Source organism: Tachypleus tridentatus, unplaced genomic scaffold, assembly GCF_004210375.1.
Source record: "Tachypleus tridentatus isolate NWPU-2018 unplaced genomic scaffold, ASM421037v1 tig00000628_pilon, whole genome shotgun sequence".
NCBI classification, from domain to species: domain Eukaryota; kingdom Metazoa; phylum Arthropoda; class Merostomata; order Xiphosura; family Limulidae; genus Tachypleus; species Tachypleus tridentatus.
The window spans coordinates 1,816-65,249 of record NW_027467796.1 but is presented as its reverse complement, the minus strand read 5'-3'; the positions used below and the strand labels follow the sequence as shown (position 1 = coordinate 65,249).

Here is a 63,434-nt window from a genome sequence, read left to right as displayed (position 1 = left end):
TTAATGATAGACAAACTCTTGCTTGTAGTTTGTAAGGATAATAAACATCTACACCTAATGGTAGACAAACTCTTGCTTTAGTTTCTTGTCTGTTTTGGGGTGTTTTTGATACTCAATTAAGTCTTGCTCCATGAACCCCTCTCATGCTTCAAGCCATAGAAAAAGCCATTAGTCTTTACTTCTGTTTTCTTCTCCTACCAGTCATTTACTTCTGTCTCCTTCTGTTATGATGTTTGAATATGTGGATATTCATCAAGCGCCTAATTTTTTCCTACAGAATGGATGTCATGAGGTTTTGCTCTCTGTCTGGGTCTCCAACAGTTGATGCCTTTGCAACTCATTGGTATTCTCAGCTGCAGTGGTTTTGGTTCCCAGTATTTCATTCTCAAGCATTAACAACAGATGTGTTCAGTCAAGACTGGACAGATTAACATTTGTATGCCTTTCCCTCCAGTTTAGCCATTACACTGGGTTCTTACTATGGTTTGTTTCTACTCCCTGTCAAGTTTTCTTAGTTGCCCTTATTGGCCAGCTCAGGCATGGTTCCCACTTCTTCAGTATCTGCAGGTATGTCCACCTCAACCTCTTTCATAATGAACATCTCTGAGACAACCTTCTTCATACTGTCTTGACACAGATGTCCATAAATGTAGTCTTCAGCTTGGAAGTTATGTGATCCTTTGCCTGGAGTAATAGTTTAACTTCTGAAGTTTCTCTGTATTTACTAAATCTCCATAGGTCAAGTACTGTCTTTTATCAATGGAAATGGAATATTTTATCATCTGTTGTATCTTAAAAGGAAGTTAATCTCTCTTCATCCAAAAATATTTATTGTATCTCATTTTCTGAATGTGTACCGCGAGGAGGGTCTTTCTTCATTTAAGATGTCTTTATATAAAGCATCTTTATCCACTATTTTTAGGTATTATAAATATTAAAAGGTCCTCAGATTTCCAGTTCTATCAAGTGCACTAAAATCCTTTCATATTTCTTGGCTCAAATAGCCTTTTCAGTTACAGAAGTGGGATTTTAAAGTTATTTTACACACATTGGCTTATTCTCATTTTACACCTTCAACTTCATGTTCTTTGTTTCACCTTTCTCTTAAATTGTATTTTTTGTTGTTGTTGGCCTGTGGATGTCAGTCAGAGTTGTTTGCAATCTATGTTGTTAGGTCTCTTTATTATTCCACATTTGTTCTGCTTTACCCTGATGGCACAGGCTCCACGCTCTCTCCATAAACCAGGGTAAGTGGAATATTCCTTCTCCACTTGGTTGGGGAGTGAGGATGATATTCGTAATTCCAGAGTAGATAAGTTCTGTCCCTTTTGTTGAGTACAGCATACACGATCCCATTATTCCAAGCCTGGGGTTATTACATTTTGGATTTCTTTAATGGAAAGTTTTTCACTTGTTTATTTTCTTGTTGTGGTTCTAATGGGGGTGAAATTCATCACTCTATGGCTACAGGTTGGGATCCAATCAAAATGTATAACTAACATGGCAGTCTAAAAGCCCTAGCCACCAATGTGGAATAGAGGGAACAAGACCCTTAATTCCAACCTGAAGTTGTGGAGCCTCAGCTTTCTGGTTGGGTCTAGCCTATAATATGCTTACTCATGTATTATGCCACCCTTGATACCACTTTTATCTTGGTACCTGTTATTCTATGAAGACACTTTCTGTATGGACCATGACTGCATCAGTTTCTCTACCTTTTCAGCATGGGATTCTAGTTGTATTGTTAGCAGATGATAAGTGTGTTTTGCAAGTTAACTTACTCTCAAACTGAAAATGTATTTCTGATAATACTTACCTTTGCTGACAGTCTGTCTTGCCTTTCCACTAATAGTCAGTGTAAGTCTCAAAAAATGATTATATTATCTAAGTGAATTACTTATCTGCATTAACAGGATGGAGGATATATTGATGAGAATGGATAAATTTTAAAATTAGATATTACCAAGGATGTATAAATGGAGTATAAAAGCCTAGAGCATGTAAGACCAGTGTTTGGATAGGTAAAGCTGATGTTGAAAAATAACTATAGTGTCAGTAGAGATGGAAATTATTGAAAAGTTTAGGGACATTTTAAATTTCTCAACAGAACACTGTGGTCTTACGAGGGATGTTACATTCTCAACCAAAGCAAGCACTGTGATGTTGTGAAAGATGGATTACTTTTTGAATCCAAGTAAACCTGGTTTAGAATGTGACAGACTACTTGTTTAAACCAAGGAAAGGCCCCAATTTCATGAGACATGGGTTACTTTTACTATTACTCTAGATACATTCTAGTCACTGAAATAGAGAGTAGGATAGTCTGTTAACTACTCATGTGTTGTCAGGTTGGTGTGGAATGAACCCAAACCTCTGTATTTTTTTCATATTACATCAGTTTGAAGGTGTTGAAGACAGTTTGTCTTAGAGGATAATGTAAGATTTATGTATTGTTGCTTTAATGTTAAATTTATTTAGTGCCACACTGGAAGCTTATTGTAGTCCAGTACTACGTTGATCCTTTTGTGATGACAAGAAACCCAAAATGTATCCTGAACAGCTGGTATAGAACACACTTTTACTAATAAAGCAGAGAATAAAAAATTTGTCCTGAAGATGATCTAAGAATGTCAAAACATTGTTCTCTGCTTTATTAGTAAAAGTGTTAATACCCATACCAGCTGTCCTGAGATACATATTAAGCTTCTTCAAAAGAAATTTTCATTTCTTATTTAATGTCTTCATATACCTGTAAATTATTTTATTTTGTGCATTGAGATGCCCATTTTAATGACTGTCTAAATAGGTGTTTATATTTGAGTGTAGTTAACATGAAGTGTTCCTTACGTTACAGATTTCATATTACAGTGTCTTGTTTGTTTTGTGTAATCTCAACAGCCCAATGGACTGTTTGGAGGAGTTCCTGAAAAGTGTGGATAAATTACAGAAAGCAATAGATTACTTTGATAAACACAATCCTAACAGCCCAGAACTTGTCACTTTGGTAAGGTGTAAAAATAGTTATCAAAATAATAGCCTTTAGTTTGTAAAATATATTTAACAAACAGCCAGAACTTGTTTCTTTAGTGATGTGCAAAAATATATTTAAACCAACAGACAAGAGTTTGTCAGTTTGGTATGATATAACAAATATATTTAAAACAGCAGTCCAAAGTTTGTCATTTTTATAAAATGTAAAATATTTAAACAATTCATCAACAGCACAGTGTTTGTCTCTAGTAATATTCAAAGAATATATTAAACCAAAGGTCCATAGTTTTCTCTTGGGTAATTTGTAAAACAGTATATTTAACTATTAGTTCAGAACCAGTGATTTTGGTAAGAAGTGGAAAAATACATTTAAACAAACATTAAAACATTTATTAGTTTGATGAGATGTAAAAAATATATTTAAATCAACATCCCAGAATTTGTCATTTTAGAAATGGTACTTTCATATCAACAGAACAGATAGCTGAAACATTTTTTAGCATAAACCTAGCTATTGAACATAACTCTCACACTTAACAGATAACAACTTGTACGTTGCACCATTACACTGTAGCCCTTTTTTAACAGAAGTGCAACATATCGTATGCAATACCCCTCTTGAATATATTGGATTTTATCAAATATTTATTCTTGATAAGGCAAAATAGACATATCAGAAGTGAAAATATAGGGTGTTTAATTTTGTGTAAAGGTGATTACCTATTTGAAATACATTTTCAAGTAAGGAAATATTAAGTTTGGAAATGTTATTTGTCTCTTCACAGAGTAGCTAACTAAAGTTCCACACTCAGAAGATTGTGGAGGGCCTGGTGTTAATAAAAAAATAAGTTTCTTTCTGAGAAATACTGATGAGAAGGAAAACTTGTGGAACTTAACTGGGAAATTCATAGGTGGGAGACCACATTAATCTCATGCAGAGATAACTCTAAGTGTATGTGTTTTTCTTATAGCAAAGCCACATTAGGCTATCTGCTGAGCTCACCGAGGGGAATTGAACCCATGATTTGAGCATTGTAAATCTGTAGACTTACCGCTGTACTATCGGGGTGCCGAAAACTCTTAGTTCAATAGAAGTAACAGTGGATACGAGAGTCTCAATCTTTTACATGGTGTTAAAGTGTTGTATAATTGGATGAAATGTAAAAGTTGCCCAATTGACCTCTGTGTCTCAGGCATACCATGTACTTATATTGTCACAGGCATGCCATGCACGTGTGTTGTGTCTCGGGCACGCCATGCACGTATGTTGTGGCTCGGGCACGCCATGCACGTATGTTGTGTCTTGGAGGGAATTGGACAAAAACTGCATATAAAGATAATGGCAGAGAACATCATAGAGAAAGATGTACTTCCATTACATATGGAAAAAGAGACCTCTGAGATAGAAGAGATGAAGGTTCTAAGATATACAAGAAATGATTGAGCAGAAAACATGACCAAAGAGGGAGAATGAGAAGAGACTGTTAATAGGTGCTATGAATTATAGCCATCATCCAAAGAAGTTGAAATGGAGGTCAAACTTACAGAAAGAGGGTGGACCAATTGAGACTGAAGAAATATCACCAGGGCCATAGATTCTGGCACAAATTTCCAAAAAAATAGAAACTTGATGTTGGGAAGTTGTAAATGCTTTAATAAGAGGACTGTCAAAATGGTAACACATTTACAGCAATATTAAGATATGTAAAAACAACTCTATCTGAAAAATGTGGTTCAGGTGAGAGCTGACTCGCCACCAAATTCTAAGTTACTGTAGTATGAGAAACAGACATTGTTGTCATTAATCCAAAAGTGGATCTCCAGAAAAGGAAGCAGAGGTTCCAAGAGCAAGTACCTCCCCTTTGATTGATGTAAAAAACAACAGTGTAGTTGTTGAATATATTACTATAAGATGTCTAGAGACTTAACTGTTTACATCTTACGAATCTTGCTTTGGAAAGGCCATTCTGTAGGAGACCAAATACTGAAAGGTTGAAATTATCCAGACGTTTACCCCAGCTAGATAAAGAAACATTGATAAATAGTTGTAAGTTAAGATGGATAATCAGAGTTGTGTGTAAATGTTTGAGTAACTATGGCAATGAGATGGAGGTAGAGATGTGAGAGAAGATAGTGAATCACAAATTCTGTTTCACTGATTTGAAGGAGATGCTACAGAATTGAAAGACCTAAAGAACATGCACATGATAAAAGTAGATGAGAGTTTGGAAACCAAAAACTATATTTATAAAAGAGTAAGTTGAGTACATCTATCAGTTGGAGTGATAAAGACTCCCTAATTGACGAGAGTCAGTACTGACTTAGGGATCTGATCAGACAACCCAAATGAGCAAGCTCTCAAAGGTGAAGGGAGATTGTAGCAGAAGATGCATACCAGGACTGGACTGGCAGTTGCAAAATGTCCATATTGCAACAAAAGTGCAGAATCAATTAGAGCATTCTCTATGTGAAAGCTGTCACAACTTAGTTTAAGACACAGATGCAAGTTTTGATTGATACAGTAAGCTTCTGAGTGAAAATCTGTAGGACCAAAGGGTTTTCTGCTGAGTGATAACAAAAGTGGAGAAAGTGTAAGAGTCAAGTTTCAGCTGAGCCCTATAATTGATGGTTTCTTGAAGAGCATCCAAAATGTCTGTACAAACTCCACAAAACAATGTATTCTGAAGAAGCACAGAAAGTGAAGTAGGCAACACATGAATAACGAAAACAGGCTACATGAACAACAGGTGACATTGAACTAGTGAAGTTGTGGAGTAAAGAGTTTGGAAGCTATGAAGATGAGTAAACTAAACAGAAGTTTCATTTGAAGGTAAAAGAATCAATGTACAAAAAATAGGACACTGCTGGGAGAAAAGATTAGAGGGGTAGGGGAACCCCAGAAAAGTAGAATTACAGACCACATAAAAGGAATCTTATGCTGAAAGGATGTGGTAAATGAGAGTTAACACAGCATAAACTGAAAAGATCTGCAACAATGCAATAAACATGCAAGATGAAAATAGTAAACACAACAATACTTATAATCATGTGGGATGAAAATAGTAAACACAACAATGCTTATAATCATGTGATGTGAAAATAGCAAACACAACAATGCTTATAATCATGTGATGTGAAAATAGCAAACACAACAATGCAATAATCATGTGATGTGAAAATAGCAAACACAACAATGCAATAATCATGTGAGGTGAAAATAGCAAACACAACAATTCCTAAAAAAACAAATTACTAAATCAATGCATTGCTGAGGAAGAGAATGAGCTTTTGATACAACACATGCATAAGGGGAGATCTATGTATGGAGTATAACAGAAGGAAGAGTATATTCTAACACTGCTTGAGCTGTAGACTGGTGCAGTAGTTATTACTTTCTAATATGTACTTGTGTTGTTATGTGTGATTTTTTTGTACTGAGTCTTTAATATTCTTCCCTCATGGAAAAAGAAAGCATACGTAAATTACAGAAATATTTCAAATAACTTTAGAATAAAATGCATAGTCTAAACTCTTTAATAGTCCTTTAACATTTCATGACCTAGTTTGTGTTTTTCTTTAGACAGATTAAATGAAATAACAGTGGTACACAAACTGATTACAGGAGCCCAATAACTTAAAACAACATTGAAATACGGAAAGAGGTGAAGAGAGAATAGTCATTTCTGCCACAAAACACAAACGTTCTTACTGACAGTAATACTAATACAAGAAATTGGCACAAGTTTTTCTCACGAGCATCTACACTTTTGTTATGTTTCATTCTTGATAATCCATCTTTTGTTTTTCTTTTATTACTGAATTCTTATCAATCACTGCACTTGAGACTATTCAAATTTGGTAGGGAGTCTCCTTACTGCATTCCTTTTATTATTATTATTATAATGCAAGGTTGTTTAATGTTTTAGGCACACTCACTGCCATAACATAATAAACATTTAAATTTTCCACAAGAAATACATTATAGAAATACAAGTGTACAAAATCAGTTGACAAATGTAATCTTTACAGACGTCACTCTTAGTCACCAGTTTGTATCCAACCTGGTGCATGTTGCTATTCAAACATTTGGTGATGTTTGCAGTTGAAAATTGTTTAATTTTGGTGAAAAAAAATTGTAAGAAATTGTTTTGGAGTTCTCACACAAGAAAAGACAATGTTTCTGGCTCAGAACCTGAAGTATCTGTTGATGATTTTGATTGAAAAGACAAGATTTTATTACAAACTAATCTGTATCAAGATCTTTTAATAAGTGAATAAGATTATCAAGAAATTGTAAAGGTTTACAATTGACAGTTGTGTGATTATTTATTTACATTATGAATGAAACAGTTTAGCCTGATGTCTGCTTTACATACCATGAATATCTTCTGTATTAGTTGCATTTATGAATTGTTATATCACAAGACATTAGGTGAATACCTAACAAATAATTTAGAAATGTTATCTGTTGTATATAATATTATCAGTCTTTGCTTTTTCTCCAGATGTCATTATTTGATGCTGGAGGAGACGCCTTAGAAAGAGAATTTCGAGGCTTGCTCTCTAGGCATAGTAAACCTATGCCACCTGTCTTGATATTGGATTTAGTAGGGATGGATGATGGTAGGTTTCTCTTCTTCACACATGTAAAGAGTTTTTCACAAGAATTATAAGTATCAAATTTTTGTTTTGAAAGAAAGTATAGTAGCTTTTGTGTCACCAACACTGGAAGTTTCATTTCTTGTTTTTGAAACTTGTAAAAAAAGTTGTACAGAATTCTTTACTTACTATTATGTGTTGAAACCAACAATGATCACCAGAAACATATTTTGAAGTCTGAAGATGGCTTGAATTCATAATGAAGAAATGTTTTGTATAAGTTTAAGAAATATAGAATGTTATCATCAGGTACTAGTAGTTTACACCGACATACTTTTGTATGTAACATGTAGAATAAAGATGACATACAACTGGAGACTACTTGCCAGCTTGGTAGAGGTATCTTAACACTCTTAGGTGTTCATTCACAACAGGGGTGTTTTATTCTGTTTTATTTCTCGATGTTTGGTTCTTTGTTTAAAATTACAAGTTTAGAATAGTTATGTTTTGGTTTGTGAGTTACATTGGTGGTAAACATGGAAAATGTTCTCATGTTTAGTGAATCTGGTTTCCAGCTTTCTACTAGTTTCTCCAATGTAAAATTATGGACAGATATTATACATTTTTTTTAAAAAGGGAAGTTGGTGTGGTGTGATCTTTGTAATTATTACTTTGTAACAGTTCTATCTTGAACCAGGTTTTTGAATGAATGTGAAGCTGACTGTCATTTTATGATTAAAGATAAACTTTGTCAAAGTGTGGATTCTATTTGAGTAGATCTAAAGGATAAATGATGAATTTCAGTTGTTGCAGTTTTTTTTTCAGTGTCTTTTTTAATTTTTGAGTTTAATGTTTGTTGTGGCAACTTTCATTTTAACTAACCAACTAAACATAAACAAATAAATTCATGAAACCATCTTAACTGATCAAAACAGCCCTACTATTTGTTGACAGTGTATATATATTCCTGTGTTTATGTAAATTAATTCTACCTGATGATGACAGAGCCTTAGAAACAAGATATTTGTTACTATGTTGGACTTGTAATAAAGTTATCAGACTTTGTTTGGTCTTGGTCACATGTTATTAAAATATTTTTATAAAATTTTTATGACACCTCTTCCACATTATCTTTGTCTATGTGCATTTCTGTAGCTAATGGTTATTTCCAGTAATAATGGCTATGTCCTTTTAATTTCAGAGTAGGTGTTTGCACTTGTTTTTTCTTCAGGTTTTTGATACGTACACTTACTGTGGTAACCACTGGAATGTGGTTCCAGATCTTTTCCTGTTCCTTATGTGTTGTTTTATTGAAACATTTTTGCTATGATCCTTCTGGACTGAGACTGGTTGAAAAATTGACATACACAAATACTTGATATTTAGGAGAGAAAATGTGGTGAAATAATAGATTTTTTCTTGTTTTGAGCAAAATGATAAAAACAGTTTCTCATATGGAAAACTAAGTTCACTTTTAAATGATTGTTCCCATAGTTCTTTATGTATTACACATTGTTTAAAGATTCACATAGCCATCTTCTGATTTGATATGTTTATTGAAAGGTTATTCAGTTTCTGTACTGTACTGGTGTAAGTTTTCAGTGCCATACTTCAGAAGTCAACAGCATGCTACATTGTTATTTGTATTTCAACATGACTTTTTTCCTGTTTATAATTTTATAAAAGTCTAGTATCTATATCAGTACAAATTTAGAAACCTGGTATTGTGTTTATTAACACTGAATAGAGATGTTGGTTTGTTTGTTTTCATATATGTATTTTATGTATTGTAAAAAGGAAATTATTCATTATATAAATGCAGTTCTATTTTATCATTATTTTTGTTTTATAGAGTTACCCAGTGAAGAAGAGAAACATGTTGTGGACCAGTTGCCTGGTAAGTAGCGTTTTGTAATATTTCTAGTTGTTTAATAAGATTTAGTCTTAACACAGTTTGAGAATTAAAGATGAAATATAAGAACAGAGGGTTAATTCCATGTAACAAGAACAATGTTTGAATTCACCTTAGGAATTGTTTCTTCTGTCATCATAATTGTATGTCATTCTGTCATGGGCACTGTTTCTTATAAACCACTTCCTTGTAATAATCTTTGACCTTTGTGAATGTAAGGAATAATTTAAAAAACTTCTCTGAGTTGATACTTCAGCCTAATGTAACGATACTGTCCTGTCATTTCAACAAGTTCATGAAGCTGTTTCCAGTATTTTCTGTTGGTAATACTTAGTGTTCACCTTAGTTTCACTGTGTATCTTGTGAACTTTTAATATTTTTATTAGATGTGCAACCTGCATCAAACCTAAAGTATAACTGAAAACTTTCTTTATGTTCTGTAAGCAACATGCAGGTGTTCTTTGTTATTTTTATTGCAAGGAGAGCCATGTCTCCACCAGTGTTGTGATGGTCATATCTCTGCTGCATAAAGGGTTTCAATGTTTTTTCAGTTTCTACCATGTATTGCACAATGTTGAAGTAATCCTTTATCTATCCATGTCTTCACCACATTTGCAGTAATTTTCTACTTCTCAATGTCTTGTCCAGTTTTGCAAGTCTTCCATCTCTGCCATGTCTTGACAAATGTTGCAACAGTTCTCCATTTCTGCCATGTCTTGACGAATGCTGCAACAGTCTTCCATCTCTGTCATGTCTTGACAAATGCTGCAACAGTCTTCCATCTCTGTCATGTCTTGTCCCCAGTTGCAGTAATCTTCTTCTCGATGACTTGTCCACTTTTGTAACAATCTTTTGTTTCTGCCATGTTTCATTCACTTTTACAGTTGTCTTCCCATTATACTATGTTTTATCTAGTACTGCAATTATCTTCTACATTTGAGGTGATTTCTTCCTCTGGTATTTTTTGGGATTAGTTTGTGTACACCTGGTTTCTACTCTGCAAAGGTAAGATTTTTCTTAATTATTTTGTGCTTGAGTGATCAGTGTGTGCAACCTGTTAGCACTTTCTGTGGTCTCCTAGTGAATAAACTTTAGAAAAGGTAGCTGCAGATCTGCATGTGATGTGAAACTGTTTTATATTTTTATTAGTGGCTGGTCTGTCTTTACTGTTCAGTTTTTTGTAGAGTGTTTTCTTGAAATTGGTGTGAAGTCTTCCCTTACTCTTCAGTTTATTATAAATTGTTTTTTAATTCGTGTTCTTGTCTTCCCTTACCATTTAGTATATAATAGATTTTCTTTAAAATTAATGGTTGGTTTTCCCTTACTATCCAGTATATCATAAATGTTTTTTTTTTATTTCTTTGAAATTCTTTTGCTTTAGATTTTCCCACAAGTACATATTCCTACATATAGTTCTGTGGCATATTTTTCTAATGTAAGTCTTCCAGCAGTGGCTTTGTATTGAATTGAATGTAACGTGATGATTGTACTAAAGTATCTAAATCACTCTTACACAGAAAGTATTAATTTGTTTCTTATTTGTGATTGAATTAAGTTTAGCTCATTTAATGAAGTCCAGTTCTTTTTAGGTGGACTAAAATATTTTTATGATTATACTATTTCATTGAATAAATAAATGTATATATATGTGTGTGTTTGAAATAAATATGATTTTGAACATAAAAGCTGTTGTAAGAATTTGTAGGTGTTTCCATGTTATTAGACAGTAATCCTCATCAAAAACATTATTTATGAAATACAGAAAAAACTGTCCGTGATCTCACTAAAATAGCCGAATGGCTAAGAAAGAACAGAAATGAAGATTTTGCCAATATTTATGCCACTATTCGCTCTAGCATACTTCAGAAATCTCTTCAGGGGTAAGTAATTACATCAAGTTGAGTAAATAAGTTATAAGAGTTTTATTACATAACGCTATTACAATTTGTATCGGTAAAAACTGTAGTATTATGTTTCAATGTACAATGAATATAATATAATTACAAAGCATTAAAATAATATATAAACATGATAAGACACATGTCTAGTCTACATTATCATTTAATTATCTTTTTTTATCATTGGTGGTCAAATATTGCTGATTACTGTACCTTTCTCTATGTTGTATTATCAGACAAAATTTATTCAATCATTAAAGATTACTGGAGCATTATTAAATTGTAAAATTCAGACGTTTTGAAATGCACATTCCATGCTATAAATTAACAATTGTTTCATGGAAAACAATTAAACCTTTTTCTTTTTAGATCTCAGTAAAGAAAAACGTTTTATTAAGTACTTGTGTAGTTGATGAGACAGCCATATAAGGTAAAAAGGTCTAAGATGGATAGTATGAAGTATAGATATATTGTGTGATAAAGAGAAGTGATTATTGTGAATTTATTTTAGTATTTTTTTGAGGTGAAGAAATTAAAAGCTAAATTATATAAAAATATCGATTATGTTGATGCCAAGTTTGTTAGGATATTAAGATAAATAAAAGGTCTTTAACTGATAAATGGTGCTGATGTATACTTCAACTCTTTGGTATATCTAAGGTTAAATAACATTTTTTCAATATAAAAGATTTTGTTCCATGAATGTTAGAAAAATTAAGAATTTCTGTAACTTGTGATTTTTGTTCAACATTTTAGTGATTGTACAATATTATCTTCTGTAGTAACTTACTGTATATTTTAATAAAAGACTAACTTCACCTTTACCCTCTGTAGTATCTTACTGTATATTTTAATAAAGGACTAACTTCACCTTTATCCTCTGTAGTATCTTACTGTATGTTTAAACAAAGGACTAACTTCAACTTTATCCTCTGTAGTATTTTACTGTATATTTTAATAAAGGACTAACCTCACCTTTATCCTCTGTAGTATCTTACTGTATATTTTAATAAAGGACTAACCTCACCTTTATCCTCTGTAGTATCTTACTGTATATTTTAGTATAGGACTAACTTCACCTTTATCCTCTGCAGTATCTTACTGTATATTTTAGTAAAGGAATAACTTCACCTTTATCCTGTGTAGAATCTTACTGTATATTTTAATAAAGGACTAACTTCACTTTTATCCTTTGTAGTTTCTGACTGATGGCAAAATTAATACTACACATCATAAATACCTTTATTTAAATAATTTAAACACTTATTATTTGTTTATGTTCTGCATGCAGGCTTTTGTATATCATATACTTGTTACCAAGACTATTGTTTGATTAGATGGATAATATTGGACTCAATGAGAACTTGTTTGGGTTAAACTTTTAATACAGCAGTACTGTATAAATCTAGACTGAACATGGTGTGTGATTTAGAGATTTAATTATGAAATATTTAGATATTATATAATTAAAAGTTGAAAATTAAAATAGCTAATTAAAATTTACTAAAACTTATTGTCTTAGGTTAAGAGATCATCAGAAGGCTTGTAGTGGAAATAGCATATCTCTTACTGTTCAGAACTCACCACTGTTGGTAAGACATCTTTTATGTAAATTGTATATCAGTGCTTAAAACTGTAGTGTCAGTAAGAGAAGAATCATAGTAAATAATGTTTCCATTCTAAACTCTCCACTATTAATATGACATATGTAAAGAGAAATATCTGTAAATAGTCTCTTACTGTCATGTACTTGCCACTATTGATAAGGCATTTCTGTTATCAGGTAATAGTATTGTATGAAGAAAATTATTGAGTTCTTGATGTCACACTGATGACATATAGGACAAGAGATGCAAATTGTTGTATTTAATTCTGAGATGATAACTCATCACTCTACACAGGCTAAATACCTTCCTTATATTTCTGCCAAAGAGATTTGCATGTCATTAGCCAGGAGACAACTCCCATCTATCTTTGACATTATTTTACAGGAATTGTGTGACTGCATGATGCAACAAAAGCTATCCACCAATAGGAAGGTGACATATTTCCACAGTTCTCTTCATGAATGTACATTCTTTTACTCAGCATTGTATTTTACAGACATATTAAATTTGTTGAGACTTGTTTCACAAACTAAAATAATTTTTATATTCTTTGGTTTCTGTTTCAAAAGGTTTAATTTTTTTTATCAAGAATTCTTTTAAGTCCTGTTCCTGTGCTGACGTTTGTTGACTTGTAAATTATCAGGGTCATTACAACCACTGTTCATCATGTTTTGGTTTACCACAAACCTAATTGACATCCTACTTCTGTCTTGTCAGCAGAAATTCTTTCTCCTCAGTTGTGAATGACATATTAGACTGGGAGCTTCACCTAATTTGGTTTGGGTGATACTTTACCATTCATGAAATGAACTTAACCTTTCAGTTTGTGAATATTATACTCTTTAGGCTCCTTTTACACATGCTTCACCTATATTGTATTTCATTCTCTTGAAGTTATTTTCCATATGTTTTGTCTGTACTCTTAAAATTTTGTTTTCTCACTTTTTGAATCCCATCTCTTGGGTTTTTATCTTTTCTTTTATTCTGAATTGATTTTCGGTTTTATACTGTTCCTTTTATCTAATAGCTCCTTTCTTATGCCCATATGCCTCTTCCCCTTCATATTTTTGACTTTTTTGTCCTGTTTTCTAGTCTTTCTTCAGTATTTTTACCAATTCTGTATCATTGTTTATCTGACCAGCTTGTGAAGAAACTATCTTTACTACTTTTTTTTTATTCTCTATCATTGTTTGTCTGTTCACTTTGTGATCACACTTTCTTTACTACATTTTACTTACTCTTCATCCTTCTTGTTTATATGGCTAGTTTGTGGTGATATTTTCTTTACTACTTTTCACTTATTCTCTGTCGTTGTTTACCTGTACGATGGTTTGTGATCCTACTTTCTTTGCTACTTTTTACTGATTATCTGTCATTGTTGTTCATCTGGTCCGTATGTGGTCATACTTTCTTTACTACTTTTTACTGATTATCTGTCATTGTTGTTCATCTGGCCAGTATGTGGTCATACTTACTTTACTACTTTTTGTTTATTCTCTGTCATTGCTGTTTATGTGTATAGTTTGGGATCATACTTTCTTTACTACTTCTTACTGATTATCTGTCATTGTTGTTCATCTGGCCAGTATGTGGTCATACTTTCTTTACTACTTTTTACTGATTATCTGTCATTGTTGTTCATCTGGCCAGTATGTGGTCATACTTTCTTTACTACTTTTACTGATTATCTGTCATTGTTGTTCATCTGGCCAGTATGTGGTCATACTTTCTTTACTACTTTTTACTGATTATCTGTCATTGTTGTTCATCTGGCCAGTATGTGGTCATACTTACTTTACTACTTTTTACTGATTATCTGTCATTGTTGTTCATCTGGCCAGTATGTGGTCATACTTTCTTTACTACTTTTTACTGATTATCTGTCATTGTTGTTCATCTGGCCAGTATGTGGTCATACTTTCTTTACTACTTTTTACTGATTATCTGTCATTGTTGTTCATCTGGCCAGTATGTGGTCATACTTACTTTACTACTTTTTGTTTATTCTCTGTCATTGCTGTTTATGTGTATAGTTTGGGATCATACTTTCTTTACTACTTCTTACTGATTATCTGTCATTGTTGTTCATCTGGCCAGTATGTGGTCATACTTTCTTTACTACTTTTTACTGATTATCTGTCATTGTTGTTCATCTGGCCAGTATGTGGTCATACTTTCTTTACTACTTTTTACTGATTATCTGTCATTGTTGTTCATCTGGCCAGTATGTGGTCATACTTTCTTTACTACTTTTTACTGATTATCTGTCATTGTTGTTCATCTGGCCAGTATGTGGTCATACTTTCTTTACTACTTTTTACTGATTATCTGTCATTGTTGTTCATCTGGCCAGTATGTGGTCATACTTTCTTTACTACTTTTTGCTTATTCTCTGTCATTGCTGTTTATGTGTATAGTTTGGGATCATACTTTCTTTACTACTTTTTACTGATCCTCTATCATTGTTTTTCTGACCAGTTTTGGATCATACTTTCATTACTATTTTTACTGATTCTCATTTAATTGTTGTATATCTAGCCAGTATATCTGACTGTTCTTTAGGTAACATTCAAACCTGTAGTTGCAGCAAAGTTATTTATAAAAATGTATATTTAACATCATATGTCTCAAGATATCCCTTTAGATTCTTAACATTTTTGGTGATTTTTTTTTATTTCTAGTTTGATCACTTTTTTTTAACTATACCATTTTTATTTAATCTCTTCATTCTTGCATATAGCTCCAAATAAACATGGAGTATAGTTTCAAAGTTTTATTGGTCCAATCTTGATTAATTTAAATTTTGATTTTTAACCACCTTAAATTTCATATTTCATTACTGGGGTCCGTGTCTGTAATTATTACTACTGCTACTAATGGGCATAATATGACCTCTACCTTTAAAGGCTTTATACTAGAATTATTGTTTCTGTTTGGTTGTATTATAACATTGTTAAATATCACAACGTGATTATAATACAGTTCATTTTAACACAAAGTATTTCAGATATTTATTTGTATGCATTATAAGTTTTGATAAGTGTTTGATACATAAATATATTTACATTCATGTAATTTATGTTAAGTTTTAGTTCTAGGTAATATGTGCAAAGAGATTTAATTGTTTGAAAAAAATTACATTTTATTCTACAGTATAATGGTTTGATAGCAAATTCATATGATTTAACTATCATCGTTAGATTATTGACAATATGTACAATGTTGAGAGTTTGTTTGTATGACTTAACCATCATGGTTAGATTACTGACCATATCTGCAATGTTGAGGGTATGTTTGTGTGATGCAACCATCATGGTTAGATTACTGACCATATCTACAATGTTGAGAGTTTGTTAGTAACACTTAATCATCGTGGTTAGATTACTGACCATATCTATAGTGTTGAGAGTTTGTTAGTAAAACTTGTTTATCATGGTTAGATTACTGACAATATCTATAGTGTTGAGAGTTTGTTAGTAAAACTTGTCCATCATGGTTAGATTACTGTCAATATCTATAGTGTTGAGAGTTTGTTAGTAAAACTTGTCTATCATGGTTAGATTACTGACAATATCTATAGTGTTGAGAGTTTGTTAGTAAAACTTGTCCATCATGGTTAGATTACTGACAATATCTATAGTGTTGAGAGTTTGTTAGTAAAACTTGTCTATCATGGTTAGATTACTGACAATATCTATAGTGTTGAGAGTTTGTTAGTAAAACTTGTCCATCATGGTTAGATTACTGACCATATCTATAGTGTTGAGAGTTTGTTAGTAAAACTTGTTTATCATGGTTAGATTACTGACAATATCTATAGTGTTGAGAGTTTGTTAGTAAAACTTGTCTATCATGGTTAGATTACTGACAATATCTATAGTGTTGAGAGTTTGTTAGTAAAACTTGTCCATCATGGTTAGATTACTGACCATACCTACAGTGTTGAGAGTTTGTTAGTAAAACTTATCCATCATTGTTAGGTTACTGACAATATCTATAGTGTTGAGAGTTTGTTAGTAAAACTTGTCTATCATGGTTAGATTACTGACAATATCTATAGTGTTGAGAGTTTGTTAGTAAAACTTGTCCATCATGGTTAGATTACTGACCATATCTATAGTGTTGAGAGTTTGTTAGTAAAACTTGTTTATCATGGTTAGATTACTGACAATATCTATAGTGTTGAGAGTTTGTTAGTAAAACTTGTCTATCATGGTTAGATTACTGACAATATCTATAGTGTTGAGAGTTTGTTAGTAAAACTTGTCCATCATGGTTAGATTACTGACCATACCTACAGTGTTGAGAGTTTGTTAGTAAAACTTATCCATCATTGTTAGGTTACTGACAATATCTATAGTGTTGAGAGTTTGTTAGTTACACTTAACCATCTTGGTTAAGTTAAGTAGGGTTTTGTAACATGTCGATACGTTTGAAGTAGTACTGGAGTATATAAAGTAGTACCAAACTATGTAAAGTAGTACAGGAGTATGATATATATTGTTTATGGAATGTTTCTCTTCACTAGGGGGGAAGGAGGAGTGGAGTAAGGGAAACACCACCTCGTAGAGTATCCAAACGTATTCAACAAGCGTAAGTTTAATTGTTTAAGCTTGTAGTGTATCCAAACGTATTCAACAAGCGTAAGTTTAATTGTTTAAGCTTGTAGAGTATCCAAACGTATTCAACAAGCGTAAGTTTAATTGTTTAAGCTTGTAGAGTATCCAAACGTATTCAACAAGCGTAAGTTTAATTGTTTAAGCTTGTAGAGTATCCAAACGTATTCAACAAGCGTAAGTTTAATTGTTTAAGCTTGTAGTGTATCCAAACGTATTCAACAAGCGTAAGTTTAATTGTTTAAGCTTGTAGTGTATCCAAACGTATTCAACAAGCGTAAGTTTAATTGTTTAAGCTTGTAGTGTATCCAAACGTATTCAACAAGCGTAAGTTTAATTGTTTAAGCTTGTAGTGTATCCAAACGTATTCAACAAGCGTAAGTTTAATTGTTTAAGCTTGTAGTGTATCCAAACGTATTCAACAAGCGTAAGTTTAATTGTTTAAGCTTGTAGTGTATCCAAACGTATTCAACAAGCGTAAGTTTAATTGTTTAAGCTTGTAGTGTATCCAAACGTATTCAACAAGCGTAAGTTTAATTGTTTGAGCTTGTAGAGTATCCAAACGTATTCAACAAGCGTAAGTTTAATTGTTTGAGCTTGTAGAGTATCCAAACGTATTCAACAAGCGTAAGTTTAATTGTTTAAGCTTGTAGAGTATCCAAACGTATTCAACAAGCGTAAGTTTAATTGTTTAAGCTTGTAGAGTATCCAAACGTATTCAACAAGCGCAAGTTTAATTGTTTAAGCTTGTAGAGTATCCAAACGTATTCAACAAGCACAAGTTTAATTGTTTAAGCTTGTAGAGTATCCAAACGTATTCAACAAGCGTAAGTTTAATTGTTTAAGCTTGTAGAGTATCCAAACGTATTCAACAAGTGTAAGTTTAATTGTTTAAGCTTGTAGAGTATTCAAACGTATTCAACAAGTGTAAGTTTAATTGTTCAAGCTTGTAGAGTATCCAGGCTTATTCAACAAGCATAAGCTTAATTGTTTAAGCTTGTAGAGTATCCAAATGTACAGGGTGTTCAGAAAGTCACTGTGCAGTTTTGTAATCATACTTTATTCAGCCTATTTCAAGCCAGCAAGTGATAGCTGTGTTTAGAAACAAAATAAGAAGGATCCAGGCCTGTATTGATGCCAACAGGGGTCACTTTCAACATTGTTTATAATTGTCATTCTTATTTACCTCCTGTATTCTATATTGCAACATGTCTGTTAATAAATATATTAGTGCACAGTGACTTTCCGAACACCCTGTATTATACAAGTGTAAGTTTAATTGTTTAAGCTTTCAGTGTGGTATCACTTGTTTTATAAATATGAACAACCTAAGTTTGGTACAATTGTAACTTTATTTTTTATATCCTCAGATAGTAGAAAAAAACAACTATGGTTTTTCATTAGCAGATGTTAGAAATATTGATAAGTAGAGTATTTCTTTACAGCTTAAAGAAGAAAGCCAGTGCTGCATTCATGAAATACTCACCATCTGTTGACACAGCTTTTGGTTAGTGGTTTGTTTTTCTGTTTAATTTGTTTATGGCTAATCTTATTATATTAATAAGTAAGTGAATGTGACATATAAATTTGGAAATATCTTGCTGTAGATCACAGGATATAAACATAAACAAAAGGATTTGTATGAATTGACTACATGTTTAACTTTGATCGTGTTAAGACGATGACCATTTTTATCTTCTCAGCATGAGCTACAATAGTAGAGTAACTAGACTTGACCATTGAAATTACTGACAGCTGTAACAGGCTATTAAAACTTCTTATTAATGGGCAAACCATTAACTGGATATGAACCTTGATCATGAAAGGCTCTGAAGCAACAAACTTCTAGTTGAAACCTAATACTAGTTTTTAATTATAATTCCACATGTTCTTATTTCAGATCTATAATTATGAAGTATGAAACCAGAGTACCTTAATTTTAATTCAAACTTTCTAACTGGAATTTTTGTTCTATAAAAAGTTCTGGCAGTTGAATTGGATTTACGACTTTTTAATGAATGTTAAATATACTTTTATTCATCTTCGAATAAAAATATTTTTAGTGTTGACCAGGAAGTTATATATGATGCATTCATACACTAAGTTTAATTAACCTAATCTTTTAATCCACAATTTACCAGTTGAAGTAAGTCATTTTTTATTATAAATTAAAGAAAACATTTTGAAAACTGATAGATTTATTGGTGACCTAGGGCCTTATGCTTCAAAATGGCATTGTATTGGGATTTTTGCCAATGTTATTTTTTGTTAGTATTTATTTCTGATAAATTTTGTTTACTTTCAGTAGATAATAACTTATAAGAGCATTATAAATCTGGCAAAATGTCATTACTTATATTATTCACCAAACTTAACTAAATCTACTTATTTTAAAAGATTATATCTATGGCTTTTGAACAAATAAAATTGAACATAGAAGCATTTTCTAAAAATAATTGAACATCAAAAGAAACTATAAAAAACTTATTTGGTTGGCTCATTCCTTAGTGTCATATGTTCATTCTGTAGCACCTCTGTATAGATGATTTGTTGGGAAACAAGTTAATTACATTATTTATTCTGTATGTATCTATTGAGATTAGAATATTTTTACTAGGTACTTGTAAATCTGAGGTTCATTAGTAATTGTGTGGATCAGAACCTGTAACAATATCAAAATAGAGTAATAAAAGGCATTAAAAATAAAATCATTTAGAGAAAAATATGACACTTGAAAAATATGACATAAAAGTGTAGTAACAAAGGGTCATACTAATAAACCCACTTAGAGAAAAACATTACTTGAAAATGAGACTCTAAACACTACATTTCAAAAGGCTGATAGTTAGAATTCTAATTAGATAGATGTTTTTTTACTGGCAAGACTCCTTGTTGCTGTGCACAAATGAGAGTTGAAGATTTTTTTATGAAATGCACCTAAATAAATGCTATAAAATGTAAATTATATCTGTAGTTACAATTTAAAAATTTGTATGCAAGGTTCACACAAGTTGTAACAAGGGTTGAAGTAGGTACAGTTTATTTCTAAGTTTAAGACTACTATGATACCAGTTTAGTTTCTGAAATAGTTTGTTAAACATTGTCATCTGGTTTCAGTTTTGTTTCTAAAAAAAATGTTTAACCCTTTCACTATGGGCTTGATATACACATTTGTTTACACATTAAGTATTTGTACTGTAACTTTTCATACAGCAAGTGTATCTTCACAAAATTTGGTAGAATTTTAGTAAATACTACAAATATTTTGTTGTAAAACAAGTCAGATTGTTTTAATAAAATATTTTTTATTAAAGATGTGTTTGTGATGATAGTCTATTTCATTACTAGTCTGAGTGCAAAGTGATTTCATCTTATGATTAAAAAAAATTCATCCCCAAAATCTAAAATATTTGTATAATCTTTAAAACCTCTTAAACACATTTCAAATGTTTGTTTTTAGTAAGACTATTTTGCATTGTTTTCTATATTCTAACTATGTGAGGTTTGTCACTTAGCCAACCTAATAACCATCGTAAAATATTTGGAAATAAATATAAATTATGATATTTCATGCTAGAATGTCTATGTATTATAACAAAAAATACAAATGTTTAGTCTAAGTAGCTTAAGTTTCATAACACTATATATTTACATATATATTTATTTATTTTTTTTATAATATTAACCTTCCAGTCATGCCGAGCTAACATTACATAGCTTGCATGGACAGAGTGCGTGTGCACTCAGGTCACATATACAGTAATATAAAACTTACCCTTAGTCTTCCTTGCCTTATTTGTGTTTAGTGGACTAGTATTTTGTAGTAGACAGTCACATTTAAATTATTATACATTATATATACATGTATATTGATTATTACTATTTAGAAATAAATTATTAAACTTATTTTTCTTAAAATATAGAACAATAAATCAAGAAGCAATAAACAGTTATCTCTTCTCACTATGACTTTTATACTTTGTTGTTGCTGAGTTTTTTAAAATTTCACACATGGATGATATCAAACAATTTTTTTTTTTTAGGTTTTTGTATATGCAGTTGAATAAAAGAAAATCATAAATAACTACACTGATACCATACAATTCCACTATAATTTATTAAGCTTAGTAACTAAGATTTATTTAGATTTTAAAAACTACAAAATTTCAAGCATACTAAAGACACAACCTACCTCCTTGAAAACTTGGACTAAAAGAAAGTGGTAGGCTTTTCACTGATTAAAATGACTGAAAAAAACTGCTATGGGGATATTCTAAACTGTTGATTGGTTATTCTAATGTCATAGATTGAAGTAAAGGTATATAAGGTACCATTTCAAAAAATGGAAAGAGTAGAACAAGCTCACTATGTATGATTCATTGTATGTTATATCTCATCAAAATAAAAAGATATGAGGCTCTTATTTTACATTCTAGCTTGTCAGTATTAGTAATTTGAGTTTCTAATTTGTACAAAACTATAGATTTAGTATTTTCACATCACAAACATCTAATTTTAAACAGTTTCACATTCATCATACCATGTTACTCACTAAAAACTTTATTTGAATGTGTTCTTTTAATGTTTACTTTTAAATTAAGAAGTTAACTCATATACAGTATTAAAGCTTAAATTATAATCTACAATTTGATTCCAAAGTTTTTGAAGTACATTTATAAAATAGTAGTTCAATAATATTTTGAATGCAAGTCAACAAACATGATGATGTGGCCTTTGACCTGTGACCCAGTACAAAAGGGTTTACAGTGTTAAACTGTTTCCAGTTTTGTTTCTGAAACAGTATTTTTAACATTGTAATCTGGTTCCATTTTTGTTTCTAAAACAGGTTGTTTAACACTGTAATGTGGTTCCAGTTTCATTTCTGAAACAGTTTATTTTACAGTGTAATCTGGTTCCAGTTTCATTTCTGAAACAGTTTATTTTGCAGTGTAATCTGGTTTCAGTTTCATTTCTGAAACAGTTTATTTTACAGTGTAATCTGGTTTCAGTTTTATTTCTGAAACAGTTTATTTTACAGTGTAATCTGGTTCCAGTTTTGTTTCTGAAGCACTTATTTTAACACTGTAATCTGATGTATTTTATTTCTGAAACTGTTTAACTCTGGAATCCAGCTTCAGTTTGGTTTCTGAAACAGTTGTTTGACACTAAAATCTGGGTCAGTCTTTGCTTCTGAAATAGTTTAACACTATAAACTGTTTTCACTTTTGTTTCTGAGTCTAACACAATAAACTGGTTCCATTTTTGTTTCTGAAACAGTTTTTTAACACTGTAATCTGGTTCCACTTTTGTTTCTGAAAAGTTTTTAACATTGTATTCTAGTTCCAGTTTTATTTCTGAAAAGGTTTTTAACTATAATGTGATTTCCATATTGTTTCTGAACATTTGGAATATCGTTTTTAGTCTTGTGCTTCTTACTTTAGGAAAGACATTGAACTGTTAGAAAGTGTTCAAAGGACGGTTGTTAGTGGTACCTGTGATGAAGGTGTTATGCGAGAAGAGGTTGAAATTTCTTATGTTTTATCTTAAAAAAGGTAGAGTTAGTGGGGATCTCATTGATGTGTTTAAAACTGTAAAGAAAATTAATAATATTGATGTATCATCTTTATACATATTTGACAGTGAGAACATTAGGACTTGAGAACAGAAATATAATTATTGGTAAGGTAGGAGTCATCTTTAGTTGAGACAGTTATTTGGGTTTTTTTCACAAGGTGGTTGGTTTTTTGAATGAGTTGCTTTTAGATGTTGTAGGAACAGTAAATTTAAGTTACTTCAGAAAATGCTTGATAAGTATATCATTGTTAAGGGCTGCCTATGAGATGATTTTAAACAAATTTATTTAATAGTTTTACTTTTGAGAGAAGGACAACTGAGATAGACCAGTTGGTCCTTTGTTGTCCCAAAACACTATCTTAAGTCTATAATCCAATTTCAGTTTTTTTCTGAAGTAGAAGTTGTTTTATATATGTAAAGTTGCATATCTGAAGTGGTAGTTGTTTTATATATGTAAAGTTGTATGTCTGAAGTGGTAGTTGTTTTATATATGTAAAGTTGTATGTCTGTAGTGGTAGTTGTTTTATATATGTAAAGTTGTATGTCTGTAGTGGTAGTTGTTTTATATATGTAAAGTTGTATGTCTGAAGTGGTAGTTGTTTTATATATGTAAAGTTGTATGTCTGTAGTGGTAGTTGTTTTATATATGTAAAGTTGTATGTCTGTAGTGGTAGTTGTTTTATATATATGTAAAGTTGTACACCTGAAGTGGTGGTAGTTTTATATATGTAAAGTTGTATGTCTGTAGTGGTAGTTGTTTTATATATATGTAAAGTTGCATGTCTGAAGTGGTAGTTTTATATATGTAAAGTATGTCTGAAGTGGTAGTTGTTTTATATATGTAAAGTTGTATGTCTGTAGTGGTAGTTGTTTTATATATGTAAAGTTGTATGTCTGTAGTGGTAGTTGTTTTATATATGTAAAGTTGCATATCTGAAGTGGTAGTTTTATATATGTAAAGTTGCATATCTGAAGTGGTAGTTGTTTTATATATGTAAAGTTGTATGTCTGAAGTGGTAGTTGTTTTATATATGTAAAGTTGTATGTCTGTAGTGGTAGTTGTTTTATATATATGTAAAGTTGCATGTCTGAAGTGGTAGTTTTATATATGTAAAGTTGTATGTCTGAAGTGGTAGTTGTTTTATATATGTAAAGTTGTATGTCTGTAGTGGTAGTTGTTTTATATATGTAAAGTTCTATGTCTGTAGTGGTAGTTGTTTTATATATGTAAAGTTGTATGTCTGAAGTGGTAGTTGTTTTATATATGTAAAGTTGTATGTCCAGTAGTGGTAGTTGTTTTATATATGTAAAGTTGTATGTCTGTAGTGGTAGTTGTTTTATATATGTAAAGTTGTATGTCTGTAGTGGTAGTTGTTTTATATATGTAAAGTTGTATGTCTGAAGTGGTAGTTGTTTTATATATGTAAAGTTGTATGTCTGAAGTGGTAGTTGTTTTATATATGTAAATTTGTATGTCTGAAGTGGTAGTTGTTTTATATATGTAAAGTTGTATGTCTGAAGTGGTAGTTGTTTTATATATATATGTAAAGTTGTATGTCTGAAGTGGTAGTTGTTTTATATATATGTAAAGTTGTATATCTGAAGTGGTAGTTGTTTTATATATATGTAAAGTTGTATGTCTGAAGTGGTAGTTGTTTTATATATATATGTAAAGTTGTATGTCTGTAGTGGTAGTTGTTTTATATATATATGTAAAGTTGTATGTCTGAAGTGGTAGTTGTTTTATATATATATGTAAAGTTGTATGTCTGAAGTGGTAGTTGTTTTATATATATGTAAAGTTGTATGTCTGAAGTGGTAGTTGTTTTATATATATGTAAAGTTGTATGTCTGAAGTGGTAGTTGTTTTATATATATGTAAAGTTGTATGTCTGAAGTGGTAGTTGTTTTATATATATGTAAAGTTGTATGTCTGAAGTGGTAGTTTTATATATATGTAAAGTTGTATGTCTGAAGTGGTAGTTTTATATATATGTAAAGTTGTATGTCTGAAGTGGTAGTTGTTTTATATATATGTAAAGTTGTATGTCTGAAGTGGTAGTTGTTTTATATATATGTAAAGTTGTATGTCTGAAGTGGTAGTTTTATATATATGTAAAGTTGTATGTCTGAAGTGGTAGTTGTTTTATATATATGTAAAGTTGTATATCTAAAGTGGTAGTTGTTTTATATATATGTAAAGTTGTATATCTGAAGTGGTAGTTGTTTTATATATATGTAAAGTTGTACACCTGAAGTGAAGTGGTAGTTGTTTTATATATATATGTAAAGTTGTATATCTGAAGTGGTAGTTGTTTTATATATATATGTAAAGTTGCATGTCTGAAGTGGTAGTTTTATATATGTAAAGTTGTATGTCTGAAGTGGTAGTTGTTTTATATATGTAAAGTTGTATGTCTGTAGTGGTAGTTGTTTTATATATGTAAAGCCGCATATCTGAAGTGGTAGTTTTATATATGTAAAGTTGCATATCTGAAGTGGTAGTTGTTTTATATATGTAAAGTTGTATGTCCGTAGTGGTAGTTGTTTTATATATATGTAAAGTTGCATGTCTGTAGTGGTAGTTGTTTTATATATATGTAAAGTTGCATGTCTGAAGTGGTAGTTTTATATATGTAAAGTTGTATGTCTGAAGTGGTAGTTGTTTTATATATGTAAAGTTGTATGTCTGTAGTGGTAGTTGTTTTATATATATGTAAAGTTGTATGTCCAGTGGTAGTTGTTTTATATATGTAAAGTTGTATGTCCTGAAGTGGTAGTTGTTTTATATATGTAAAGTTGTATGTCTGTAGTGGTAGTTGTTTTATATATGTAAAGTTGTATGTCCAGTGGTAGTTGTTTTTATATATGTAAAGTTGTATGTCCGAAGTGGTAGTTGTTTTATATATGTAAAGTTGTATGTCTGAAGTGGTAGTTGTTTTATATATGTAAAGTTGTATGTCTGAAGTGGTAGTTGTTTTATATATGTAAAGTTGTATGTCTGAAGTGGTAGTTGTTTTATATATATATGTAAAGTTGTATGTCTGAAGTGGTAGTTGTTTTATATATATGTAAAGTTGTATATCTGAAGTGGTAGTTGTTTTATATATATATGTAAAGTTGTATGTCTGTAGTGGTAGTTGTTTTTATATATATATGTAAAGTTGTATGTCCGAAGTGGTAGTTGTTTTATATATATGTAAAGTTGTATGTCTGAAGTGGTAGTTGTTTTATATATATGTAAAGTTGTACACCTGAAGTGGTGGTAGTTTTATATATGTAAAGTTGTATGTCTGTAGTGGTAGTTGTTTTATATATATGTAAAGTTGCATGTCTGAAGTGGTAGTTTTATATATGTAAAGTTGCATGTCTGAAGTGGTAGTTTTATATATGTAAAGTTGCATATCTGAAGTGGTAGTTGTTTTATATATGTAAAGTTGTATGTCCGAAGTGGTAGTTTGTTTTATATATGTAAAGTTGTATGTCCAGTAGTGGTAGTTGTTTTATATATACGTAAAGTTGCATGTCCGAAGTGGTAGTTTTATATATGTAAAGTTGTATGTCCAGTAGTAGTTGTTTTATTATATGTAAAGTTGTATGTCCGTAGTGGTAGTTGTTTTATATATGTAAAGTTGTATGTCTGAAGTGGTAGTTGTTTTATATATGTAAAGTTGTATGTCTGTAGTGGTAGTTGTTTTATATATGTAAAGTTGTATGTCTGTAGTGGTAGTTGTTTTATATATGTAAAGTTGTATGTCTGAAGTGGTAGTTGTTTTATATATGTAAAGTTGTATGTCCGAAGTGGTAGTTGTTTTTATATATGTAAAGTTGTATGTCTGAAGTGGTAGTTGTTTTATATATGTAAAGTTGTATGTCTGAAGTGGTAGTTGTTTTATATATATATGTAAAGTTGTATGTCTGAAGTGGTAGTTGTTTTATATATATGTAAAGTTGTATGTCTGAAGTGGTAGTTGTTTTATATATATGTAAAGTTGTATGTCTGAAGTGGTAGTTGTTTTATATATATATGTAAAGTTGTATGTCTGTAGTGGTAGTTGTTTTATATATGTAAAGTTGTATGTCTGAAGTGGTAGTTGTTTTATATATATATGTAAAGTTGTTTGTCTGAAGTGGTAGTTGTTTTATATATATGTAAAGTTGTATGTCTGAAGTGGTAGTTGTTTTATATATATGTAAAGTTGTATGTCTGAAGTGGTAGTTGTTTTATATATATATGTAAAGTTGTATGTCTGAAGTGGTAGTTGTTTTATATATATGTAAAGTTGTATGTCTGAAGTGGTAGTTTTATATATATGTAAAGTTGTATGTCTGAAGTGGTAGTTGTTTTATATATATGTAAAGTTGTATGTCTGAAGTGGTAGTTTTATATATATGTAAAGTTGTATGTCTGAAGTGGTAGTTGTTTTATATATATGTAAAGTTGTATGTCTGAAGTGGTAGTTGTTTTATATATATGTAAAGTTGTATGTCTGAAGTGGTAGTTGTTTTTATATATATGTAAAGTTGTATATCTGAAGTGGTAGTTGTTTTATATATATGTAAAGCTGTATATCTGAAGTGGTAGTTGTTTTATATATATGTAAAGTTGTACACCTGAAGTGAAGTGGTAGTTGTTTTATATATATATGTAAAGTTGTATATCTGAAGTGGTAGTTGTTTTATATATATATGTAAAGTTGTATATCTGAAGTGGTAGTTGTTTTATATATATATGTAAAGTTGTATATCTGAAGTGGTAGTTGTTTTATATATATATGTAAAGTTGTATATCTGAAGTGGTAGTTGTTTTATATATATATGTAAAGTTGTATATCTGAAGTGGTAGTTGTTTTATATATATATGTAAAGTTGTATATCTGAAGTGGTAGTTGTTTTATATATATATGTAAAGTTGTATATCTGAAGTGGTAGTTGTTTTATATATATATGTAAAGTTGTATATCTGAAGTGGTAGTTGTTTTATATATATGTAAAGTTGTACACCTGAAGTGAAGTGGTAGTTGTTTTATATATATGTAAAGTTGTACACCTGAAGTGAAGTGGTAGTTGTTTTATATATATGTAAAGTTGTACACCTGAAGTGAAGTGGTAGTTGTTTTATATATATGTAAAGTTGTACACCTGAAGTGGTGGTAGTTTTATATATGTAAAGTTGTACACCTGAAGTGGTGGTAGTTTTATGTATGTAAAGTTGTGCAACCTGATGTGGTGGTAGTTTTATGTATGTAAAGTTGTGCAACCTGAAGTGGTGGTAGTTTTATGTATGTAAAGTTGTGCACCTGAAGTGGTGGTAGTTTTATGTATGTAAAGTTGTGCACCTGAAGTGGTGGTAGTTTTATATATGTAAAGTTGTACACCTGAAGTGGTGGTAGTTTTATGTATGTAAAGTTGTGCACCTGATGTGGTGGTAGTTTTATGTATGTAAAGTTGTGCACCTGAAGTGGTGGTAGTTTTATGTATGTAAAGTTGTGCACCTGAAGTGGTGGTAGTTTTATGTATGTAAAGTTGTGCACCTGAAGTGGTGGTAGTTTTATATATGTAAAGTTGTACACCTGAAGTAGTAGTAGTTTTATCTATGTGAAGTTGTACATCTGAAGTAGTGTTGTTTAATTTAGTTTTCATTAGTAATATGAAACAGTGGTAGTTTGTGATGTAGAAAAGATTCAGTATTTTGTTTAAACCAATTAAATTCTATGTTTTAAAAATTTGTTCATAGATATATGACTCAGAGAAAAGATAGATAAGAAAATGTAACTAATTTAATATTTAATATTGTTACATTTTGATGACATTATTTATTATTCTGTCACAGGTCAGCGATTTCATCCTTCTTTGCTTCCTGAAATGAAAGATGAAATTCTCGAGCAAGAAATTGAAAGTTATTTGACGTCAGTCACAGCTCTCTACAAACTGATGCAAGTAATAAAATATCCTGTTTTTAAAGTTCAAATAAAACTGAACTTTTTTGTTCTATGTCCTGGAAATAGAATTCCTCTTTTATTTATTCAGTTGACTAATTTTGATAGTATGTATTTATTAAAGTAACATATTAAAGTGTATCTGCATATAAAGAAGTAAAACTAATTTTACACCCTCGGTGTGGATTACTGTACGTGGTGAGGGGACCTCCCAGGGAAGGTTCTGTTCTGTTTGGTTACCTTCTCTGGGATCTAAACATCCTCCCATGTGCTTGTCGTGCATGGCGACCCGTGAAGGGGAGGAGAGGATCCTGGTGGTTGAGGGGTCCAACCCTAACACACCACTTTGGCCTTGAATTCCTGTAGATGGGCGGCCTTTGGGTGGCCCCTCTTGGGTCAATCGGCTGGTCCACTTGGGCTAGAGTCAACCAAGTACCAGTGTTGGAAGTTCTCAATGGGTGTTGTGGGCATTGTGCCTGATGCTGATGTTTGGGTATAGTGCTCACGAAACCCTGGCGTTGCTGCATTGTCCTTGCATGACATTGTAGTGTGTCCCCTCGTAGGGCTCCATGGTGGGTGGGGTCAGTGGGTACCGAAATTTTTCTTTTTTCCTATGGATCCTCCTTCAAAAAATTTAAATAAAATAGTGAAAAACAGTCAATAGGTAAGCGACCACGTCTTGAAGACTCTGAGCAGCAATCTTGAACATCTATAACACAAGTACCTCATTTTCTTATATTACATTCTCTTTTAGAAAAACCTTCAGGGCAATTGTCCCCATTTTTTATTCAAAAGAGACTAGAGGGTCTTGCTGGCTCTCCAAAGTCAGTAAAGAAGCTTCGATCTGGAGACATAATAGTTGAAACATCCACGACCCAACAGAGTGAACTCCTCTTGAATTCAACGGCAATTGGGGATATACCTATTAAAGTTACTTCTCATCCTACATTGAATTCATCACGAGGAGTTATAGTTGAGAGGGATTTGAAGAATGTCCCTGAGTCGGAGATTCTCACTGGTCTCTCCACTCAAGGAGTTTCTGTAGTGAGGTGCATCTCCAGTCGCAAAGATGGAGTTACACTGCCAACAAATACCCTCATTTTGACATTTACATCATCACGTGCACCTGCCACCATCAAGGCAGGTTATCTAATTTGCAGGGTATGGCCATACATTCCAAACCTTCTTCGACGTTTCCAATGTCAGAGGTTCGACCACTCAGAGACATCATGTCGTGGTTCCCTGACGTGCTCGTTGTTGTGGCAAGGACCACTATGCCTAAGAATGTGACATTGACCCACATGCAATAGTTCTCATCCTTCCTACTTTTGTTCTTGCCCAAAATGGTTAGAGGAACAAGAGGTGCAGCATTTGAAAACGACTTATAACATTATTATATGACTATCTCGGGACATATGATGCTGCACTTTGTTCCACAACTACAGTGGGAGTGCAGACAGATCTCTCTGTGCCTCCAAGAGAATTGATTTCTAAACAAATGAAAAGCCTTTTGACCTCCATGGTTAAAAAGGTCGATTAATCGACTTCCACACCCATCTCTTTTCCTCCCATACATTCCAACAAACCTCAAGATCCCCATCCTTCAGCTTCAAATACAGGCATTTCTTCTGATACATCTTTTTCTCCAACCCCAAGAGGCAAAACAATCATTCATTCATGTCCTCAGTCACTGGAATCCCCTTCCAATAACAAAGACCTGCCCAATCAACCCAGGGCAGGATCCATGGAGGTTGATAGACCTCCTCCGACTAAGGACAGTAAGGAAAAAAGACGTGGTTATAAACAGAAAGGTTCTCCAGCAACTTCGCCTAACCGTCATTAAAAATGACCACCTTGATACAATGGAACTGTCGAAGTTTACGTTCCAATCTGGATGATATCAAAACACTGATTGCTTCCCACCATCCTGTATGTATTTCCTTACAAGAAACATTTCTAAAACCTGCTGATACAGTCACTATTCAGCAGTTTTCTCTGTACAGAAATGACAGGCTGTGTGATGGACGAGTGCATGGATGGGTGGCACTATTGATTGATCAGCATGCCCCACCCTGTCTTTGTCACTCAACACACCCTTGGAGGCCGTAGACATCTGTGTTTCCTTGGTCATACCATCACTGTTTGTTCTCTCTACCTGTCCCCTGGAGAGATATATGATCAATCAGACCTTGATGCTCTTGTTGAACAGTTGCCCTCTGCCTTTCTACTCCTGGGGGACTTTAATGGACATCATCCCTCTGGGGAAGTGCTGTTATTGATGGGAGGGGTCGCTCTGTAGAGCTTATGCTCTCTGATCACAACCTTTCTCTTTTCAATACTGGTTCTTCCACTTATTTTCATGCACCTAGTCAGTCCTTTACTGCTATTGATCTCTCAGTTTGCTCCCCTTCATTATTCTCCCATTTTTCATGGATGGATGGCAATAATCCACTAGGCAGTGATCATTTTCCTATACTTTTGAGAGAGACTGGCCGTGGTCGATGCCACCCTACCCGCGTGCCCCGATGGAAGCTGGATCAGGCAGACTGGTCCACTTTCACTGCTTTCGCAGAACTTGATCCTGCCATCGTGAATCAGCCATCAATATACGACTGTGTGGCAGAGGTAACTGGCTGTATTATACAAGCAGCTGCCCCCCGCTAGTACAGCGGTATGTCTCTGGATTTACAATGCTAAAATCAGGGGTTCGATTCCCCTCGGTGGGCTGAGCAGATAGCCCTTTGTGGCTTTGCTATATGGAAAACACATATACAAGCAGCTGCTCAGTGTATTCCTAAAACCTCAACACATTTTCCACAATATCCTCGTCCGTGGTGGAATCCTGCTTACCACTTAGCACGGAAGGCTCAAAAACAAGCCTGGGATATTTTTCGTAGATATCCAACACTTTCGAACCACGTTGCTTTCCAATGGGCCCATGCACATGCTAGGTGGGTAAGACGTCAAAGCCAGAAGGAATCTTGGATTAAGTTCACAACTAGCATATCTTCTACCACCAGTTCCAAGGTCGTATAGTACAGGATTCAAAAGGTCAGTGGGCACTACAATTCTGTCTCCCTCTCGATCTTACTCTGATGGTCAGGAGGTGGCTGATGTCCGGAGCATTACTGATACTCTAGGTGAAAGCTTTTGCCGGGTATCTAGCGCTTCTGCTTGTTCCTCCACCTTCTTGGCCATCAAGACTCGGGCTGAGGGTTCACCTCTTTCCTATCGAACTGACTGTCTTTTTGACTATAATTGTCCCTTTACACTGGTGGAACTGAAGATGGCCCTTCATTGGTCTGGCAGTACATCTGTTGGATCTGATGATGTACACTATGACATGCTGCACCATCTATCTCCTGCTTCTCTTGATGTCCTTCTAATTGTCTTTAACTGAATCTGGCAGGAGAATGTTTTTCCTGATGCCTGGCACCAGGCTATTATTTTACCTTTCTCTAAGCCAGGGAAAGATCCCAAGATTCCTTTAAACTACCATCCAATTGCTCTGACAAGCTGTATCTGTAAGACCTTAGAAAGGATGGTTAATGCTCGTCTTGTTTGGTTCCTCGAATCATACAACCTCCTCTTGCCCACCCAGTGTGGGTTCCGTCGACAGCACTCCACCACAGACCACCTAATTCGTCTTGAAACATCTATCAGAGAAGCCTTTCTCAAACGCCAACATCTTGTATCAATATTCTTTGACATTGAGAAGGCTTATGACACAACATGGAGGTATGGCTTTTTGCAAGACCTCCATACATATGGGTTACGTGGCCATTTACCCATGTTTATTAAAAATTTTTTAATGGACAGGAGATTCCAAGTTCGTGTGGGTTCGACTCTTTCTCATTCTTTTGTACAGTAACTTGGAATCCCTCAGGACTGTGTTTTGAATGTCACACTTTTTAGTATAAAGATAAATGCCATCACTGAACAACTCCCTCTCACTGGTGCGAATGGGCTGTATGTCGACGACTTTCACATCTCTTGTCAGTCGTCGAATATGAGATATATTGAGCGGCAACTACAAACTGCCCTCAATCGTGTACTGAAGTGAACTATGGTGAACGGCTTTAATTTTTCTCTCTGTAAAACCGTTTGCATGCACTTTTGCTGCCAATGGGGTATTCACCCTGATCCTGAACTTCATATTAGTGAAGTTTTGCTGCCATTGGTCTCTGAGACCAAATTCTTGGGGCTTATCTTTGACCGTAAGCTGATCTTTATACCACACTTAAAGCAGCTACGGGTCAAATGCACAAGAGCACTGAACATCCTCTTTGTCCTCTCTACTGCCAGTTGGGGAGCAGATCGATGTTCTATGTTAAAGATATATCGTGGTCTTATTCAATCAAAACTCGACTATGGATCAATGATCTATGGCTCTGCCAGACCCTCGACCTTAAAGATGCTGGACCCCATTCATCACCAAGGACTTCGACTCTGCACTGGGGCTTTCCGCACCTCTCCAGTTCAAAGCTTATAAGTTGAATCTCGTGAACCTTCCCTGCACCTTCGCCGTTTGCAACTATCTTTACTATATTCTTTGAACCTTCGTTCCTTACCAAAGCATCCCACCTGGGGATGTGTTTTCCTTCCTCAGTGGGCCGTACTTTTTCAGAACAGACGATCTGCTATTGCTCCTTTTGACCTTTGCATCCAGGTGCAATTGGATGAATTGGGTCTGTCCGTGGATAACATTGCAGAATCCACAGGTCAGCCCATCCCACCATGGCTTATTACAGCCCCCAAATGTGACCTTTCTTTCAGTCATCTGAAAAAGGCACATACTCCAGATTGGAAGTAATGTCTTTTATTTAATGAACATTTTTCAAACAATCATTTCGTTCCAATTTATACAGATGGTTACAAATCAGGTAATTCAGTGAGCTCTTCCATAGTTTGCTGCAGTTTGGTGGTTGCGCACAGAATCCCCTCTACAGCTTCTGTGTTCACTGATGAACTGTATGCCATATCTCTTGCCCTGGATCATATTGAAGCTGAGAAGTACTCCAACTGCACTATTCATACTGACTTGCTTAGTTCTCTACTGGCCCTGGAATCACTGCACGTTGGCTTACACCCTGTTCTCGCTGATATTCAAAACCGACTAGCCCATTTCTCTGCTACTTCTATTCAGTTTTCCTGGATACCATGTTGGTATTTGCGGGGAATGAGCTTGCAGACATGGCAGCTAAATCTATCTGCTCAGGCACTATCACGACTGTGCCTATTCCGTAAATGAACTGTGGTCCTGTATTTGGCTCTGTTCCAGCTGGCAGTTCACTTGGAGTGAGCAATACAACAACAAGCTTTTTCAAATAAAACCCTATATTGGGCTTTGGCCACTAGCTTCCGTAAGGTTTGGAAGGAGGAAGTTGTTCTAACTAGACTACGCATTGGTCACAGTTTTTTAACTCATCATTTTCTTTTGTCTGGAACTGTTGCACCAGGGTGTAGTTTGTGTAACACTCAAATCACTGTAAGCCACATTTTACTTTCTTGCCATCGTTACAACTCTCAATGATAACACTATTTTAAACATGTTTTTTCCCAGGGTCAATCTGTAACATTGGGCAGTGTTATTGGTGATGGTGACACTGTCCACCTTGATAAAGTTTTTAGTTTTTTAATGGCCATTAATCTTTTTAATCTCATTTAAGTGTTGGATATTTATTCATTACACATTTTTAATTGTGGTTCCCTTTTCAAAGTTTCAATCTCTCTCTAGTTCAATTTGAAATTGGAAAATGGCCAGAACATTAAATAACTCGACACCAGGACTGGAAAGTCCAACTTCAGGTGACTAATGCTGCTGTTTGAACTACCTGTTAGTCGTCCTGGCGAGTTGTTATTACAGTTTTGCTGCATGTCTTTTAAACTTTTATTACTTTATCTTTTGGTACTGGCCATAATGACACACAACCTGGAACCAGGACTGGAAAGACCAACTTCAGGTGACTGACGGTGGTTCTAGTACTTGCCTGTTAGTCTTCTTGGTGGGTTATGATCATTACCATTCTGCTACAGGAAGTCCTTTACAACTTTATAGACTGGATGTCAACATTGGTTTTATGCAATTTTCTGTTTTTAATTGCTGTTTTGTTTTTACCTTCATTTACTTTTACAAATTTTACTACATTTAATTTTTTCTACCTTTTTACTGGATGTTTGGTGCAGATAGCCTAGCTGCTTTGTGCCATAAAACACTAAATCAATCAATCAATCAACTAATTTTATTTCCGTAGATTTATTAAAGAAATTTATGTGTATGGATATGTTAAAACATGCATTATGTGTTAGAAAGTGGGATGACATGTTTAATGGTTTACAGAATGACTAAGTTAACATGTTTAGTCATTTATAATTTATGTATTTTATAATATTGGTTTACAGATTGCATGGTTCAGAAATGTTTACTTGCTTCTTAAGTATATTTATATCTGTTGAAGTGCACATGCTTATGCAATTAGACTGTTAGCTGTGTATGCCTTTTGAGAACAGAAAAAAATGTGTATTGTATCTCAGAATGGCTGGTATGGGTATTAACGCTTTTATTGATAAGTAGAGAACAACGTTTTGACCTTCCTAGGTCATCTTCAACCTAGGAATTACTTTCATAGCAAAAAAGACACTTTGGCAATCAGTGATATTACAACAATTGTACAGCAAGTGGTTGGTTGCATTCTGATCGTGGTTCCATGATCCCCAGCCTCCTGCTTTTGTTATTTCAGCTGATCCTGCTCCATCATTTGACAACCTTTATCAAGGCTGTTTCCAGGCCAGATTTTTCTTCTATTTCTCTTTTCTTAATGAGAGTCATGTTATATCACCTTTGTCCTTCAATGCTTGAGTTATACAAGTATGTTTGTCTTCTCTTTCTACAGATGTTTTTTGCTGAATCTTAAACTAATATATGATATGAGCTTTCATTACTTAATTTCTTCTTCTAGTTGTCCTTGTCTATACCTGTTAAGCTTCCATACAATCTATCCATTTTGCACATTTTTTTAATCACATTACACCATAACCTTATTAGCTTTACTTGGAAAATATGCCAATAACTAACTTCCCTCAGCACCAAGTTTCCTTTATCCTGCTGACCAAATCTAGAATCTACTGTTATAACAGTTGATGCTCTGGGTCAGGATTGAATCAATCTCTGTCTTATTACCTGACTTTTTTGTTGCTTGAGGTTTTGCTTGAAATATACAGGCCACCTTGCTACAGCCTAGCATGGCTAGGTGGTTAGGATGCTTGACTCATAATCCGATGGTCACGGATTCGAATCCTTGTCACATAAAACATATTTACACTTTCAGTTGTGAGGGGGGCATTATAATGTTATGGTCAATCCCACTATTTGTTGATAAAAGAGTAGCCCAAAAGTTGGCAGTGGGTGGTGATGACTAGCTGTCTTCTATCTAGTCTTACACTGCTAAATTAGGGATGGCTAGTATAGATAGCTTTGTGCAAAATTCAGAACAAGCAAAGTACTTTGCTATATATAAACCAAAGGGTTATGCCAGTGCAATGAGTCATGTGTGCTCCTTGGGAAGCAGGTCTTTTCACATCAGTATTTCTTCAATATGGAACAGTCTGTATTTATTTCCCTTCCCACTCTGAACATTCATACTCGGCTATAATGGCTGGTTGAGTAACATTACACTTTACCCACATTCATAATACTTCAGCACCTCACAGGAGGTTCATGAACATATCTTTTACTGTATCAGCTAAATTGGGTAATCCCTGTTTCATATGTATGTGGCATCTCACTAAATGATACATCACCCCCCCAGCAGGTGGCACTTTCCTTTTTAATGCTATGTTTGTTATATATCTACCTCCTGCCTGTCTTCTCACTGTAAGGTTTCAGCTCTTTATTGTGCAGAGAGGTAAAAAATATTTCTGAAGTTAACATTTTTTTTACCTGAATATGTGTTTCATGTAGATACCCACTTCTCTCAATGCCTTTCCTCTCTAGCTTTGGTGTACTTACTTTCCCTTAAAAATAAGTCTATGTTTGAATGTTAATGTACTCAAGGTGACTATTGGAGGATGTGTCACTCTCCTATTGGTGAAGGGTTGTAGGCTAATGATAATTGCCTCATAGACTGATGCAGTATATACCTGTTAATATATGTAGAGTGCTATGGGTGAAGCTTCCCTCAAGGCTAATGGCATACACAAAAATGTTCATGGTAGTGGTAACAGGTACTAGTCTCTTCAGAGTAGTGGCACAAGGTACTAGTTTCTTCATGGTAGCACTGCAAGGTACTAGTTTATTCAGGGTAGCAACACAAAGTACTCATTCTTTGTTTTGCTGAGAGGTGAGTAACCATCTAATATACAGGCTTCCAGTTTATCCCTGAAGAAGAAAGGTCCACCATTCCAAAGTGCTTGGGTTATAGGGTTTTTATTTATTTATTATACAAGTCAGAAATGTTTAATAGTTTACAGATTTAGTGTTCACAATGATTGGTTTACTTTCATTTTGTTTGTGTTTAACAAACATCACATTTTTAACTAAGCATTCATTGTATAAGTGTATAATCTTAATAAGATTTTTCCTTAACTATTTTAAATGTTTATTCAGATACTCTTAAAATGGAATTTATCATAAACTTGATTGTACCACAAAATTGTATTTGATGATTATAAATTGTAAATGTTAAGTTTTGTTGATTTTAATAAATATGATTTACTGCTAGAAGTAAAACATTTATGATTTTTTAATTTATAAGTAGTTTAAAAGCATTGCTAACTGATTTGTGTTTATTGGTAATTTGTTACATGTTTTGTAATTCAGAGTCTCAGATTTTTCACTTTCTGTTAGAGTGAGCTGCAACTGATGCAAGGAATCATTACAAAGGAACAACACAAACCTGTGTTTGAAAGAGTCGTAGGTCATGCTTTGAGTTCTGTCATTAGTGAAGGAGAGGTATGCAAAGTGGCACTTTCACTCAGTATATCCAGTGCATACTTTAGAAAATGTAACTAGTAGCTTGCTTTATCTTCTCAAAGATTTAATATCAGTGACAAACATTTTTCTTTCTTAAAACATAGCAGCACATTCTGTTATCTCATTAAATATATGGAATGAATTGTTAGTTGTATTACACTTCTGTAAGTTTTCTTTTTTTATAAAAGCATCCTGTTTATGACTAACTTTTCTGGAGTGAACTATTGTGATGAGAATACTAAACAATATTTTTTTCATATCAGAACTTAGCATCTAGAGTAAAGAAATGTGTGGCCAGACATGAGTTCTCAGCAGCATTATCACTGTTTCCTATTCTTCGCCACTTGTCGGACATGAAACCAGAATTTGATCGTATCTTTGACGTAAGTGTTTGTGAATAAAATAGTTTCAACTTAAACTAACATCTTTAGCCATGGGTTTCACTGAATACAATACGTGTACTTAAAAATACAACACAAGCGTGCTTAAAAAATGCAGCACAAGTATACTTAAAAATAAAATGATGAAGAAGGTATTCTGTAAAAATTATATTTATTTTTTAAAACTGCAGATAGTGAAGGATCAAAACTAATTATCTGTTAATCAGAAGTTTTAGGTTCAGTACCTGTGGTGTTAGGTTGTTATTCTACAGATAACAAATTTAGTTATCTGTTTATCAGAAGTTTTAGCTTCAGTATTAATAGTGTCAGGTTGTTATTCTACAGATGATAACATAAATTTCAACTAAATTTACTTATCTGTTTATCAGAAGTTTTAAGATCAGTACTACTATTGTCAGGTTGTTATTCTGTTTATCAGATATTCCCATATTTCTTCTCATGCTCAATTACATGTAAGAACATTTCTTAGTTCATTAGAAATGAAAGTAAGTTATTTCTTTGCTACAAAACTATTTGTATGTTTATTTTCTCGAAACTTTCATCTTACAAAGAACCAGATAACCTGTTGTCTGGTATTAGTGATTTATATACATTACTCTGTCCAAAGAAAACCATAATTAATGTCACTGATTATACTTCATGTAAATAGTACTATAAGTCTTGTTTCCAGTTTTTAGCTCTGATACAAGATATTTTACAAATTAATTGAATGTTTTGGGGGTAATTATTTATTTTTCATCATTCGAAATACCCTATTTTAATAAGAAACTTAGTGCCAGAGAAATGTATGTGTTCAAGTTTGTGTTACAAATTAGAATAGAAATCAGCATCTGAGAACTAATGACTTGAATGGGTATAAAAATAAAATTTGTCAAGAATTTACATGTTTTGACAAAGTTGTATCATCATCAGGTACTCATAAGGTTGCTAAAACATTGTATACTTGTCATAAAGTATTTTTCATTACCAATTTAAGCTGTCTTGAAACGTTACTTCGTGAAGAGGGGGGGGATCCTAGTCATCAGAGGGTTGCTTGCCAAACATGAGAAAACATTGAAGATTTGTACCCTTCTTTAAACATCTTAAACTTTTTATAATAAATGTTCTGTTGTTGCTGAAGTACAAGTAGTACACTGCTACCAACATTTAATATAACGTACTTTTCTATCCAAAAAATTAGGCTTTTTTTTCCCTGCATAAATTGAGAGACAAATTACACTGCACAACAATGTTTTTGCTTTTTGAACACTGTTGGGTGTTTCTTATAGATTTTTGGCTGCTGATTACGAAAATCACATCCAAAGTTGCCCATCACGTACCGTTTCATCGAAATCTTCACTTTCACCAGGACGTTGCTACAATGGAAAAACGGTATCAGGACAACTGGAATCCGTCAATGCTTGCTGACTACTGTTGGACACTGCAACGTGATGCACTGAATATTGAATACAAACGAAAATCCAGAGCAAAACACTTTTAATTATATTGAACCTAATAGCGTATTAGAAACATAAACGCAATTAAATACGTTATTGCCGATAAACAGTTAACTGTCTGTTTCTCAGAATTCCTACGCGATGAAGCAAACCCAAAACTATACTTGTGTATACCCACCAGGTACCTGTCACAATCAGCAAAAACTTTCCAGGAAGCAAAACTTCTAACAAAATTGTTGTGCAGTGTTATTACTCAGCATTATCCTGTTTTGGATATCAAAGATTTGCATTGTGATTGATATATTTGATTGTTTCATAATGGTGTACTCCAGTGTTGTGAAATAACTTTCATGTTGTAATTTATATTATTGATTGTTTCATAATGGTTTACTATAGTGGTCTGAAATAACCTTCATGTTGTAATTGATATAATTCATTGTTTTATAATGTTTTGTAATGGTGTACTACAGTGGTCTGAAATAACCTTCATGTTTTAGTTTATCTTTGATTGTTTTGTAATGTTTCATTATGGTTTACAACAGTGGTCTGAACTAACTTTTTTGTTTAATTGATACCTTTGATTGTTTTTTAGGGGTGTACTACAGCAGTCCGAAACAAGCTTCAGGGACTTTTGGTGAATTTACAAACCACAGTAAGTCCTGCTTTAAAGTCTTGTGGACAACATAACTATGTTCCAGTGTGTGCGTGTGTGTGTATTTATCAGTATTCATAACTCTAAAATTTAACTAATATATATAATGTAAATAGGTCATTCAATACTATTGTATGTACATTTAGAATATATCAAAACATTGCATTATTTAAGTATATGCAAGAGATGTCTTAAGGACAGTTGTTTAGACACTTTATTCAAATACTTGAATGTTCTTAACCAATGTATCAAAACTTCAAGGACTAGTTTGATACAATGATTTTTTATATGTTACCGTATTTTCCGCCTAATAAGCCGAATTTCTGGCCCTAAATTTTGGACCTGATTTTTGGGGGTCGGCTTATTGGCCGATCACTCCTTTCGGAAATTTCTTCTTCTTAGGAAATGTTTTTCTTTTGAAAATTACCGTAGGCGGTAATTTTGTCCCATCAGCAAAGCACGTTAAGACTACAGTGAAACGTTGTTTCTGGAATTTCATTGGTTACCTAATTACAGTGAGTGGAGCCAATAACGAATGACATATTGATTCAATCTCTGTCTCAATATGACACGTTCTGCTTTACTACAGAACGCCAATGATCAACACAACATGCATGCTGACGCTGAAACGAGACTAAGAAATCATTTTGAAGAAACTTGTCACTTCTTAAAAATGGCTTCGGCTTATTGGGCGGTAATAAGCAAAAACCCTCATTTTCAGAGCTGAAAAATGGCCTCGGCTTATTTGGCGATTCGGCTTATTAACCGGAAAATACGGTGATTAAAGTTTCTTGGTTTTATTTCTTGGTATACCAGGAAGAGAAAATAATTCATATTTTCTGAGTCTGCATATCATTTTCACATTTAAATTTTTCCTATATCAATTAAAGTCACTTATTTTCATTGTACCCTTCTTCCAATAATGATTTTGAACATTATTATTAGTGTAATGTTCAGAACCTATCTCATTATCTGAACTGAATTATGTCACTGAAGTTCAGTTCTAAGTGAATAAATTCCATATCTTTCAATAAGATTAACTCGTCACAAAACACAGTGCCATTTGTTAGATATCCAAAATATAAGTTAACCCTAAGACTAACACCAGCTACTAATTCTTTTGGTAGGTGTTGCTACTCTCATCATACATTATTGCAAAAATAAAACTAGTTGATGAAATTGTTTAAAATGTTACAAGAACATTCCTAAATGCATGTAGTTTCAGAAAAATAAAACATTAAACATTGATTTTTGTACTGTTTCTAATAAATATTCATTATTTTATGTTGTTATTTGTAATCACATTTTGTATGGTTTACCTACAAAGTGATTTTTATATGTAAAATATTCATTTTAAATGTAATGAATTTGTATAATCTATACAACATCATAAATGAATATAAAAAGTTTTTTAAGGCAGATATTTATATTGTATTATCTATATATTGTCCGCTATATCACTGACTGTCATACAGTGTAATCATATGTTTATTAAAATTAACAAATGGAAATATGTACATACCTTTGAACTCTTAATAGAAATCCACTAGAATAGTCACATTTTTCTTGTGTGTAATTTCACACTTTTATTTTTTCACATATGGCTTATTTTTAATATTGCTTTCAACTTCTCTGTCTGTTAAGTTTTAATACCATGTACAAACTGATGCCTATATCACTTTACAAAGTTGTTTGACATACTTTTCACAGAAACGTATTGCTAAAACAATGGGGTTTACAAACTATCTTGTTTATAACCTTGCAGAACCAGGGGACAAGTTATAGAAATCATTAAACAGTTCAGGTATAATTTTTAAAATACACACAATACATAATTATTAAAATATAAAGTAAGATCCAAATACAAGTTAACTGTCTAACTCTAGCATATTTAGGTTTAAAACCACTTCAGATCTTGTAGTCATTCAAGCAGAAAACTGTATGAATGGCAGTTACATGTACACCATAAGAAAAGCTGTGTGCTACTTTCAAATTAACCATCAGTAGAGTATACTCTAAACTGACCTCTTTCTAACAACTATATACACTTAAGTCAACTAAGTACATGCATGTTGTAGATCTCAAAGCAAAGTAAAGAAGATAGACAAGGCAACCTTTAAGAGTTGATAAATTTATATCTTTCAGAGTGAATTCAGTTGTAGGACTTTGGATCACATTTGTCAGTTATATCAAACACAAGTAGTTTGATTAAATTTTGAATGTAACACAATAGAATGCACCAAAATGAATTTTAAAATGATGCTGGGGTCATATATCACTGTCAGATGACAGCTTATAAAAGGCATTTACACCATAACAATTCTCTTGTAAAAAATGGTTTGTATAAATAGTGTTATGACAATTAGTCTTTTTGGTATTGCAGTCAGCCTGAAAAGCTATGAATTGAATCTTGTTATCATACATACTTCTAATTATTGACAGCTCTGAGAGATTAAAGAATTTAGTAGAGCTTAAAAATATACTAGGCCTAATACTACTATCTTATGTTGAGTATAAATATAGTCATTCTTTACCAGCTTGTAAAAGACATTTACGCTGTAAAAATTATCATAAAAATGGGTTACATAAATAGTGTTTTGTATCCTAGCCAGCCTGTAAAGTTCTATAATGACTGTCTAAAGAATGTAGTGTTTAGAAATGTAATGTCTTATAACAAGTATGGTTGTAACTATGTTTTATAATTATTGTGTGAGAACTGTTCTTTAGTTCATACTATGTTCAAGTGAAGAATGTGTGGTGAAGAAATATTATTGAATATTTATTATTATCTTGCATCTTTGGTTGTTTCTTTGCATGTATAAAAGTATGTTAGCACATTGACACTGGGCGGTTTAAATCAAGCTGATGTGCAGTGATTAGTCTGTTTTATCTTTATTAAATGCAGACACCAAGAAGTAAAAACCACATCATGTTTGTTGACTGTACAGTATGTGATGTGATATTCTATAGACAACTAGACAGCAATAAGGAGATGAATTGAAACTTGATACCAAAAAAATCAATTTTTAGGAAATAAAAGTTTTGAAACAGTTTAACTAACATAAAGTTCATTGGGTACCCAATTATGACAAAATCTTATCCAAATATTGTACATTTATAATAAAAGTTATCCAATCAAGTCATCTCAACATTTATAATAACAAAATTGCTTTATAGTAATATGTTTTGAGTGTTTGCTGAATCTAAACTTTAATAACATCTTTAACGATACAAATCATTAACAAAATTTGAATGGTGTCTTGTAGATTCACAAAGCCTTGGAAGAATTTATTGACAGCATTAAGAATGATCCCGATACTAAACTACCTAAAGATGGAACTGTTCATGAGTTGAATAGTAATGTGAGTTTTACACCTGTAAATGTTTCTTTACAGTCAAGGTTTTTATATGTGATAAAAGTAGTAATTATCAGTCTGTGTGAAGCCTTAAAATAAAGCATATATCATTGTATATCAATTCAGTCATAGCCAAACCTCATGTACCTTTAACAAACTTTAAAAAACATTTCAGGTAAAAATAATACAAGTTCAAAAAAGATTAACTGTACAGCACCTGGCTGTGCATGCTGCCCCAAGGGCAAATTCGTATCATTATATTAAATAAGATTGTAGAAAATATACTTGGAGTTGTTCCATATATTTTATTAAATGTTCCAAAGTTAATATTAATTCAATGGTAAACACTTATTATTCAATTTTATACATAAAAATTAAAAAATACCCCAAATATGATTCCAAACAAAGACATTAGTGTTTATAAGTTTTTCATTTTTTTCCTTTTTGTTTCTTTATTCATTGTTATACAGCATATATAGTTCCCTAGGACTAAAGTTGAAATACTTTGAATAAAGCAGGACTAGTGTCAACTCACATACAGTCTTCTAGAAGTAATGTTGAAGTTGTTTGAACAAAATGACACCAGTTTTAACCCACATACAGCTCTCTAGAAGTAATGTTGAAGTTGTTTGAACAAAATGGCACCAGTTTTAACCCACATACAGCCCTCTAGAAGTAATGTTGAAATAGTTTGAACAAAATGACACCAGTTTTAACCCACATACAGCCCTCTAGAAGTAATGTTGAAGTTGTTTGAACAAAATGGCACCAGTTTTAACCCACATACAGCCCTCTAGAAGTAATGTTGAAATAGTTTGAACAAAATGACACCAGTTTTAACCCACATACAGCCCTCTAGAAGTAATGTTGAAATAGTTTGAACAAAATGACACCAGTTTTAACCCACATACAGCCCTCTAGAAGTAATGTTGAAGTTGTTTGAACAAAATGGCACCAGTTTTAACCCACATACAGCCCTCTAGAAGTAATGTTGAAATAGTTTGAACAAAATGACACCAGTTTTAACCCACATACAGCCCTCTAGAAGTAATGTTGAAATAGTTTGAACAAAATGAGACCAGTTTTAACCCACATACAGCCCTCTAGAAGTAATGTTGAAGTTGTTTGAACAAAATGGCACCAGTTTTAACCCACATACAGCCCTCTAGAAGTAATGTTGAAATAGTTTGAACAAAATGACACCTGTTTTAACCCACATACAGCCCTCTAGAAGTAATGTTGAAGTTGTTTGAACAAAATGACACCAGTTTTAACCCACATACAGCCCTCTAGAAGTAATGTTGAAGTTGTTTGAACAAAATGACACCAGTTTTAACCCACATACAGCCCTCTAGAAGTAATGTTGAAGTTGTTTGAACAAAATGACACCAGTTTGAACTTCAATGTAATATTGATTTTATCTAATCATTTTTTCTACATTGTCTGTAGTTGTGATCTAATTATCTGCCTCTCAGTTAAATGATTTAACTTTTAAATTAATAAATTGTTTAACTTTCTTTGTTCTATTTAGCTGTATTAGTCAACATTGCAAAAATGTGAACAAAATAAAAGTTTACCCAGGTGATATGTAGTAACAGAAAGATATCTTTCACTTATTTTTACCACATTTATCGTTCACATTTTCTTGAAGTTCACAGGTAACTTACTTTGTTATTACATATTTCATTTTAATTATGATGTAAGGCTATAATACAAAAGTAAATGATTATTGTTTTTAATAAGGTAGAGTAGATTTAGTTAAATCATTTTACACTCAATTTTATTAGTTTTAATTTCATCAGCAAGGCCACTATATTAGGCTGATAAGGCGTAATGTAGAAAGAGTAGAATTAACTACATGAATGGAGGAACAGAATCAGCAACAAGTAAATTACAAAAAAAATATACAAGTGATTATGAACTGGGTTTAAAAGTACCAAATGAAGCTTTTTAGTTCATAATTAAGATAAAACTTAGTAATTATTGTATGCTAGTCTTTAGAGATGCAGTGAAAGAAAGTGCAGGATTTTTAAAATCAAAACAAAGGCAAACAATACATACTGAGAGAATACAGCTTTACAACAGTGTAAAAAGACTTTAAAATTAGAAATCAAAATCTAATATTACAGGGTTTTTTTGTTGTATCTTTAAAGAAATATGTATTATGAAATATTTTTAGATTTCAAGAAAAACATATAACTGAAGCAGTAAAGGAGAAAACTATTTTGCACTTTGATCTTTTCTTAAAACAAACTTGAATGAATTATGTTTAATCAAATTTAAAAACATTATTTCATGGAATTCAGAAAGTAATAATGTATTTACCAGAGGCTACTTATAAGAACAGAATAATGGACCTCTTTAAAGATTTTAAAGAAATAAGTTTTCTCATTTTTTTGTATTAATACTTTTATATTTTCTTCGTTTTAAACATACAATTCGTAAAAAACTGCTCAAAATTCTCGTCTCTCTTTTGGTATTCAATAAGATGACATCTGGCATCATAAGGCACAGAAAAGTTTCACTTTTTAGCTTTTTTTTTATCTGCATAATGTCTCTATTATTCAACAGAAACAATTGAGAGGACTCTAGCCTTTTTAACAAAGTTTAATGTATATTTTGAGGTCTTTCTACAGTTAATAGAGCCAAACAGAACTTAGTTGGAAATAACCAATGTAAATCACTGTAAGTCAAGTTTAAATCTAGAGAAACGTGCAAATTTCTGAAGGCCATGATGGTCAAGAGCTAATACACATTTAATGATTCTACAGTTTATTGTGGACAAGTTACAGTGTCACGTATTTATTGTCGGCAAGTTACAGTGTCACATATTTATCATCGACAAGTCTTCTATTTATTATGTTATGTATATGTTCATGTATTACAATTTCAAATAGCAGGAAATTTTAATTTAAAACTTAATTGAATGTTAATTGATACACAATTTTCTTTCAAAGATGTCACTTTGTTTAGAGTTGAGTCTAATTTCCATTTCTTTCAGTCTTATTTCTTTCTTGGCTTTCATATGGGCTTGTGTATCCTTAAGATGTTTTACCTTCTCTTTTCACTCCTGTATGGGCTTGCTCTTCCTTGTCTTCAGTCCAGGCATATTTGGCATCTAGACATTTTCTTTGAACTTTGACACAAGCTTATTCAAACTCAATTTGTTTGAATTTTAATTGGCTTTCTAACTTATCTTTATCACTCAGCTTTGATTGGCTAGTGGAGACACATGAATATTCCCCTAATGCTTCCCCAGAAAACAAATCATCAACTACTATTTTGATTATATGTTGTTTTTTAGTTCATTTTTTCTCGTTGATTTCTTCACTTCTGGTTTTAAAATTTTGGTAATTTTGAGCAATTCACTTTCGTTATATTTTTCTAGTTCTTGGAGGGAGGGGGGTGAGTTAAGCAAACCTTAATAATCAGACATGATCAAATCCTGTTGACACTGCTAAATATAGATTGAATTATGATTTGAATTTTATATCAAATTTTGTCTCTCATTTGGATCTCAGACATGAGCCCCCCAGTTTATTATGTTACATATTACAATTTAACTCAGATGGGTCTCTAATGTATTATGTTTGTGGGTTATGTATTACGCTTTCAATTAACCAGAAATTTTAATTTAGAAGTTAATTAAATGTCAATATATGTCAAATATATATTTGCCAACAAGGTTGATACACAGTTTTCTTTATTAACACACATTTTAATATACAAACAAGGATACAATTAATATTAGTGGTTATTACAAAAATTTTCAATCTCGCAAATAACATTCAGTTGTATATCTGGTCTGCATTTGAATATTTTATTGGTGTTCCAGGTCCATGATGAGGAAATTAATTTTATGTTGATACATTTTACTTGATGGGAATGCTAGCTAGCTCTATTCTTCACACGTGAGTTTTTCCGAACAACAATATCTAATGTCATCACAGAAATACCAACATCAGAAGTGAATTCACTGAAGTTTGTAATGTTTGAAATCTACAAATATTATATTGAGATGTTAGAGTTAGTACTAATGGTTTCAGGTTGTTATTCTACAGATAACAATTACGATATTATTTTGAGATGTCAGGGTTAGTACTAATGGTTTCATGTTGTTATACAACAGGTAGTAATGTAACAATTATAATATTTTATTGAGATGTTATGGTTAGCAGGTAGTAATGTAACAATTATAATATTATATTGAGATGTTATGGTTAGCAGTAATGGTTTCAGGTTGATATACGATAGATAACGTAACAGTTACAATATTATATTGAGATGATAGGGTTATTACTAATGGTTTTAGGTTGTTATTTTACAGATAACATAACAATAACAATATTGTTTAAGTATACTTGTAAAAAATGGCTGGTTTGGGTTTTATGCAGAGGAGCAAACAACGTTTCAACCTTCTTTGGTCATTGTCAGGTTCACAAAGAAAGAAAGGTAACTGACTGATAACTGACCACATGTTTGAAGGAGGTTGTGTAACTGAGTGTAGGAATGTAGAGGGCATGCTTAAATGTTTGATTATATTTATTGATATAGGTATAAAGGTGTTCCTTTGTGTTAGTTTATTTTGGGCTTGAGTTGTTGTATAAGTAAGGCTTTTTTAATTTTGCATTTGTTTATGTTTGTTTCTTTATTTAGTATTTGGGTGTTTTCTATGGTTATGTTGTGTTTATCTGATTTACAGTGTTCGAAGAAGGTCGAAATGTTCACTCCTCTACATAATAAATTTTCTCAACCCAAACCAGCTGTTTTTACATATATATTTTCCCAGAGATGCCAACCATTATGATTTGAGTGTAATCATTATAATTTTGGTATATACATTACGACTATACACTCATACAGACAAATATTATGACTTGTTGCAACTCCCAAATTATTATATATTATATAGGCCTATACGATAAAGTGATAAATTGTTCCCCCAGGGCTTGAAAGGGGTGAAAAGAAAATTTCTAGTGAGATACAACTAAATTTTGATAACAAATAAAAGACATAGTCCAAATGGCTACTTATGATAATCATGTTTGTGCTTGAAATAATAAAAAAATATTTGTATCTCGACGTCTACCAATAGTTTGAGTGAGGTACTTCTCCATACTGGGTACGTGGGGAATCCATAGTTACGTCATCAGTGCTTGTCAGCCAATCAGCTCACGTAGATGGGTATTTCTCTTTTCTAAGTGGCATAGAAACACCAATGCGATCATTCACAATGTAGAAATAAAGAGGCCTGGTTCACCAGATTGTCTTGTTTCTGGCAAATCTAAAAGGACTAAAACTGTGAATCAAAAATTTAGGAAAGAGTATAGTGCAAAATATCCAGTCATTGCATCAAAAGTCAGTGACAGTCATGCATTTTGTACAGTTTGTCACATCGATTTTTCTTTGGCACATGACGGATAAACAATTGTTCCAGACATACAAAATCAGCATCTCACCAACAAAAGGCTGAGGTGAAGACAAAAACGATGCAGATAACGACATTTATGAATAAGAATTCAGAATATGAAACCATAAATGCAGAAGTGATGATCATGCAATTTGTCATTGCTCATAATTTAGCCCTAGCTGTAGCCAGCCGATCATGCAGGACATCTATTCAGAAAAATGTTCCTGATATAGCGAAAAAATATGGCTGTGCTAGAACCAAAACTACAGCCATTGTACAAATGTTGGGTTGTGAAGATGACAAAATGATTTCAAGCATGCATACTAACAGTGTTTACAGTTTAGCCACAGATGGATCCACAGACATGGCTGACTCAAAACTGCATCCAGTGGTTGTATGATATCTTGACACTTTGCTTGGAAAAATTGTATGTTCTCTTTTAACAATGGTGGATTGGAAAGAAGTTTCAACAGGAGAGAATAGTTTTAAGATTTTGGACCACGAATTGACAAAGAAGAAAATTCCATGGGAAAACTGTCTTAGTTTTTCTTCAGACAATGCCTCAGTTTTGTCTGGTATAGGTAAATGTGTGATGGGACACATCTCAAGACAACAGCTGAGCATTTACTTCATGGGCTGTGCCTGTCACCTCATGAATATTGCTGCCCAGAAAGCTTCCAGAGAACTGCCCTGCCCAGTTTCTGATTTATTGATAGATATCGACTATTTTCTGGACAAAGGTGGTAGCAGAAAACAACATTTCAAAAAAGTTTCAAGGATTGTATGACAAAGAAACAAGAAAAATTCTACAACTTGTCAACACAAGATGGCTATCACTTGGGGTGTGCCTCAACAGAATATTGGACATATGGAAGCCATTGAAGAAGTATTTTCACTGTGAAAAGGAAAAACTAGATTCAAAAGGATCTAAACGTGCAGCTCAGTCAGACAGCAATACTTTAACAGTCAAGACACTCCCCCAGCCACACAGGGACACACTCTCCCAGCCACACAGGGACACACTCTCCCAGCCACACAGGGACACAGTCAAGACACTCTCAGCCACACAGGGACACAGTCAAGATATCCTCTCAGCCACACAGGAACACAGTCAAGACACCATCTCAGCTACACAGGGACACAAGACGTCTCCAAAAGCAAAGAAACATTTGATATAACTCAATATATGTTTAGGCAGTCTGACCTTGAACTAAAGAAGAGACAATCAATGAAAAAAGAGAAGAAAATGAAAGCTAGCAAGGAAGTAACCAAGAAAAGTTATGCGCATAACAAGTTAGATAAGTTAACAGTTTTCTTGGACAACAAAATGAACTTGTTATCTTGTCTTTTTCTTCAGTTTGCAATTCCTTTATTTGAGCAAGCCAATTTGATAGTGCAAAGAGAAGAACCTTGCATACACATTATGCATAGAACTCTGATTATACAAGTTAAAAATATACTTGTCAGATACATCAAGCCAGAATATCTTGAAGGCAACATCACTGAACTTGACTACAACAATGAATCCTTACACAAATCTGATGAGGCAGTTTCTGTTGGAAATGCTGCCAAGGAATACATTGTTAAATATGAAAAAGATCTGTACCTGATCAGCTTCTACACCAGTGTTAAAAAATACTATATTGCAGCTACAAATTACATGATGAAACATTTCCCTCTAACTGATGAACTTCTGATTCATGCAGAGACATTGGTCAGGCCTAGTAGCTGCAAATGATAAAGGGCTCTGTCTACAATCATTACACTGTCATTTGAAATAGTTGGCATTTCTGTTTTCTCTCACGAGTGAGTTTCCTTGTCATCACTGAATATTGTTGTAAGATGTTAGGGTTAGTACTAATGGTTTCAGGTTGTTATTCTACAGATTACATAACAATTACAATATTATTTTCAGATGTTAGGGTGAGTGCTAATGGTTTTAGGTTGTTATTGTACAGATGATAACATAATTACAATATAATATTGAGATGTTGGAATCACTACTAAGAGTTTCAGGTTGTTATAATGCAGGTGATGATGCTGCTAGAACAACTACTAGATTATACTGACATGTTGGGATCAGTTTTAACAGTTTCTGATATTGGAGCTGCGAGAGAAGCTAAAGATCCAAGTAAACTTGCTCTGGCCCAGTATATCTGTAAGTTCATCAAATCATTGGTTCATACTTTAGAGAAATTTATATGGTTGGATGTTCTAGTGTATTTGTTTGTAAAAACCATGTCATGATATATATAAGCTGGCAAGTTTGTGAAGTTTTCAGTGCCTTTTAAAATATGTTTATTAGATTTATAGTCGTGTGGATCAAAAAATTTAAAATGGATCAATTATCATACCTCCTTCAAGCATTTGACATTAACCTTGTTAGGCTTAGTAGTCCCTTAATGTTTTTATTGCTTGTGTAGATATTCCTTTGTTTATTGTTGTTGAATCTTTTCAAAAGTTATTTATGTGGAAATGGATGAATAAGAATTGATTATGTCTCTTTGAAGAAAGTGAAAAGAAAATTAGATATAAAGAAAAAGTAGAAACACCTCTACTTTAAGGTTTAGGTGGACAAATATTATATTAATTTATGAATTTGTGTGATTTGTTTGTGTTCTTTAGACAGAGTCTTATCAGCCCTCGGACTGGCTCTAACAACAAAGAGTGAATCATACAATGACCCTTATCTTAAGGCTATTTTTCGAATGAACAATCTTCATTACATCCAGAAAACCTTACAAAAGTAAGAAATTAGCTACATAATTTTGAATCCAAAATACCAGTTCACATAGAAAGTGTTTGTTTTTTAATATTTAATTCCCATTGTACTGTTTTCATTATGCAACAGCATGGAAACTTTTAGTCCAATATACCATTGTAATACTTTCACTGTGTGACAACGTGGAAACTTTTAGTGCAATTTACTATTGTAACATTTCATTGTGTAACAACATGAACACTTATAGTGCAACTTACCATTGTAATGTTTGAACTAATAAACAATATGTAAGCTGTTAGTACAATATCCTGTTGTTTTTTATCATTAACCAATTTGTGTTCTAAAGCATTGCACCTATCACTCCCATTATATTGTTTTGATTTGGTGTTTCATGGTCACTTTCTAGTATTCCTTTAAAAAGATTCAACTTTCATAAACTTTTTTTCCCTTGGTTTTGTAAATGTTTTAGAAGGAAAGAAAGTAAACATTATGAAATAATAATAAAAATATTCAATTTGTTGAAAGCACATATATAATATTGAAGGGAATCATTTCATCTAAGTTTGTGTGTTTCTCTTATGGTTTTAGAAGTCATTTTCACCTGCTTTACTGGTTCTGTTTACATTATTTTTTGACAGTTCTGGCCTTTTAGACATAGTACACCTGTATAATGATAATGTAGGAGAACATTACAATGATGAAATTAGAGACCAGAAAAGGATATATTCTCAAAGGTAAGATTTTGTTACTCAGCAGAAGCCTGTATGATCTGAGGAACAGCATTGTTGTTTCTCTGTGACTGAAACTCAATATAAAAGGTTATTATAGATATATTATATGCACATATATTTAAAGAAGTATAAGGAAAAATGACTGCTGTAAAGAAAACTGTGTAGGGCTAGCTACTAAGCTTGTAAAAAGGACATGAAACAGAATAGGGATTGAATTGAGCATGTCACTTGACCTGGCTAATCACACAGCAGACTGAGCTGTGTCAACTTTACATGCAGAATAACATCCTTACATTACTGGCTTCCACACTCTGTCTATTGAAAGCTCAGTGTTTGAACACAATCTCAGCTTTCATGACCATAACTTATCTTTTGTTAACCTTAGAATACTAGTTTTATGACTAATTTACAATTGAATAAAATTTCACGGTTGGAAATTCTATTTCTATTTGTTCTGCTTTTGAGGGAGCCAGTAATATAAGGATTATTATGCAGTTATTAGCCAGACCAAGTGATATGCCCATTCCAATCCTGTCTTTTTTTCAAGCTCAGTAGTCAGTCATCTGTACCTTTCTTTATTTAGTTTTTTCTTTTTAAATACTTGTTTAAGTTTTATTTATGAGGTAGTAAATGTTGATTACAAGTTGTATTTATGAGGTGGTATATGTTCATTACAAGTTGATTCTAAATCTTTATAAATTTTATATGGAATAATAATAATTAAATAGGAAGTCAAAATCATGATGACACTTTTGTTCTGTCAGATGATGATAAATTATAGTTACTGCTAGAAATAGGTTGGTGCTGATTCTGTTTAGGAAGAGAAATATGAAATCTCAGTTTGAATATTCACCAGATTTAAACTTTGAAACACTCTGGATAGCTGCCATATACATTAGAGATAGAGCAACTATGCCAGGTAGCTCTTCATGTTTAGCTTTTGATGACTCATAGAAAAGAAAATCCAGATAACTTTTGTATTGGTTTAGTATAGGTGGTGGAACCATCCTTACATAGAGTGCTAGTGCATTCTCTAATAATAAATCTGTCAAAGTGTTACTCATTGCATACAATATTTTAGACTAACAGTATCAGACCATATTACTCACTTTTTTTACAAAGAGTACTTCAGCATTGATTCTAAAATGAGTTGCAGAGCCTCTGGATGAGCTGTAACCTCTACAATTAATCTGTTATATAGTATGTATTTCCACCAACAAGATTGTTCCATATCCTATATAGTGTACTTTGAACACTTGGTGTATAGTAAAAGTTCATCCTATCCCTTGTAGTGTTTATTCATATTTTTTCTATGGGTGTTTTGTTTGAATAAAGGATCTTTTTGTGCTGCACTTAAATTTCAAATTCAATATGATTTTCAGTTAAAGCCTTTAAAAAGTTACTGTTTTTTCTTGTATTACTTTGATGTCTTTACATAATCAAACCACAAGATTCAGGACAAGTGTTCAATAGGCTGTGATAGAGTATAATTGAAAAAAGTATTATACATCACCCTTGCATAGAGCTTAGACAAAATACAATAATCAATCTATATTTGATCAAAAGAATTTTAAAGAAAAATTAAGAAATTAAAAAAAATCAAAATGATAACATTCTTGTATCCATGTTCCAGATTCAGCTCATTGTATCTTACTGAATAACATTCTTGTATCCACATTCCTGATTCAGCTCATTGTATCTCACTAATTAACATTCTTGTATCTATGTTCCTGATTCAGCTCTTATCTTATTGAATAAGATACAATAAGGTGAAAACAAACATTTAAATAAGATACAAATGCATAAGGTATTAATGTTATAGTAAAACCATTCTGGATATATAAATCAGCAAAATGAGCACTAACTAATGTTAATGAAGCTGGTTTCAGGAGAACAGTCTTTGTAACCCAAAAACACCAAGCTTTTGAAAATACTATTACTGTGATAACCTTGTATATTTGGTGGATAGGTGACAGACCAACCAATTTCAAATATTTTGTATCTGCAAATAAACTTTGCTTAGCACCCGTATAAGCACGTATACATATATCACTTGAAATCAAGCTATTTGATACTATGTTTGTAAGCACATCAAAGCTTTATTTAACCCTTTTGCAAGGGGTCAGTGGTCAAAGGCCATATCACGTTTTCTGACTTGCATTGAAAATTTTATTGAACTACTGTTTTATGACTATGTCAATAAGTTTGGAATCAAATTGTAGATTAATTCAAGCTTTAATATTATATACGAGTTAAATTTTTAATTTAAAAAGTAAATATTAAAAGAAACATCTAAATATAGATTTTAGCGAGTCATGTGGTATGTTCAATACAGCACTAATTACAATTAGATGTTTGTGACATCAAAATATTAAGTCTATAGTTTGGTATAAATTAGGAACTCAAATTACTAATATTAACAAGCTAGAATATAAAATAAGAACCTCGTATCTTTTTATTTTGATGAGATATAACTTGTATACTGAATCATACCTAGTGGGCCTGTTCAACTCTTTTCACTTTTTGAAATGGTACCTTATATACTCTACTATAGTATATAACGTGAATAACTAAACAACATTTTAGAATGTTGCTTTAGTGGGTTTCTCAGCTGTTTTAATCAGTGAAAAGTCTACCACTTTCAATCCAAGTTTTGAAGGACATAGGTTGTGTCTTTAGTCTGAAGTTTTGTAGTTTTTAAAATCTAAATAAATCTTAGTTACTAAACTTAATAAATTATAGTGGAATTGTATGGTATCAGTGTAGTTATTTATGATTTTCTTTTATTGAACTGCATATACAAAAACCTAAAAAAATTGATATCCTCCATGTGTGAAATTTTAAAAGACTCAGCAACCACAAAGTATAAAAGTCATAGTGAGAAGAGAAATTGTTTATTACTTCTTGATTTATTGTTCTATATTTTAAGAAAAATAAGTTTATTAATTTATTTCTAAATAGTAATAATTTAAACGTGACTGTATATTACAAAATACAAGTCCACTAAAACATATCCAAGACAAGGAAAACTAAAGGTAAGTTTTATGTTACTGGTTATATGACCTGAGTGCACATGCACCACATCAATGCAGGCTATGTAATGTAAGCTAGGCATGACTGGAAAGTCAGTATTATAAAAGATAAATAAATATATATCACAATAATGGACATAAGCTGCTCAGACTAAACATTTGTGTTATGATGTGTAGTTCTAGCATGAAAAAATCATAATTTATACTTATTTTCTAATCTTTTTGTGATACTTATTAGGTTGGTTAAGTGACAAATCTCACATTCTTAGAATATACCAAATAACATAAAGTTTTACTGAAAACAAACATTTGAAATATATTTCGGAGTTTTTAGAGATTATACAATTAATATTTCAGATTTTTAAATCAAAACATGAAATTGCTTTGCATTCAGACTATTTTCACAAACAAATCCTTAGTAAAAATATTGCATTAAAAATTTGTGAATTATTTGCTAAACGTTTATCAAATTTTGTGATGTCGCACATGCTGTGTCAAGTTATAGTGTAAATACTCAATATGTACAAATGTGTAGACGAATTTGTGTATATTATATCTAACCCATAGGGAAAGGGTTAAGTAGATGAATCCTTTAACCCTTTTTCCTTTACAACAAAATACCAGATTTAATTCAACACTGTATTGAACTACTTTTATTTATGTTATACCAATTAATATGGTGTAAACAATCAGCTAATAATACATATAATAATAGTGTACAGGTTTTTAGTTCTTAATTCTGTAAGGAAATATTTTTAAAGTTTCTGAATTTTCCCTAGTGGTGAAATGTGACAATTTTCCATAGCCACCTTGTCTTCTGTAAATTTTACACAACGTTTTGAAAAAGTGAGAAATTAAATGTAGATTACTCAATATACAGTTGTCATTTCTCAGGCAAACCATAGTTTTTATAGTCTTCAATTTTGTTTTGTTTGTTACAGAGCTATCAATAGAAAAGCAGATCCTTTCTGTTATATCTACCAGTCACATCCTCTCTTTCAGGATATGTTAATAGTTCTGTATTACATTTAATTACCAGTGAGCATCAAAAGTCAAGGTCTTCATCTATCAAGTGATATATCATATGATGTTATGTTATGAATAGATGATAGTTTCACTCAGAAGATGAACAACTTTCTCATGAGAAACTTAATGACTAGATTGGATGAATTTCTAAAGGCTCTTGTTGCATAGTTAGAAAGCACAAGAAAAATTGTTAGAGAAGTTGTCCACTTTTGTACTTTATCAGTCTGTTCTTTGGTGCATTGCTTACATTAGTATAAAAAAGTAGGCTTAAATGTCCTTGATAATCAACAGCAAAGTATAGGGTTGGGCCAGTAATTTTTATTAATTGTAATAAAAGTAACTAAAATGTAAAAATACGAACATATATACGTAAAAACTGCTGGTTTGGTTTGAGAAAATTTTTATGTAGAGGAGCGAACAACGTTTCGACCTTCTTTGGTCATCATCATTTGATGTCTTTGGTCATAAATTAGATGTATTTCTTTCTTCTTTTTTTGGTGGTTACAAGGTAAATCAAATTAACCAATCCTGTTTTGAGTTAGGGTAGAAAACATAAGAAATAACATATAAAGTTTACTTTTAAAAAAATGTATTTAGGATGTTTTAAAGAATACACAAAATAGATTTGAGATAAGAAAAGTATTTTTAATTTTAACATGAAAATTACTTTGCACACAAACTATTCAGTACAAATGCTTAATACGTTTGTGGACAAATATTTATTTTATTAAAAACACTTCGCTAAAACATATGATTTTTTTTGTATGTGAATGCTTTATAATGTTAACTGAAAGTCTGCCAAATTTTGTAAAGATATACACAATAGATTGAAAGTGAGCAGTATTACATCTATAAAAATGTTACATGGTTGGTCAAATTGACTGAGCCCATGTTGAGAAAGTGGTTTGTTCTATCTTACATTCTTAATCATATAATCAGGACTCATTGCCTCATTCATAATTCACTAGCTCCTGTTGAGTCTTCTTTAAATTTGACCAACTCTTTAAACAGCCTGCTTATACTTTGACCTCTTCTCCTCCTATTAAGGATTGGGGAACTTCACTTTTGTCCTTTACTACTGCTGGTAATTCAAGTATCTGACACATTTTATCTTAGTCCACTAGTTCTCGAGCAACCTTGTTACCTCAAGAATGTTTTACCTCTTTTTGCACCCAATCTTCATGTACTTGTAGATTTATTTGTTTTTCAACCTTAGATAAACTCTTAGTTTCAACATTCTTTATAACCTCTAGATTCACTTTCTGTGACTTATAGTCAGAAATCTTCCTTTATTCTAAGAGTCCAAATCTCTTTGAGTTCATTTCTTCTGTTGTCCAAATCTCTTCTTCACGCTTGCGAATCGAATTTTCTACATTCAATCTTTTTTTCTTTTAGTCTGTTCATCTGTATTTTTTGCTTGTTTTACTTTTAAGCAATCTTTTTATTTCCTTTTTTTTCTGAATTTTTGCATCATGAATCCAATACCTCAACAGGAAAAAATCACACCCTGTCTGTTCTACTGGCATCATTGTTTCTCAGTAGCTGCCCAGCTAATTTAGTTTAATTGTTTCTGGGATTTCTTTGTTTAGGATACATTTCCATCTCAAGTTCAACTCCATTAATCTTATCTTTTTGTCCCCCTTCTTTCAAGAAGATTTTGTAAAATACTGCAGCCAATTCTGTTCCTTGTCTTGTGTTTATTTCCTGTTGTGACTCTCATAACAGCCTAGCCATCACGAAGCTCAAGAACCCTCGCAGCATCCACTAGCTAATTCCTGTGAGTACTAGGCTTTTACACTTTTCACCTCACCATGGTAAAGTATGGTGTTGAACATCATTATTCCTGTTTTTTGGCCTTCAAAGAAGTGGTCTTGCCACACCAAAGTTCTCAAGCTGTTAGAAATTAAACAGGCATGTCCCTATCTTCCTTCGTGTTTTATATTTCTTATGTTTATCAACAGCGAGTTAGCTTGTTTTCAAGATTTCTGCTTTCTCACTTTAAAATTCCTCTTTTGAGCCCATTACTACAGCAGCTGGTTGTTAGCCTGCCATATGCTTGGTGCTTTTAAATTATTAGTGGATGAACTGTTTCACAAAGACTTAAGTCCTTCCAACAAAAATACTTCTTACATCTCCCCCTGGTATTTTAGTGGTTATTTGTTTCCACTATGGATATCCTCTTTTTGATGCATTTGCAACTTTTCTCAACACTATGCTTCCACTTTTTTTTGTCACCTTCTTTAGCTAACTCAGTTGTGGTTTCCATTCTTTTAGTGATCAACAAGTCATTTTTCCATCTTGTAAGTTCTTACTTCAATGTTAGACATCCATCTTTCATCTTCATGTGTTTTTTTAAATTGTCCTTGAAAAGTTGCCTATGTTCATGTTCACTCTTGTTGGCCATGAGCCATTGTGGTTTTTCAATGCAAGTGTATTTTTGAATCATATTATTTCCCTTGTTTTATTTTATCTGGTTTTTTAAAGTAGTCCATTTATGCAATCAATGGATTCAGAGCACCTTTTATACCTCGTGTTTGGCTTTTTTTTTTCTCCAGTTCCTCTTTCAGATTAGAACCTTTGTTGTGAGGGCCCTCAGAAATTCTCTTTGGCTACCTGCTCATATTTCTCATAAGATATATTTTCTCTTTTTCTCCTTGTAGGAAATGTCAATCTGATATTTTTACTGTAAACACTTTCTGGATCTTTTTTCACAGAACAGGTTGGTTTATGTTCCAGACCTCCTCTTCCTCTCCATTATTTCAGTTGCCTGGAATGGTGATTGGATATTCTCTACAGTCTGTACATTGTTGAGACCTACATCGTATCATTTGTGGACAGTATGATTTTACTCCACTTCAGCTGTGTTTAGAGACAGTAAAGTCTTCGTACTATAAGACTTCTGTACTTCTTGTGATTTGTTATGTCGACTCACCTGTTTTTGGTACTTCTTTTTGGTGACATTCTTCTTATTAACACCCATTAAGTTCATCAATTCACATATCTCTTGCTTCTAACCTCTGATGTTCCCTGGATGAAATGCTGCTGGCAAGGATGAGGATGGCTCCAGACACCTTTGTGTTCCATTAAATAATTACTTCACATTGTCCAACCTTCCAACAGGACCATAACAAAAGTACTTACAAAGATACAATAACCTTGTGATACTTTACTGGAACTAATTCTATCTAAAGATACACATAGGGGATAATAAAATACAAATTCCTTCCACCATAATTCTTCCCCACTGCCAGCTACTATGGAGAATTCTCCTTCATGTAGTGTAATCCATCCTGTACGAGTCCAAGTTAGTCCTCTTCATTGATTGGAAGAATAACAAGGGGGTGAACCTGACACAGTAGTAGAGGCCACTGAAACACTAAGAACTGGACTATTCCCAGTGGTTGCAACCAGCATAATGGGTCTTTATACAAGCCTGAAAGGAGTCATACCTGTATATTCTTGTATTTGTACTGTTTAACTTGACATGTTGTCCTAGTTAAAGCTACCAGAGGAATTGCCTTGTTATCCTAGCCATGCTACCAGAGGCACAACTTCCATATTTCAACCACTTTAGTAACAATAATTTAAAAACCAAGCTCTTGTGACACAATCTTTCTGATCAACCAGTAATACTGAGCAAAGGTATTCTCTGCTTGAGACACCAAGTGATGCTTACACTTCAGTGGGAGATGCATGCTATGTTTCTTTTTCTGTCACAATATTCCTAGAAAGTTATTTAATTTTTCACTGCCCTCTATTTTCTTACTGTATTCAGTAGAGAGGTGAATAAACCCAAAGTTAACATTTTCCCTAATTGTTAAATGTATTTCAGATACCTACTCACCATAATCCACTTTTCATTCCCACTTCACAAATGCCTATTTACCTCCCAAGGAATGAGCTTTAGGTACTTATAAGATACTTGGATGATGTGTTACTGTCCTGTTGGTAGAATCTAGTACGTACTGCATCATAGTTTATAATATTACCCAAAGAGGGGAGAGTTCATCTAAAGCAAGAAAACTCAGCATCAGTGACAAAGCATAAGCTATTTATCAGATGAACTTACTATTTCTTGATTCATCATAATGCAACACAAGAACTATTTCATTTGATAAGACCTACATGGCCAAATAATAAATAGTATTTACATCTTCTAACTTAAACATAGATACAGTGATTAAAACTTTGGATATCCTGAAACAGTATATAAAACTTCATTAATAGATATCAAATCAGTTTCTCTCATGTTAAACTTCTCATGCATATAATAATAATTTTATACACAACTAGCAAAATACATTAATGTTTCTAATGGGTTACTGTTGTTAATATTAAACAAATGTTAAGTTTCAAGATAAATATTTAATTAATAAAATGAATGTATTGTTTTTACAGCTGGAGTCGAGTCTTACATTACGTTATGGAAGTTGACCGCCCAATTTCTCAACAAAGAGGATCTAATGGTCATTCAAGTTTAAAAGTAAGAACATACTTTCATTACTTGATAAAGTACATAATTCAACATCTTTATATGATGACTGTTGTGTCTAGGTTTAAATTATTGTACCATTCTATGTTCTCAGTATAACTTATTGTATTCCATGATGACAAGAAACCTACTTGAAGTAAAAATGTATCTCAAGACTGCAGGCATGGGTTTTAAATATTTTAGTAAAACAACTCAAACCAAAATTAAACCAATATGAAGGAACACTCTTATACCAATACAAATTAATAACCTAACATATACTGCAATAATCCCCTACAATCGTGTACCCATTTACACACTTGTCCCTAGAAGGTCGAAATGTTGTTCTCTACTTTATTTTAATAAAAGTTTTAATACCCATACCAGCCATCTTGAGATACAAATTATTGCATTGTTGCATTTTCTCACAATAAATTATTGTAGTGTTGGACTTTTTTTAGTATAACTTTGTAATTTTGTATTTTCTGGGTATTAAGATTGCATTGTTGCATTTTCTAGAGATACATTAACAACAGCAAGTGTTTGTACCCTTGCATCGTGAGTAGTTTTTCCTCATAACTTAACAAGTATCAAGATTAGGATAATGAAAGTACAGTATATTATAAATATTATACTAACACACATCTACATAAATTTTTATGTAAGTTGAACGATAAATAAACTGTTTATAAACAAATAACCAAACATAGGAGGGGCAGAAAGTGTTCATGCATCTACTTTAATGGTCAGTTGTGTAGCCTTTTAGGTGATTGATTGGTGAAATCTCTCATTATAGCCCTCCATGATCACTCGACAGTACTCGACTGGTATTTTCTTCCATTCTTCTTTACAGAAGGCTTCCAACTCTTGCAAGATTTTCAGATGATGATGATGAACCCTGGTCTTCAACTCATGCTCAACGTTTTCAATTTGGTTGAGATCAGGTGACTGCAATGGCCACTCCAGAATGCTTATATGGTTCCTTTGCAACTGAGATTGCACATATTTTGATGTGTGCTTAGGGTCATTGTCATGCTGGAAGATCCAACGACACCCAAGCCGCAAGCTCCGAGCATCATTCTTGTTATGAATGCCTAATATATCAGCATACTCTTCTGTTTTCATGATTCCGTTGGACGCCGGTGAAGGCTGCCTACACCAGAAGAGCTGAAGGAACCCCATAGCATGATCGAGCCACCTCCGTGTTTAACTGTAGGGACGGTGTTCTCTGGAAGATTTCATTCCCCCTTCTTACGGAAAATATAGCGAACATCATTGTGACCGAAAAGCTCGATTTTTAGTCTCGTCTGACCAAAGAATACTCTTCCAGTAGGTAAAGGGTTTATCTACATGCTTTCTTGCATACCTCAATTGTGCTTCTAAATGAACGGGCTTTAAACATGGAGTTCTACGAGGACAGTATGTTTTGAACCCAAAAGAGCGTAACATGCTCGTAACTGTAGAGGTGCTTACTTCAACCCCAGTTTCCCTTACCAGTTTCTCTATGTCATTACATGTTAAATGAGGGTTCCTACTAACTTCTTTGAGAACCTTCATCTTGGTTCTCTCTGGAATCTTGGTGGGCATCTGGAACGAGGGAGGTTAGCAGTTGATCCTGTAAGCTTAAACTTGGCAATTATGCTTTGAACAGTAGATTTCGGCACATAAATTTGTGTAGCAATACTGGAAAGACACACAGGAGACTTGTATTTTACAATAATTCGATTTTTTAAATCACTGGACAGTTGTTTCCTGTTCGCCATGACGATCAAACAGATAATGACAGAGACGGCGCTAAATTGCCAGAAGTACATTTTTTGCTTGCTAAATTCAAATAATTATGAACCCAGTGTCTAGTTCTGGAATGGTATAATGTTGTTTATTCACCAAACTAAACATTTTTACGGAAATATCAGTTTTTTCACACGTTCTGAAATGTACAAACACTTTCTGCTCCTACTATTTTTGGTTATTTGTTTATAAACAGTTTGTCATTTAATTTATATCAAAATTTATGTAGATGTGTGTTAGTACAATTATAATATATTGTACTTTTATTAGCTTACTCGTGATACTTTTAAGTTATGAGC

General features: G+C 32.7%; 1 protein-coding gene across 2 annotated transcripts; it reads left to right on the top strand.

Moving 5' to 3' along the window:
- The first annotated feature begins 2,848 nt into the window (after nt 1-2,848).
- Nucleotides 2,849-62,245, top strand: LOC143243667 (exocyst complex component 7-like). Of its 2 annotated transcripts, XM_076487297.1 has the most exons (17): nt 2,853-3,004; nt 7,497-7,614; nt 9,443-9,487; nt 11,265-11,382; nt 12,923-12,992; nt 17,536-17,600; nt 19,069-19,130; nt 29,031-29,137; nt 37,982-38,086; nt 38,371-38,490; nt 40,537-40,596; nt 43,863-43,958; nt 51,394-51,520; nt 51,988-52,108; nt 52,723-52,818; nt 61,272-61,356; nt 62,198-62,245. In XM_076487297.1, the coding sequence occupies exons 1-17, from the start codon at nt 2,903-2,905 to the stop codon at nt 62,228-62,230; spliced, it is 1,530 nt and encodes a 509-aa protein (XP_076343412.1). In that variant the 5' UTR covers nt 2,853-2,902; the 3' UTR covers nt 62,231-62,245. The 2 variants fall into 2 exon arrangements, with proteins under 2 accessions (XP_076343413.1, XP_076343412.1); XM_076487298.1 differs by lacking the exon at nt 37,982-38,086 and having other exon boundaries at nt 2,849-3,004.
- Nucleotides 62,246-63,434: the final 1,189 nt, after the last annotated feature.

What these genes read in the sequence shown, in the direction of transcription:
- LOC143243667 (XM_076487297.1), top strand. Translation starts at nt 2,903, where the DNA reads ATGGACTGTTTGGAGGAGTTCCTGAAAAGTGTGGATAAATTACAGAAA. An exon ending in ATCCAGAAAACCTTACAAAA is followed by an intron (nt 52,109 to 52,722) that starts GTAAGAAATTAG and finishes ATTTTTTGACAG; the next exon opens with TTCTGGCCTTTTAGACATAG. An exon ending in ATGGTCATTCAAGTTTAAAA is followed by an intron (nt 61,357 to 62,197) that starts GTAAGAACATAC and finishes TCTTCTTTACAG; the next exon opens with AAGGCTTCCAACTCTTGCAA.